Source organism: Centroberyx gerrardi, chromosome 14 (assembly GCF_048128805.1).
Source record: "Centroberyx gerrardi isolate f3 chromosome 14, fCenGer3.hap1.cur.20231027, whole genome shotgun sequence".
NCBI lineage: Eukaryota > Metazoa > Chordata > Actinopteri > Beryciformes > Berycidae > Centroberyx > Centroberyx gerrardi.
The window spans coordinates 13,823,968-13,888,980 of record NC_136010.1 but is presented as its reverse complement, the minus strand read 5'-3'; the positions used below and the strand labels follow the sequence as shown (position 1 = coordinate 13,888,980).

General features: G+C 42.3%; 4 protein-coding genes across 5 annotated transcripts in view; 1 reads left to right on the top strand and 3 right to left on the bottom strand.

The window, feature by feature from the left end:
• Positions 1–4,384: 4,384 nt before the first annotated feature.
• On the top strand, positions 4,385–7,052 carry snai1b (snail family zinc finger 1b). Of its 2 annotated transcripts, none has more exons than XM_071921066.2 (3): positions 4,385–4,573; positions 4,988–5,527; positions 5,972–7,052. In XM_071921066.2, exons 1-3 carry the CDS (start codon positions 4,498–4,500, stop codon positions 6,151–6,153), a joined length of 798 nt encoding a protein of 265 aa, XP_071777167.1. In that variant the 5' UTR covers positions 4,385–4,497; the 3' UTR covers positions 6,154–7,052. The 2 variants fall into 2 exon arrangements, with proteins under 2 accessions (XP_071777167.1, XP_071777166.1); XM_071921065.2 differs by having other exon boundaries at positions 4,985–5,527.
• A 12,702-nt stretch (positions 7,053–19,754) lies between these two features.
• Positions 19,755–34,100, bottom strand: LOC139928495 (deoxynucleoside triphosphate triphosphohydrolase SAMHD1-like). Its single transcript, XM_071921067.2, has 16 exons — positions 33,799–34,100; positions 33,189–33,255; positions 32,342–32,414; positions 31,544–31,704; positions 30,847–30,962; positions 30,569–30,639; positions 29,136–29,300; positions 28,773–28,873; positions 27,993–28,101; positions 27,802–27,893; positions 27,535–27,650; positions 23,470–23,609; positions 22,891–22,977; positions 22,612–22,716; positions 22,261–22,398; positions 19,755–21,246 (listed from the first exon to the last, which is right to left on the bottom strand). The coding sequence occupies exons 1-16, from the start codon at positions 33,974–33,976 to the stop codon at positions 21,205–21,207; spliced, it is 1,761 nt and encodes a 586-aa protein (XP_071777168.2). The 5' UTR covers positions 33,977–34,100; the 3' UTR covers positions 19,755–21,204.
• Positions 34,101–40,287: 6,187 nt separating this feature from the next.
• Positions 40,288–50,016, bottom strand: LOC139928480 (deoxynucleoside triphosphate triphosphohydrolase SAMHD1-like). Its single transcript, XM_071921049.2, has 16 exons — positions 49,714–50,016; positions 49,242–49,308; positions 48,951–49,023; positions 48,176–48,336; positions 47,476–47,591; positions 47,198–47,268; positions 45,759–45,923; positions 45,373–45,473; positions 45,119–45,227; positions 44,925–45,016; positions 44,658–44,773; positions 43,573–43,712; positions 42,982–43,077; positions 42,718–42,822; positions 42,365–42,502; positions 40,288–41,775 (listed from the first exon to the last, which is right to left on the bottom strand). Exons 1-16 carry the CDS (start codon positions 49,889–49,891, stop codon positions 41,623–41,625), a joined length of 1,881 nt encoding a protein of 626 aa, XP_071777150.1. The 5' UTR covers positions 49,892–50,016; the 3' UTR covers positions 40,288–41,622.
• Positions 50,017–56,380: 6,364 nt separating this feature from the next.
• The window catches only part of LOC139928496 (NUAK family SNF1-like kinase 1), a 13,894-nt gene continuing 5,261 nt past the window's right edge, over positions 56,381–65,013 (bottom strand). The window contains exons 3-7 of the mRNA XM_071921068.2: positions 64,155–64,306; positions 62,317–62,382; positions 59,426–59,545; positions 58,794–58,926; positions 56,381–58,605 (exon numbers count right to left, since the gene is read on the bottom strand). Of these exons, the coding sequence (XP_071777169.2) occupies positions 57,326–58,605; positions 58,794–58,926; positions 59,426–59,545; positions 62,317–62,382; positions 64,155–64,306 (1,751 nt within the window). The 3' untranslated portion in view covers positions 56,381–57,325. The remainder of the gene's footprint in view (positions 58,606–58,793; positions 58,927–59,425; positions 59,546–62,316; positions 62,383–64,154; positions 64,307–65,013) is intronic.

Here is a 65,013-nt window from a genome sequence, read left to right as displayed (position 1 = left end):
TACTGTATATTCAGGATGAATGGCATTTGCTGTACATGCGTCACCTGTATGGGCAGCAGGGAGGTGCAGTAGGTAGGGAAACCACAACCGGACTGGCAATGCATTCACAAGTGTCTTTAAGCAAGGCGCCACGCAAAAGAGATTTTCCCTGAAGTATCACTGAGTGTTTGTGTGTGTGTGTGTGATGGAGAGAAATCGATAGACAGGGTGTAAGCGTACGGAGTGTGTGTGTGGGAGTGCGTCTCCATACGAGCAGCCCTACATTCCTCTGGGATAACCTTATCTCCCTCCTGCTGGGCTGCTGGACCTCTGAACCATGGGGCAACACACACACACACACACACACTCCAACACACACAAATAAACAAACTCCGACAGTTGTAAGCAGACAGAAGTAACTCAGGCTTTGTTGCACAACACATTAGAAATAGTCTTGATCCAACTGCTGACAGCCAGGGAGCCACAAAAAAAAAATCCTAATGAGACATACTACAGGTAACACATTCAAAAGAACAGGCAATAAATTGATAGTCACCACTTCTGTTCATACTTTGTACTTTGGGTCTGACAGACTTTTATCACTGCTCAGAACTTACATGGAGAGTCTTCAGACCAAACAGTCGAAATCTTTGAAGCCAAAGACAGCCTTCATCCTCCTAAATCCCTCTATCAGGAAGTGAACTGGCTCCACTTTAAGACACAATAGAGTGCGATGTCCTCTGTAGTGGCTGCACATCACAGAATCATCAATATTCTTTCAGATTCAATTGGACGGTCACTGTATTATCAAGTGATTTACTGTATGTCTGCTTGGTAACAAAGCAGAGTTACACAGAAGGGTCAGTGTGGATGAGGATGTGCATAAACAGTAAATGTAAATGTGGTGGAGTGGTAGCTGCCTGTCGTCTGAATGTACTGAATGATAACAATGCACCTCATTGTTCACAGGTCATTAGAAATGGGTTTGAAAATGTAAAGCGGGGCATTAAGCCACACTCAGGTACTAACTCACTGGTGTAAAAACACCTGTACAATCACAATTCATGATTAGAAAATTACTGCTCTTTAAGCACTTAAAATTGGGGAAGAATATAATCCAAATTATCACCGTCCAATATACTGTATATGTATTATACAAGTTCACGCTTGATATAACATATAATTTGTAGGATGAAATATGGACGTAATAGAAAAAAATACAATTTCCCCGTCAAAGCATATTCAAGATTCAATATCAATTTCAAGATGTAACTTCATTGTCTGTTCAGTTCAAAATAGACATTTGTCTTTGGCATCAAAGTTTACTGACATGACACAGGCTCAGTGCTCGTGCTGCAACTTACTTTCACATCTTACAATGTTCTTCCTACTTCGGTTTGAGTCTCATTTCTCTCTTGTTCTTCTATATTAGATTGTCACAAATCACTGAGTGTACAGTAAGATCCTGGCCTGCCTCACATACCGCACCTTGTCCCATGAATGCATGGTTTGTTTTTTTATATATATATTTTGCTCACATTGAATTAGACATAGTAACAAAAAACCAGTAAATGACAAAAAACAAATGACAAGGACATGAAAAAATAGATCATCTGGTGATAGGCAAGTGGTATTTTATTCCTAGAGGTACAGCGTAGCATAAATCTTTACACTTCAGCACGACAAATAGAAAAGAGGCTACACAAAAGTACAGTCTATCTGATCAATAAAGGGTTATCATATTTTGCAAAAAGTTTTGCTGTTGTTTCTCAGCCAGTATGCATTTTTCTCTTCCAGCTGGCAGGGGAATATCTGACTCCCAGGTGAATGCAACTAATTTTTTTGGCAATAGTAAAACTTCTGTAAGCTTTACATCATAACCACGCTTAAGATTTGAATTACTGAACACTGTCATTCATATTATATTCAATTTACAGTGAAGGTAGCAGCAGACAGCGAGCCTCCCCAGTCAGTCACTGTGGGAATATGGGCGGGTTTATCCCTAAGGCCAGAGAGCAGAACATCTGTTCTGAGCAGAGCATTTCACGTTTTCAGGTCCTCTTTCTCACCGTGTGTCATGAGGTCAGCCTAACCCTGTCCCAACACAGACTGTCTGCAGACAACCTCTTCACTCCAAAAAAGCACATTCAACAGTGTGTAATCAGCTGTTCTCACTCTTACACGCTCTTCCACTTGTTGTGTGTCAGGTCAGGTGGATGCTTCATTTTGTCATTATTTTTTTTGAGTTTGTGGCTCTGAGTTTGTGTAGGCCTATGTGAGGGAAAAAAAAGTCCACGTGACCATGAATATCATCAAACTAGCAGCATGTATACTTTTCATGTATAGGCTACCTCATCCAATGGAGTTTATATATTGATTAGTATGTGCAGCACTATTTGGTTCCATGCCTCTCAAATACCTTTCATATTGTCAGAATTGTATACAGCACCAGGCATACAACTAAGATTACTTTCACGTGTCTTTGCTATTTGCTTTTTGTTTTTACTGCAGCCTTGCCCTCCTTGACCCCCCCCCCCCCCCCCCCCCCCCCCCCCCCCCCCCCCGTCTACGTGGCGTCGGCGTCAACAAGCGCTCTAACGACGTGTGAACTTTTGGGCATGCCGCGACAATGGCGTCTATAGACAGGTGCACACCACCCATCACCCGCCCCTCACTCTGCCACCGAGAAGCCTTTTACTCCTTTTTGCAATGCTAAACAGGGGACACTTAAAGCTGTTACATTCCAATCTAATGGCTTCAGCGGATGGCACTTGATTTTCAGACTTGGTCATTGAATAAACCCTAAAGCTATGGCAAAGTTCCTGCATCCAAATATCATGTGTCAACAAACTACGCTTAAAAACATTCTGGGGAGCAATCAGGCGCTACTTTTAACTGACAAGATATTTTAAGATACTGTGATAAATTATTAAATGTAGGTAGTTAGCCCAACCAAAATATCTTGCACAGATATTGGCTGCACATAGATGGAACAATTACTCCATGCCACATCATGCTTCCAAATAGATTTCTGGCAATTTTGCTTGATCTTTGCTCTTAATTACAGTGATAAAAACTGCCAGATCAAATTTGGACTTTGGATAAATTATGACAAGTGCCGATTCCTTGCCGAACCCTGTGCTCATGTCACTGTCCATGCGCATTTATAGCTCGGTCTTATTCCATTTGATTGTATGAAACCATGAGGCCACATAAGAGGCAACTCGTCTCACCATCAAAAATACGTAAAAAGACACACAAGTGTGTAGCCAATTTGCTTGTTCCTCGGGGCGTTATCCTGGGTCGCTGCATTTCATGGCACCTTAGGCACTGGAGAGTTTTACATCATCATATTGTTCCTGTCAGCTCGGTTAATTTTGCTCCAGATCCCGCTGTGACCATGCTGGAGAACAGTGGCCCTTTCATCCAAACGGACCCGTTCCCCGCTGAGAGCCGTGGAGAGGATGAATTGAGTGCATGAACTTTTGTGTGGAGAGGAGCAAAGAGAACAGACCGTTTGTCTCCTGTACCTTCATAAAAATGTCTCCTCCTCACCAGCGTGCGTAAAAGCCTCGTGCTCTACAAAATATCCATCCTAACAACTTGCTTTTTCACCTGTTATGAAGAAAACACTTTAGGACTTAATGGCTTATTTAGAGAGACCATTTTTGCAATCTAGTGAAGGAATAAAACCATCGCTTTGTAGGTAAGTTTACTCTTTGGCCACTATTTTTTCAGACCGCAAATAAACACATTCACGCTTATGATATGATTATCCCTGAAAACTGTAGACTTGGATTAGAAATACAGCTACCATAGGCTATAGGTCAAGTATAATCCGACAGAGGACGCTCAAGCTTCACTTTCTCACTACATTTTGCAAAGGAATTGAGTAATGGTCAAGAAAGGCTTTCCCATTATCCAATTTGATTTGAAACCCAAGTATTTTGTATGTTGGCTTTATAAACTCTCGAGAAATTACCTGCCTACCGCTCTGGCTTCTTTTTCAGAATGGGAAGCAGAATTGTGCACTTTTGTCCATTATTTCCACAGTTCATATAAACATATTTTGGCCGACTTTTAGTTTGAATTGCTCGGTCGTCAATTCACATTTAAATTAGTGTAAGTGTATGCCTATTGGTGACAAGTGGGTCATTATAGGCTTCAGATGCACGATTATCCTGTGCGCGTTATTGTGGTGTTTTGGTTCATTGGGCACCTGTGGTGAATGGGGCCATTGGCGCTTATTCTGTACGGGGTGTGTCTTAGGGCGGAGATCTGCCCACCCACCCGGTGCTTCTCTCTTCTGGTCACTATATGAGGAGACAGCTACTCGGTCCCTTATCTAGACACATTCAAAAGTTGTAGTTGTTGGAGTTGTTGGAGCTTTCCAAACGTGTTTTTTTTCCGTCGGGTTGGAACCGGACTGCTGCTTTCTGTAGAGAACATCCCTGGATCTGGGTGGACACCACCTTGGAAATTCATTTTTTGTATTTATCTGAACAGCCAGACTTCAAAATGCCTCGGTCGTTTCTTATCAAGAAGTATTTTTCCAACAAGAAGCCGAATTACAGCGAGTTGGAGAGCCAGACTGGTAAGTTTTTTCCCACCTGCTGAATTTGATGTATTCTGTGATTATTGTCTGTCATGTTCATGCATGACAGACATGGCTACATGAGTGAATCACAGTCAGTGCAAGAGAGAGGTCTTAATCAAATGACCTCACATGAATACACATTGGAAATAGTCACATTAGATGGACCCATGAACATTTAAAACGCACATTGCACACAATCTCATGGGTTCAAAGTAGAGACAAGTGTTTCTTCTCCCTGGTCTATTGGAAAATTTGCTAATGGAATAATCTTGGTGGGTCAGGGCCATGGTGAATACAGAGTTTGACTGTAACAAGACACCAAGAATGAAAACAAGTTTACTGTGTAATTAGATTATCTGTCCATTTAAGTGAAAAGCCACCTGACTCCTTTTTCCTCTCTCTTGCTAGCAGTTGTCCCAGAGTGCTATCCTCTGGCTGAACTCCCAACCCAGGACAACAGCTCTGCCCTGACCTGCTATCCCAGCGGCCCTCTCTTCAGCATGGACACCCTGCCTGCACCCCTCTCCCCTATCACTCCCGTGTCTCCTGCTCTGCCCCCCTCACCACTGGGACCGCTGGACCTCAGCAGCTCCCCATCCAGCAGCAGCAGCGAGGAGGAGGAGGATGGAGGACGTACTTCAGATCCTCCCAGCCCGGACGCCCTTCACCACGTATACCACTGCCTGCACTGCAGTAAGAGCTACAGCAGTCCCTCGGCCCTGTCCCGCCACCAGCTGTCCCACTGTCCGCAGGGGGAGCAGAGCCTCTCTCTGGCCAGTCAGGCCTCGCCGCGCCCGGCCTTCCACTGCAAACACTGCCCCAAGGAGTACACCAGCCTGGGCGCCCTGAAGATGCACATCCGCTCACACACCCTGCCCTGTGTGTGCCCCACCTGTGGCAAGGCCTTCTCCAGACCGTGGCTGCTCAGGGGGCACATTCGTACACATACAGGTGAGGCAGAGAAGCAGCTGTGTTGTCTTACATTCAGACTAAGATTGTAATTTCACAACAATCAAATTGATTACCAAGTACAGATAGTGGAGCTCTGTTAGCTTGTAGATGTGACAGTGCATTTTAAATGTGGTTGCACCCAGTGCATAGTCACTCATTGATATTCATTGATGTTTCCTGAGGTGTAAGCAAATGTTATTGCTTAGCATGGCACAATCTTATCTCAGGCTCAATGTGGTTATGCATGAAAAAAGTCAATCCACACTAACTCAGTTAGGTCGGTGCTCCTAGGTGAGCAGTCTTTTTGCAATTCTTTTGTCCCACATTGTTGGCTGTAAATCATTTGAAAAACAATGACTAGAGGATAGACCTTTTGGTTTCAAGGACCTGCTAATGATGGGTCAAGTGTTTTCCTGAAGTTAACAGTTTTCTCCTCTTATCCAGGCGAGCGCCCCTTCTCCTGTCAACACTGTAACCGAGCGTTTGCTGACCGCTCCAACCTGCGTGCCCATCTGCAGACCCACTCGGAAGTGAAGAAGTACCAGTGTGGCTCCTGCTCCCGAACCTTCAGCCGCATGTCCCTGCTGCACAAACACAACGCCTCGGGGTGCTGCCCTGCCCCGTAGACTCACATTCCCCTGACTGCTCAGATCAGCCAGTTGATGCCGCCTGCTGGTTCAATTCCCTTTGGCGAGAGCCACTGGCCCATTTGTGGATACACTTAGTGGCTCAGGGTGAGAATGTGCCCAGAGGACATTTGGGAGGGTGTTTGCCAACTCATTCCCAAGCCATGAGAGGATGGAAAAAGAAGCTGGAGTTCTATTGCTTTTATAAGTTGACTTCTAAAGTGCCTTCAGTTTCTAAGGAATCAATGTAGGTTTATCATATTTTTAGATGTAATAGATTTCAAATTGGTATCCACTGCATATTTTTGCTGGGCTCTGTCAAGTGTGTGTGTGTGTGTGTGTGTGTTGAGGGCAGCTGGACATGCAGTTAATTCCCAGGAAACTCCATCGGTGCCGGCCGGTCCGGGACTGTGGCCATGTTGCAGCTGCTTGTGTGTGTGTGTATGGGGGATGTCATTCCTCACCATACTCTACATACATAGCATGCATGTATATGAGCAGCTGTATGTGTGTGTGTGTGTGTTGAGACAGCTGTCTGTGTATGGTGTACTGTGGAGGCAGGGCGCTGAGAGATGTGTTAGCTGTGACCTCGACGACAGGTGACCCTCCCCTCCTCGCTCGCCCCTCCTCTCTTCACCTCCTCACCCCAAACTCCACAAACACTTTCCTCTCCACACACACACACTCACACACTCACACACACACACTGAACCAAACATCAGACCAGAGGTTGGTGTGTTATTGGACATGAAAGGACCACTTAAGCTCGACCAAAAAACACCACCTGCCTTCATTGAAATAGTTATTTTTTGAACGAAACTGTTTGAATGATTGGTGCTTTTATGACATTCATTTCGAAGTATGTTTGAACCACAGATTTTATGCACCACCTTTTTAAACATGCCATCCAAATGGAGATAATATGATTCCTTTTGCCAAAGTTGTGTCTTTTTCTGCCACATGTAAATAATAAAGCTTTGTTTTTAAAAAAATCCTGCTGTGTAGACCCACTTGTTTCTGTGTACACCAATATACAGATAATACTTCAACAGCCGTTGTACCAAGGTATACCTCTAAATGAGTTCATAAGGAAAGACTTGACAGTTTCTGAATGGGGAGATGGAGCGGTGCGGCATTGTACTGGTGCATGTGTGTGTGTTAGAGTGGGGACAGGTTTGTGTGATGTTGAGTGATGTGTGGAACACCTGCACACACCTGCCAGGCTGTCAGCATGCAGCATATACACATACAAGCGCACATGGAGAACACATGTTAAAAGGGGGAGGGGGGGGGTTGCATAGAGTGACTGCAGGTGGGCAAAAGGAAGCGGAGCAAGATTATGGAATAAAGGAAAAAAAGGAGGAAGATGCTGAGTGAGCAGGGATCCTCCCAAGGGCTAGTGAGGCCAGTCCTGCAAGGGAAAGTCAGTGTGAAATTAGCCGAGTGTGGGAATCCCACTGACCCACTTCCTGCTGTAGGCGCGGCCCCAGCTGGAGGCAGGGGGGGACTTAGGCCGAAGACCAACAAATATACCCAGGAGAGACAGACTCTGGACGGTGTTGTCAGAATTTCGGCACAGACCGAGCGCTCCACACAGCCTGCGCGGCCATCTGCTCCGTAATGGTTAAACTCCAGTTACCTTGGAGGAACTCTGGCGGAAGTCCCTGCTTGCTTACAAGCCCAGCTGAGGGTGAACATCCAGGCTGCACATATGGCCGCAACGTGTTCGCTCTCCTCGCTGCCCTCCTGACCCACACACACTGACGCCAGCATGTCTTGGTGAGGTAACGATGTGTTTCCTCCAATAGCTCTCAGCAGCAGTGTTGAGAGGTAGATGTATGTGTGTGTGTGTGTGTGTGTGTGTGTGTGTGTGTGTGTGTGTGTGAGGGGGTTTAAGGGAGGCACACAAAGCTAGGGATCAGATTGCATGAGTTAGCTTGTCCAATGTAAACAGCTCCCAAAAGACATGCTCATATACACACACTCATGCGTGCGCGGACGCACGTGCACACACACACACACACACGAACAGGCACACACCTAATCCAGAGCATCACTTGGATCAAGGGGACTTTTTCATTTGTCTGCCTACCTTTCTGGGCTGTTGTGAAGCGAGAGGTGAGAGAGTAATTTGGCTGCTACACACCTACGCAGACAGTGAGTCAGAGGGGGGGAGAAGCAGGCCACAGGGGACTGAACTCTGCTTGATCCCCCGACAGTGTCAGATTTGGTGGGCACAGAGAAAGGGCAACAGGGGTGGAGAACCTCAGTGGAATACTGCTGTGCAGAATATAAAGAATACAAAGATAGACAATATTTTTTGCAATACTGAAACATGCTACTAGAAAATTCTGTAATTTCTATACGTTTGCTTAGTTTTGAAATTTAAGCTCTGCCATCTAGCTAGGGGGACATATTTGGGGTTTGGAGTGAGTAGGAGGCAGTCTATCATTCTGTAGCTTTGAGGCAATGAGATCACTGGAGCTGTCACCGGTCTTTTTAAGTGTGTGTTTGTGTGTGCGCGTGTGTAATATCATATTGGTCTCGTCAAAGTGTTTTAATGTTCGCAGCGTCACGCATGCGGCCCCTGACTAATGTGACATTCCTGAGCCATTAGTGACAGACACACAATACCGCCATCTAACAGAGAGAGAGAGAGGAGAGAGAGAGAGAGAGAGAGAGAGAGAGAGAGAGAGAGGTGCTCTGTCTGTTGTCCTTGTAGACTTCTCTGGAGTCCAGGACAGGAAATATTGTCATGTTGACCTAATTACAAAGAAAAGAGGATTACCATTCATTTTGAGAACTCGCATACATTATTCCAATGGGAAAAAATAATTGCTAAGTAATATTGCCTCGCGCCAATAAACAAAAAAAAAGTTTAAATTAAATGACTTTTTCCGGATACCCTGGTAAACTGCTTTAGGACCCCTGGAAGTTGCTCCATGGACGATGAATAGGACTTTGGAGCCGAATGGGTTTTATTTTGTTATGAAGTGGCATCAGCTCTGAAACAGAAAATATATGCTCATCTCTTTAAATGTACTTTAAAAGTGCGTAACACAACAGGTTACAAGGCTGCATAGTCTCTACTCTTCATTTGAGCTAACAAAAGTGCATGTCAAATAGAAACTTAACCTTTCTAATGCGTAGGAATAACATTTTTGAGAGCTGAAATTCTGCGGTATTCTCTCCTTCTACTGCTCTGCCCTGTGTGTGTGTGTGTGTGCGTGTGTGTGTGCGTGCTTGTGTGTGTGCTTGTGTTTGGGACACAGGAAGTGGCCTGTCAGTCTTGAATAAACATTGCCCATCCAAAAGCGCTGATAAAAAGCATCTGGGTGCGGCTACAGCTGTTTGTGTGTATGTGTGTATGTGTATGTATGCATGTGTGTGTCTCTGTGATGTGTAGATTTCTCCATGCCAGAGTGTACCAGGGGTTCGCCGTGGTCTGTATCTAAAATGAGAGAGTGCATTGCTGGAACCGGGACTGGCAGTGTGGGTTGAAGAGCTGATTCACTGGGGGATCAGATTCAAGCCAGGAGGGTTAAGTCACTGGGTTAGAGTTTCAAACACTCTTACAGGCCGCACTGCTCTTACACAATGGCGCTGCCCAAGGCCTTGGTGCCAACCCTCCTCTGCTGGAGCCACACTTCCCAAAATCCCCACGGACTCACTCCTCCTCCGCCTTTGTCCTTTTGGAGACAAGTGTTTTTTGTTTTTTTTCAATCGTCACTTCATTTTCATTTTGTGCTGACAGGCTGACAGCCTTTCTCCATCCACTGCTAATGAGGAACGTATGACACCCATGAGACGGACAGAGGGTGGGATGGAGAGAGTAACGGCTTGAGGTTTGCACAGAGAGAGGGTGAACTCGGGATAAGGAGATAAGGAGGAACGAGAGAAGCAATGAGGGAGATGGTTTGAGGGGAAGACATGGGGAGTCAGGGGGGTTGCCTGGTGAAGAATGAGAGGTTCTGTTTGCGAGCTGTTTTTCAAATCAGTAGGGAGTAGAATTTGCTTGAGGAATGCCACATGTTGCAATGTAGGCTTGATCAATGACATGTGCTGCTCGGCTCCAGAGCCAAATGCTGCGAGGGCAGAGAGATATGCTCACTGCGGATGCTTTCCTAGTTTCAGTCGTGTAAAACTCTGTACGGTGGAAAATTGAAATGTAGGTCAAGACTTCATGAACTCTTAACATGCACACAGATAGGCGTGCAACGGACACACACACACACACACACACACACACACACACACACACACACACAAAGAGCTCAGATCTCTGGACAAATAAACCAGTTTTACCCAAGGACAGGATATGGCCTCTAGGAGGGGGTACACACCATTTCCTGCCCACCTCCGCACTCCTGCTGTCCCCTTCAATGGTGTGTGTGTGTGTGTGTGTGTGTGTGTGCGTGTCTGTATCTGTGTGTGATGTGGCTGGTGCTGTGTTTCTTCCTAAACACAGACCCTCTCTGTCCCATCGGGTCAGAGGGGAGAGGATGAGCCATAAAGGGACAGGGGGTAAACAGATGAAACGCATTGTTTGTAACAGCGGTTCTCAACCTTGTGCCATGGAAAGCCACGTGTCTGCAGGTTTTCACTCCAACCAAACACTACAGCAGCTCATTTCACTGATTAGCACCCCGTCAACCAGAGAGGGGGGACTGATCAGTGAAATGAGCTGCTGTAGGGATTGGTTGGAATGAAAACCTGCTTAGCTTTGGGCTTCAATGGGATGAGGACCGCTGGTTTATAAGGGATCAGTGAAATCAGTCATCTCCTACACTTCTGTCAGTGGCATGTACTACACTGTATCTGAGTTGTAAGACTACCTGACCTTGTTACACAACATGTGCGGCAAGAAAGGAGTTGTCAGGGCAGAAGGTGCACATAACCGCACACAGAGCGAGCCAGGCAGAGGCCAGCAAGTCATGACATGAGGGTGGTATAGAGGAGGAGAACAACAACAGAGAGACGGAATAGGGGAGAGTGCAGAGTGTGTAGAGAGAGTACACCGGGGGAAGTGTTGCTGAGAAAGCAGAGGGTGTAAGGATAGATGAAAGAATGACAGAAAAAAGTGAGTAATAATAGTAATAAGAGAGGGAGCGATATCAAAATAGGGAGGTCGAGACTGGTATGTTGTTTTGCTTGGAACTCTGCGTGAGTCTGTGTTACAGTTGGCAGCTGAGAGCAGAGGATCACCTGTGCTGCCTTCTTTTTTTCTTCTTTTCTTTCATTCATCCCTGTTTCCATGTTCTCCTCTTGTTGTGTCATGCTGTCATTCTCTCTCTCTCTCCCTCTTTCTCCTTCTCTCTCTCTCTCTCTCTCTCTCTCTCTCTCTCTCTCTCTCTTTTACCGCAGGTATTCAGGTATTTGCCCCCGGGGTGCTGGTGGTTGTGCTGAGAGGTGCAAGGTGCACTTTTGTGCTCCTGTCAGGGCCTGTATGGGCCCAGGGGGGCGCCAGGGAAGGACCGGGACAGTTCTATTGTCCCGACACATTCCAGTCAATGAAGGATATTGCGGGGGGGTGGGGGTGGGGGGAGGGGCAGCAGCGCTGGTAGGGGGGCAAGATGGCTAAAGATCAGCCTTTGAGTTGGCTAAGTGGCCAGAGGTTCTCTCTGTGTGTGTGTGTGTGTGTGTGTGTGTGTGTGTGTGTGTGACTGTAGAGAGCACAGATTGTCTCCCCTCTCCTCCTCCTTTCTTGTCCCGTCCTATCCTGTCCCTTGAGGAGCCGGAGGGCAGGCAAATGCACCTGCCTGAAATCCACACCCCGGGGCCAGACGCCTATCTCCCCCATCTCCAAGGTTTTACAGAATTGCTGCATGTGCCACACACACTGGTGTCCCCTTACACTCCTCTGGATCCTTGGAGTCCTCGAGGGGAGCGCAGAGGGACGTCCAGTTATGTTGCAACCTGTCTCAGAATTTTGAAACTAAAATCAACGCAGTGAGTTTCGGGATCACCCAGATAAGAATAATGTCCTTCCAATCTGATGGATTCTTACGACTACTACTACAACTGAAACACTAAACATCGTTTCTCGAGCTGTGAGTTGCATTTATGGAAAGCCAGAACAAAAAGAATTTTCTTCTAGTCACAAATGCCGCAGCTGTTTCCTTTGCAGCCTCATTCAATCTGTGATCACTCTTTCTAAGTTTATTAGTGACGTTACCTAGCAGTTGGCTTTGTTGTGCAACTATTTGTACCCCTTTTCAATAGAAAAAGAAGCCACGTGATCCACAGAGGGCATGGAGACACTTAAGCCGTGGTGCATGGAAAACAACAATAAATCAGATCCATGGACACTTTAAACTGACCGCCCCTCTCTCTTTCCCTCACACTTTTCCTTGGTAACAAAATCTACACATGCAGTTTCATTTTAAGTTACACATATTGCATGTTTAGAGCTCATTTCATGCGTCCCTTCACCTTTCACATCATGATCACATTAGATGGCTTTAAAGTTAAGCTTGCCATGTTTTCCTTGGCATAACAAGAGTCGGTCCTGGTTTTTCATGGTGAACAGATACACATTGCATGAGGCTAACATTGCATGTCAGGACACATGGTCAGGCTGATGTGCATGTGTGTGTGTGTGTGTGAGTGTGTGTAACCAGAGAACCTCTTGTGCGAGTAGGGACAGGTGTGTCACCACCTGACCACACCCCCGGGCCACACGGCACCTCCTGTCCCTAACACCTGTCCCCTTCGTCTGTGCAAGGACCTGTGTATCCCTCTACAACACACACACACACACACACACACACACTGGTTTGTCAGGGAGGAGGGCAGGTTGCTGGGCTGTGACGGAGCGAGGGGGATCAGGCGGTCTGGTGGCCAGTTTGACTGGAGTATCCATACAGCTGTCCCTCTGAAACCAGAACTGCATCTAAGCCCCCACCTTGTCCTCCCTGTCTCTCTGCTAATGCGGTGTCATCACCAGCCACAAGGTGATATCGCCCACAAGCTGTTGGACACAAGCTTCGGACTATCACGTCTCTGTGGCAGCAGATGGGAATGTATCACAACATACCTTCTCTGTAAATGTCCGACAGCAACAACATATTCATCAAGTATATCTGTGTGTGTGTGTGTGTGAGAGAGAGAGACAGAAAGAGCGAGAGAAAGGGGGGGAGAGGTCAGAACAGCCTGAAGACCATTGTAAATTCCTCGCTGGCTCAACCAAAGACATTCTTCTCTGCTGTTTTTCTTTCTAATCTCTATGCTCAGATTACCAGCTAGAGGGCCCGACCAGATGAGAGGAGAACAGGATGGCATGCATGCATGCACGCACTCGCACACACACACACACGCACACACACACACACACACACACACACACACACACACACACACACACACACACGCAAACAGGTACACACATGCAAACAGGCACACACATATGGTTTGGAGACATGCATAATCTAGAGAAAACTCAACAGTACATCAATGGAACATATCTGTTCCAACTTCTACGCATGTATTCAGAGAAGTTGAATTTGTTGTCACACAATCTAAATGCGAACACAAAAGCACAATGAAGTCATTAGTTGGGATCTTGTTTTTTTGAACCCAAAGAAAACAGCCCCCTAAGGAGACTGCTGAGAGGATTCCCACATGACTGCCCTAGTGCCACCCAAACCCCCGCCCCCCCTCCCCACCCACCGACCCACACACCCACACCATCTGACCCTAGCATAAAGCCTTTCCAGATGTGCCCACATCGGTTTCACTGGAATGATGCCACTTCACTCACTCTCTGTTAGATCTGATCACAGTCTCACAAACAATGACAAAGTGATAAAACAAAAATAGAGTATCTGGTGCTGTTTTGTCTCTCCTTTGCCCAGCAGGCTATTGTGAAAAATGTGAGTGAATGAATGCCACTCAATTACAAACCAAAACATTTCAAATTATAAAGAGTGAAACATAGAACGGCATTGTGAATTTATGTGAATTTATGTTTTGTTGCATAACAACCAGAGGCCAAGCTTGGTTATTTTCACATATGATGGTCAGCTTCACATATGTAATCTATGAACTTTTGATAGCTCGGTTGGTCGAACAGAGGACTGTAGATGATATTCACTGATGTTCTTAGTGCTGACCCTAAAGAGGGGCAGGCAAAAAGAGAATTTCTATACAGTGGATATGTACTGTAATTATAAAGTGCTCCTAGTTGTAGTTGAGATGATTGACCCTTCACTTAAAGGATAAGGCCGGTGTTTTTTAATGCATTTCTTACCGTCAACAAATCCTATGAAAATAACAAAATCAACAATGCGTTTGCTCTACTCCCGTTACTTTCTGACTTCCCACGTACCGTTTTTAGCCGTCAACCCGGAAGTCATTGGCTCCAATTGTAAGCTAAAAACCTTGAAATACAGCTCACAAAGACATAGTTTCAATTTTAAAAATCGCTAACTGTTACCACGAAAAGTCAGACTGTTGTAGTTATTACCAAATCAAATTCAAATGGGAACAAATTCTTCATTACGCCGGGGACTATTGAGATTGCAAAGTGTTCACAGCAGGCTTATTAAGTTGTTTGAGGAAAAAGTTGGCTGACCCGGTGCATCGCGATGGTGAAATATGCTGCCCAGAGCAACGGCATGGCTCTTTGACGTGTTCTTAATCGTTTTTTTAATACAATGGAGTTCTATGGCTGCTGGGACATGGCTTCATTGGGCACCGGCTACATGGACGAGACTTGTTGGCAAAACAAAATCATTGCTGATTTTGTTATTTTCATAGGATTTGTTGACGGTAAGCAATGCATTAAAAAACACCGGCCTTATCCTTTAAGCACAATGATGTAAAATGGTTGTGGAAATTAGAAAGTGACATTTGTATTTCTTTTTCTTTTTTTCTTTAGCTTTGTCTCTGTTTTCACAAATTCTTTAGTTATTTTGTTTTATGCATGATTTAGTTACATACAACTTCCCCTCTGCTATCCAGTCTTGCTGCTTTGCTTTCATTGGCCACCTCTAGCATTACATCAAGTAAGGGGGTCTGAAGAGTACATAAATATGAAGAAAATAAGAGCATTACAGTCTAAAAGGGGATTCCCCAGCAATGGGTGTTTAGGTAGTATTCTGTATTTCAGACAACTTTGGATAGGTTTTCCATGCTAATGCTCTTACTGGTACTGGCTTCAAAGACCATACAACACAGCTGAGTTTTGTAATTGAATAATAGGTGACTGTAATGAAATTAGTCACAGCCAATGAGCGATGTTTACGGCAAAGAGTCACATTGGTAGGAAATGAGATGCGTTGGGGAGTGATAGACAGACTACGTGTAATGGAATTACAGATCTCTACTTACAGGATGGTATGATATGAGATTAGGAGATTATAGACAATTTAACCCAACTTGAAAGAATGGTTGTGCATGTTTGTCAATAATGTTAAATCTGTCAGACTGTAAAATTCCAGTCTGTATATTGGAATCAATTAGTTGATTTCATATTCTGTAGATTTTGGAAGGAAAGTAACCGAAAGCAATCAGGTTGCACAGCCAGAAATCTGTTATAAACTGCATTTTGAAAGTAACTGATGATTTGAATGGGTTCAGTGTAGTCAGTATTGTGATGAATCATGTCTATTATAGTAAAATGTTGACCTTTGAACAAATGGTATTTCCATCCGTTGTCACCAGGAGACTCCGTCCCTTTAGTCACAGAGAGAGTGACACATCTCCACCTGTTTGGCTGCTCTCTGTTATCTCCTCCGTCTCTTTAGTTGTTTCATGTAGGTTTCTTCCTACTGATTCACTCACAGACTCACACACACACACACACACACACACACACACACACACACACACACATATACTACAACAGAAACCATTTCTTGGTTTGTGCAGGATGAGGGGAACCACCCACTACTCTCAGCTTGTGATTATGGCTTCATTTGTCTCCACACGTAATTTTTGCTGAAGATATACGGCCCCACCATATCGGTCATCTGACTACAGATCTCTGTATTGTCAGCATCCTTCCTCTTTCCCATCTGCTGTCATTCACAGTTAAGTTCCTATTTTCACTTCCTGATGTTTCTCTCCTTTTCATCTCTCTTGATTTCCCAGGCAAAGGCACAACTTTGATCTTCTGCCCAGCCTAAGTCAAGCTTTCATGATTTCATGCGTCATGTATCATGAGGCAGCAGCAAATCTGTATTTATTCCATTTGTGTGATCGCATCCCAATCCTTCTCCACTGGCCTCTTCACGCATCTTGTATTGCCAAATTAACGAAGCCGTCATGCACACCACTTCAGATTTCAGAAACTGAACTAGACAACAGGATAGCTTTTGGACCAGGTCCTGCACAGCATTTTAATTTGACATTATTTTTTATTAAATAGTTTTGATCATAATTTTGAGAAAATAATCATAATTTTGATCTTTAACAGTTTGCTGCAGGTCCAGGACCAAAACAAACCTTACATGCAAATTCACTTAATCGCCCATCTGTAACCATATTTCCACAAACCATGTGTTTATTTGACTAGCTTTCCTCGGTCAAATATGGTGATATAGTCCATGCTGTTGGACCACGATTGTAAAGCTCTGGTCACTTTCTCCACCCACACACAAACACACACACACACACACACACACACACACACACAGATCCCAAACAGCTGGGTAAATCTAGATCCACGTCACGGTGACGACAGACAGGGGGCTGAGGGCTTACTGCTGGCCCAGGAAGGTGCTCCCTCAGGGGGCAGAGACCTCCCCTCTCCCCAGGGTCCTGCAGCCTGGAGCTATCAGTCAGACCAGAACCAAATCACTGGGTGTCATTAGTCAAGAAAGAACGGCTGCTCTGTTGCCACTTTGGTTTATTACGGTGGTTATGGAGTTGAGAGCTCCAGGTATCCAGTTCTGGGTAGATGTAGTTTAACAGGATGTGTCTCACTTTGTTTTTACCCATCTGTAACTTTTACATAAAAGTAATTAAAGTGTTTCTCATTTGCTCTCTAACATAGACAGCCTTTTGACTCCCGCTCCCTCCCCCTTTTCCCTTAAGCTGCAGTGCTAAATGAGTAACACACAGCCAATCAACCCCGAAGTAACACCTCACATTAAGGGAAAACGGGAACCGACTGGGGGGTGGAGGGAGGGAAAACGCAGATAAAGAGCATACTAGTAAAGTAATTATCCCCCTCCACCACCACCTTCTCGGATTAGCCCTCTAAAACCTCCCACAGCAAGAGTCCTCACACTTCAACAGGTGTGGGGAGAAGAGAGAGAGGGAAAGAGCGAGTGGCTTATGCGAGTGAAAAACAGAGAATGATGAAAAGAAAGGAGAGAAAAAAAGAGAGAGCGCGAGCACCTGTTTTGGACACCCACCGCCTTCCTTTTGCTGGCCTGGGCTTGCACTGCCCCGCCCAAAACAACACATTCACCGCTCACTGCCTGCTCAGCTATGTGAAGCAGCGCTAGGGTCAATCTCCAGGTTATATGGATACACAGAAACAGAGAAAAAGTCAAAAAGGACTAATCATCGTTAATAATTACTGACGTTTAATGCAGTAAAATGAACACTCGTTGAATAGGGATTTCGCATTTGTGCATGGAGCAGAGATGTCAGGAATAGTAATGTAACCACGAAGAACAAGTGCTGGGCTAGCTAATCCAGTGTTATTTTAACATTATGCTCCACACCCAAACATACACAGTGTAGTTATTTGACCACCACAAGGAACAACAGTAAGCATATCAGTGGTCTGGTGGTCCCTTTCACCTCTTCCTAAAGCACCTACCTCAAATCTAACAACACACACACACACACACACACACAATAACACCATGCATACAGATCCCACTCAGGCTCATTAACCTCCTGGTAGGGGGGATGGGGGTCAGGGGCATCAAAGTGACAGGATCACTGCAGACTCACCCAGCAATCCTACCATGGGGGTCTGGAGCCGCAACGTCTCACCCCCTAATGAGAGGCCATGACACACACACACACACACACACACACAGTTTGACCCCTCAGGACCAGCTGGAAAAGAGAGTCAGACATGCCTGACTGTCCCCCCTCCCCTCGTCCCCTCCCTCGTCTCTTCCATACCTCTCCCAAACACTCATTCCTCACCATACATTCCATCCACAGTGTGCTGGCCGGGACGTCTCGCAGTCACCACCGGCCCATTTGTGTCAGGGCTTGAAGAGCTCACCTCACCCCACCATACCTTAACCCCCTGGGGGGAATGGGAGAGAGAGAGGGAGAGGGAGAGAGAGAGAGAGAGAGAGAGAGAGAGAGAGAGAGAGAGGAGGGGCAAGTGAGAGGATGAGCCATAGTTGCTGAATATCCAGTGACTTCTCACAACCAGCCAGGGAATTAATTCTAGCCTGTGTGAGTAACAGGAAAGAACCTGGATCCAACAAAAGGCAAAAAACACAACAACACAAAACACACCCATCTGTCACTCAGCACAACTGATGGGAAGTGGCAAACGCACTCGGAGGCCTGTGGAGGGGGATGGTGTCTGTCAGTGAGAGAGAAAGGAAGGGAGGGGGCTTTAGAATAGCAGTCTGCCAGAAAGGCAAGTGCAGCAGGAGGGTGAACGAGGGGTGCAGGGTCGAGGGAAGGCACCTTGCAACAGCTGGTCTCAATTATCCGTGGAAGGGCTGGTGAATGTACAGGGCCGCCGGAGCATGTGTGTATGCATGTGTGTGTGTGTGTTAGGCTGAGGCATTGCAGGGGGGCTGAGACCACTGGCGCCAGGAGGGGAGCAACAGGTCAGGGAGGATGAAGATTATAAAAATACTAGCAGGCAGTTGGCCTTGGTCCTGCCGGCGCACAGTGTGAGTGTGTGTGGTGGATATTCCTTGCCTGCCACAGAGAATCAGTGCCACAGGATGTGGAAGAGTGTGTCTGTGTGTGTGTGTGTGTGTGTGTGTGTGTGTGTGCCCACAGTGCATTAGGGCGGTGTGTTTCTGCCTACATCCTGTGAGATAACCTTCCTGGTTGAATAACAAGCACTTATCCCAATGTTTAAATCAATCGGAGGTGAATACTTTGTTGTGCAGAACAAAACAATGTGTCTCAGTAGTTCAGAAAGTAAAATTGGAGATTATCATTCCAAAATTAGATATCTACCATTTGGGAGAAAATAAAAACACCTAAGCATCATTGCTGGCATGAAAATAAATCACATTATGTGTTTCTATTAAAGCTATGAGTCATGAGTCTTAAAACAAGTTTTATTTGGGAGAACAGAATCATTTGTTTTTGAATTATTGACTGATTAATGCCAGGTGACATTTTAATGAACTGTAGAAGCAGCATTTTGGAATGAAACCTTTCAGTTTCCCAGTGGAATAATCTCACTTTCTTTCATACACCCGCCTTGAAGCAAACGTGCCAGTCATTCTTAAGTGTTCAACTAAGGTCTTGTCAACTTTGATGCAGTATAGTTAAAGTTTGACTAGTTATTGGATTTAAAAAGGCAAAATTATGTTGAAGTGAGGTAATCAGTGTCTCTGTAACTGTCACAGCAACAAGGCTTATTGCTCAGCAGATATGTGAGTGCATGTTGCCCTCTGGTGTTGAACAAGCTGAACTGCACAGGGACACAGAGAGAAAGAGAGTGAGTTTTATTTTCAAACCATGGACAGCCACAATCTGTTTTCAACCCCTTTTAAGTACAGACCGGATCTCCCAATAACCTAAGGTAGGTTTCCTTTTACAATCTTTCAAATATATCATTATTTTATAACCAATGAGCATAACAAAACAAATAGCCCTTCAGACGATCATTTTAGCAGTTATCATTTGAGGTAAATCGTAACTGGTATCCAAAATATGTCTTAACCACAGTGGTAGAGATGGTAAAGTTGGAGAAAGCAATGGGAAAGTTGAACTACTTACTGTGAATAAAACAAAGCACAACATATGTCACAGCAACCATAAAGAATGCCAAACCCATAGTAAATGCATTCCAAGTCAAAATAAGTTGTAAAATATCAAAATAAATTCACATGTACAAACCAAATACCATTAGATGCTTTAAAACCCAAAACCACAAATTAAATGCTCAACTTAAGACTCCATTACCCATATTGTAATTTTCTGACTTGCCACCATAATTAAGAATACACTAAATGCATTTGTTGATATGACCTTGTGCTGATTAGACATACCACCGTTTGAAAGCTTGGCAGTTATGCAAAAATCAAAAACCTGCATGAATATAGCTGCAAGATGAATAAAACAATGCCCTGAATCATATCAGCTTGTGTACATGCTGTAAAAACACATCGCACTGAAATAAATATACATTCAGTTTCAGAGTAAAACAGTTTAGACGAGCATGATTGATTGTCCAGAGTAACTTTTGACTATGCACTCATATTCTTCTTACTTTGACCCGTAATGACATGATCACATGATAGTGGGTTACTGGTACTAGCATGATATAAAATAAATGAGACACAACTTAAAATGTGACAAATACAACTGCCAACGGAAAGGGGATCCTGAAATAAAATGGATAAAAAACATCAAACTAAAACAAAGGTAGAATATGTATAATCCTTGGCATGTGGACAGGGCTCTATTTTAGTGCAACAAAAATCCTGAGTACAGGCCCTGAATATGCAATAATGCATCCTCATGTCTTTTTTGAAACTCCTGAGTTTTTTCTTTTTGGAGTAAAAACAGTGTTCAGTACTTCAAACAGTACTTGTGATTTTCAGCCTTGCTGTGCTCATCAACACACTCGCCTTGTAGAAAAATACAATTTTCTCAAAGTAACAGACTGTTCCTTTAACCAATGAAAAACAGGGGATGCTTGCTCTCTTCCTCTTTTTTTTTTTTAAAGATTTATTTTCAGGCATTTTTATGCTTTATTTGACAGGGACAGTGTGAGAGAGAGACAGGAAGGTATGGAAGAGAGAGAGGGGAGGATATGCAGCAAATGACCGCCGGCCGGATTCGAACCCGGTGCCCCATTGCTCTCTTCCTCTTACTGGAAAATTCTGGTTTTGACCTTCTTTTGTCCACTTACATCTTCACCACCCTCATTCTTGTTCATCTGGCTTTCACAGGGGTGAGCTCGACTGAGTCTCCAACCTGAGAGTGCAAATATGATACAAACATATCAGTTAGAATCAAACACACAATTTAACATTACTAAAGCGAGGTATTAGGTTGCAGTACACACTGCTAGGAATTCTGGGCTCCTGACCCACTGCTCCTTCCCTGCCCACGCCCTGAATGTTTTTTGGGCTTATTATGGGGCCAGAAGTGGAGAGAAATTCGGCTCTCAAGAAACTGCAGAAAAGGGGACCAGGTAGCTTGGAATAGAGCTGAACAATTAATCGAAAAACAAATAAAAAATAAATCACAATATGAACTTCTGCAATTTCCAAATCGCAGAATTTATTGCTTAAGAGAGAGGAGTGTCTAAAATGGATTTCTAAACAAGGTGTTTTAGTGCTCCAGGCAATCTTTGTTCCAGGAATCAAGAGCAATATTGGTGAAAACCTTTCATCATACTCAAACATCTATTTTTTTTTTAACAAAATCACTTTACTTTAAACAATTTTAAAGTTTAAAAAAAAATTATGACAAGAAAAACTTGTGATGATATGAATCGCAGTTTAAATCGCAATTGCAATATTCTGTCAAATAATCACAATTAGATTGTTTTGTCAATATCTTTCAGCCCTACTTGGAAAGATTTGATTTTGTCTTTTAGATTTTTAGATTTTGAGTTTTTCTAAAGTTGAGTGTTCTGTTAATAGGTTCAACCAATGGGTTATGGATAGTGTTGTTCAGTCTTTCAAATTAAGTAGTATAACCTCTTAGGCAATAGTTTATTTTATTGATATAAAAACCTCAGTTGATAGGTCGCCTAGCAATGAGACGACAGGGTTTAGGGGGGATGCTGAGGCCCAGGATCCTATACAGCTTGCTCAGGACCTTCAACCAGAAGGACTGGACAAAATCCATTTACCTTTCTGAAGGGCCCCTCCAGCTTCAGGCACCCTGCAAGTACCTCCCTCTACTAACAGCACCCCTGGTCATACATTGTAAAATTTGTCAATTCAATACATTTTAGCATCTAACTTGAGCGTATATTACCTGAGGCTCTGGCAACTTCATGTCCTTGCACCACTGGTCAAAGTGCAGCTTGGCTGCCTGCAGGCTCCTGACATCAGTCTTCTTACAGTGGACCCTGATCAACCGCTCCGCGAAGCGCTCTGGTAGAAGTTTAGACACCTGACAGAGTACAGCGTCCACTTTAAGGCATAAACTTAAGACTACTGTGAGGAACAACAGCAGTAAAACAACCAATCAGAGGCAGTGACCAACAGCTGCTATGCATTAAAAAGAAAAGACAAGTGTTGAGCAATCAGCAATTTAAAGCTATAAGTAGCTCATGCAAAGAAAGACTATGATTTAAATTTTTGTGGTCATTGCTTTAGTTCTGACCTGGTTCTCGCGTATCTTCATGGCTTTGGTAGGGTCATTCTTACAGTAGAACCGCACATTGTTGATGGGGTTCTCTTCCTTCATCCCATAGTCCATATTAATTACCTAAAAGACAAGGGAGAGAAGTCTCTCTATCTCCACAAGTAGAGCATAAAAGGGAGTCCACAAATCGAACAATAATCAATGAAACTCAAAACCTCAACGAAAGTGAATTCCCCATTTTGGAGTGATCAGTAAATGGATTTTATGAGATTTAAAGAAATCAGACTAGATACTCACACTGACTACAAAGTCCTCCGGCTTCAGATTGACACCCTGGATGGTACACGGAGGCTCGGATGTGGCCACAGCACGTTCCCACTCATCCTAAGGGAGGAAAGAGAGAGCGAGAGATGGGAGTGACAGATGTAAGAGACCCATACATTTTAAAGCATATAGGCTATCTAGTTGTCTTTTCAATGTGACTTATTCTGTCATGCCAGGACACATTAAGTGACAGACCCAGATGCACAAAAATTGGATTTTGCTCACATCTTCAAAACCAGATATGGGAGTGGTCAGGCTCGCATTGTGATAGGAATTCTATGTAGTCTGGATGCAATCCAGGTGCAATATGAATGCAGGCAATGCAAAAACATAGAGAGAGCAGGGGAAAGTAATGTAGACACAAATTTGAATAAGTACAACCACAAAAGCTGAATAACAGCTATTTCTAACCCAAGTGTGGATGATCTTTAAAATTAGTTCTCAGAAATCACATCAAAATGTCAAGTGTAACCATAGCCACAGATAAACAGATGACATATACACATGGACATGTATACAGCAACAGAGACACACAAAGACACGAACACACACCTGGTTGTCCTCCATGGGTATGTTAGCCTGAGTTTGGCCCACAAACGTGTAGAGGCGCCGATAGACAATGTTTTGTAGAATCTGCCTCGATTCAGCCAGCTCCGAGGAAGAGGAGTTGAGTATTTGTTCAAACACATGGTCTATATGTCGGACAGAGAGACAGAGTAGAAGACAGGTCAGACAACAAAGACAGGTCAGACATCAAAGACAACAAAGGTCACAAATGTATTCATTTCATAGTGTGGAGCCTCAGCCCAGCAAGATGGCTCAGTTGCACTTCAGCACCAGGGACAGCGCTCTCTCCCACACAGGAGAGCACTGAGCAGATTGTGGGAGGGCCAATATCTTAGGTGCGTTTCATTTGATAACGATTTCTCCTCGCCTCGCATCTCCTCCTCAACTCCTCAGTGAAAGGTCACGGAGGAAACGAGGAGAAGATGCGAGGAAGGGGAGGAGATGAGTGAACCGTGTTCTGTCAATTGGAACTTTCTCGCACGCGCCGTTTTGAAGTGACGTTTGAAGTGTGGCGTTTGAGGCTCCTTGTGCACAGTATCTCCTTCCCCTCCATGGATGACAGCACACAATTACACAAGGAAACTAGGTTCTTTGCACACCTATACCAGGAGACAGGTGCGTAGGAGAGGACTGGGAAGCCAGCAGAACATAAGAAGAGACTCCCGCACACTGTCTATACTTGCAATTAAAACATTTATTAGAAAATAAGCAATGTTTTGGTTCTGAAACCTTCCTTTTTTTAGTTTTTGCCTGACAAAGGTCTCAGTACCGAAACATTGCTTATTTTCTAATAAACGTTTTAATCACAAATATAGACAGTGTGCGGGAGTCTCTTATGTTCAGCACACAATTACACAACATCACACAATGTACACGCATAACACCACACGACACAACAAACAAGAGATTCAGAAATGCATAATCCATTCAATCTTAAAATTACATATTATATAAGATTAGAAGATAATATAAAGACTGGCTACAAGTGAGTACAAGCCTGATTAGATTTCAGCCAGTTCTTGACTTTTGAGTTAAACATTTTAACATCCTTAATTAGGTATTCACAGCGTGACCTATTGTTTCTGGTCAGATTCTTATTATTATTCCCCTATTGCAATTGGCTCTAGCTCAGCGTCTGATTGGTCAAAAGTTTTCAAATTTGGCGCACACATACCAAACCCCGGTAAGCAGGTGTCCAAGCGGTTTTGACGCATTTCAGCCACAGGGGGCGCTATAACATGCAGTCAGTCACCCCGGCCGCCCCGTTTGACCTACACACTTGAAACTTGGTATATAGCTGTCATTTGGCATGCTGAACAAATTTGCAATTAGGACCCACAAGGTCCATCTGGGTAGATTGGCCGCCATCTTGGAAATTTTGTAAAACCTTTGACAATCTTCTTCTCCTGAACCTTAACTCTAAATGACACCACATTTGGTATGCATGGTCCATGCACATCCCCAAATAAAAATACAACTTTTCGTAATGATCGGGTAAAAAATGGCGGAGTTATTAGCCAATCACATTCTGACATTATTCAATCTGTCACAAGTCCACTTCACAGTGGCCTATGAAACTTGTTGGGCACATTAGTGACAACACCCTTAGGACTGTACCAAGTTTGGTGTTGATAGCCCAAAGAACGACAACATGGTACCGATTCCAATTTGTTTCAAATCACACATTAACAGCATCTACTCATAAACCGTGACTTGTATTCATTCCTGATTGCTTGTGGACACCGGTCCTGAGTGATGTTCAGAGGCGGTCGCTGTACTAGGCGGTCGCTGTACTAGGCGGTTGCGCACTGTGAATACCTTTCGAGGCTGCTTGCAGCTTTAATTACTTTTATTTCAGTTGGTAGTTTACTCCAGAGTTTGGTACCCTTTACAGAGAATGCTGATTGTACAAAAGCAGTCCTACAGTGTGGTTCCCTGCAGTTTCCCTCAGTTACACTTCTGGTTCCTTGATTGCTCTCTTGTCTACTAATCTACTTAGGTTCTCTGGAACTAACTTGTTTAAGCATTTGTAAACAAGTTTAAGATAGGAAAACTGAATAAAACTCTCAAAACTAAGTAGATTGTAATTTTTCAAGATATGGCAGACGTGGCATCACTGCCATAGGTTTTTTATAGGTTTTTTATCTAGTATTTTCAATGATTGGTTGTATAGGGAAGTCATGCACTTAACTGTAGACTGAGGTGCTTGACTCCAGACAGTGATGCAATAAGTAAGATGGGATAGAATCATTGCATGCATAAATACTTGAGCTACCTGTATGGGTATGTAGTGTCTAATAATTATAAAGCAATTGAGATTGGTCTTTACATATGTTCAGACAGAATCTCAGCTGCCATGCTAGGTGTCTTTGCCGGTGCATAAATGACAGTGTCATCGGCATAAAGCTGACAACCAGCCTCTAGACAGCTTGAGGGTGGATCATTTATAAACATACTAAAGAGCAGTGGGCCCAACATTGAACCTTGAGGTACACCAAATCTGATGTTACTGAGGGCTGACCTATCTTGTTCAATTTTTACACATTGCTCTCTGTTTTGGAGATAAGAGGCAAGCCAATTTATTGTCTGTTTAGAAATATTACATATTTATAATTATATTATAATATATAGGTTATATAAAATCTGGACGATTTTATCTTGTGGTGTGATGACTCTTGCTTGCTCCTCAACACCAACAAGACTAAGGAAATATCCATTGACTTTAGGAAAGAGCCCTCACCCACATCCAATACATCCAGTACAGTTATCAAGGGGCAGTACAAATATCTGGGTGTCATACTGGACAACAAGCTGCGGTGGAACAACAGAGAATGTACTTCCTCAAAAAACCGAGAACTTTTAATGTGGACTGCAAACTTTTAACTCTGTTTTACAAATCCTTTGTTGAAAATGTTTTAACTTTCTGTATTATTTGCTGGTTTGGAAATGCTACTGTTACACAGAAAAATGCACTAAGAAAAATTACCACCACAGCTAGCAAACTAATAGGGTCAAATCCTGTGCCCAGACCAGTTAGGTCTGGGCACTAGACAAAGCGTACAAAATTCTTTCAAACCCCAGTCACACCCTGTTTGCAGAATTTGTCTCACTCCCCTCTGGCTGTAGGTTCCAGACCCCGGCATAAAAATAAAACAGAACTAAACAGTCTTTCATTCTCCTAGTCATATCCTTACTGAACAACTGACTTAATAACCCACTCCAGCTGGTCTGGACTATCGCTCTGGCTGAATGCCGTCTCCATACACAACACTTGCATAGTGCACAGTGTATTGCATATTGATGATGTCCATTGTCCATTTATTCTATTCTTTTTATTGTTGTTGCTCTTTGTGTTCTTGTTATACTTACAGTGAACACTTCAAATGTGTAACACAGCAACCCAAATTTCCCAATAAAGACAATAAAGTTGCTATTGTATTCTATTCTTTTTGCCAGTAGCCGAGCTGCAGCATTTTGGACTAACTGTAATCTGGAGATTCTCTGCTAGGTAGGGCGAGTTTCAGGGAGTTACAATAGTTAAGCCATGACAAAATAAAAGCATGACTGATAGTTTCCTGGTGACTAAGAAAAAAAGCTAAAATTCTGGAAAGTCTCCAGAGTCATAGAAACACAACTGCACAACTAGTCTCCGTCCAGGCTTAGGAGTCGAAAATAACAGATTTGAGTGAGCACTAACATTACATGTACCGTTTGTGTATGCAGTTGTAAGAAATTAAGAGACATCCAGCATTGAAAATCCAGAAAACAGTCATGTGAAATGGGAAACTGCTCGATATCACTCTATATATCTAAGGTGATGCACTTGGGTAAAGAGTCCTCTCCAATTATTTCCACTGTGAAAGTACAGGCAGTGATGATACTGAAGACGCAGTCTGGTCAATCCAGCATATTTTGGAAGATAATCATTTATTATTATTTATTATTATTTACTAACCCTGGCACAGATGGTGCTGGTGTATCCTGCCTGTCTCCTCCCTGTTTTAGTGTTCTACAAACATGAGCTAAGAGGACACAGTGGCCTCTACTGACCTGTCAGCTTGGTGTAGGCCTCCATGTCATTTATGGCTGTGGAGAGGGTGAACATCCTCCTCCCTGAACCTTCGATCTGGATGTGTTGGTCTGCTTTTAAGAAGGCCTCTGTGATCCTGGATAATCAAGCCCAAACATGTCATTTTTGAGAACATTTATGTATCACACAAGATAGTGAATCACAGACCAAAGGCGAGAAGCTACATGAGACAAAACACCAAATAACAGTAAATGTTGCCAAAGTACTAATGTAGGGAGAGCACTCACATGGTCTCTATGATGTGGCCCACTCTGTGTTGGTAGGCTCTTCTGTGGAGCCAGTATCTTGTGTGGAACATGTGATACACATTGTCGACCTCCTGTTGAGGGAATTCATATCTAGTTTAGTCTTGACTAATAATCTGAATGGATGGTTTAAATCAGATCTGAAAATGGGGGCCTGTTTGCATGGTCAGCACCTTGTCTCTGGTGCAGATTTGCTTCTTTCCATCCACCTCACACACCCTGGCAAACTTGAGGAAGCGACGATAGCCAAAGTTATTCTGGATGCCCAGGTGGTAGCAGTCCCTGAGAAGAGACGAGTGAGAGATATATGAAGAGAACACTAAACAAATTAAGGCCTTGTCCACATTAATCCGTGTTGTGTTGTTTGCGTTTCCGTCCATACTAGCATTTCCATTTTCTAAAAGTTTCCCGTCCACATTGATACGCAAAAAAGATAGGAAAACAGTGAAATCTACCCTATTGGGCATGCGCAAGCCTCTGACCTATGACCTTTATGTTGTTACCACTGTTTATGGAAGTGTTGTCAGGGCTGCAGTAGCAGAGTGCCTTAAGCGCCAAGAAGATGTCCAAATCACGACAAAATAGGGACAAAAGCAAGCCAGACTTCTTTGTCTGGACAGACGATGAAGTTGAGCTGCTTTTGAAAGTAACGAACAACTACAACACTGCCAAAGCCATGGAGAATATAGACGTTATAACATTAATAATATAGCGTTTTGGAAAAGCCCCGTTTTCCCCGTCCACACTACAACACGAAACCAGCGTTTTCAAATGTATCCACTTTGGAGAGCGTTTTTTTAAAAAGAGAAATAAAGATGCATTTTCAAATTTACCTGGATTAGTGTGGACAAGGCCTAAGTCTAACTAATCAAAATAATATCAGATCAGGTGCATAAATTGTTCATCAGTCCATGGTCAAAAGTGAATTATCCTAATTAATCAATGAGCCCCACCTGGCAAAGTAGTCCCACTTATCCACATCAATGCCATTTCTTTTGTTGGCCACGATTTCATAGAGGAAGGACTTGTCCTCTGACCGACCCTTGTATGGCCACTGTGGAGACAGCAGCACAACAATGGCATTAGACATAGCCTGGTGTACCAATTATGATTAGCTAGCTATACCAATTTCACACTGGAATGACTATTGTATGATGACTCTATGTCTGTAACATTTAGCAATATGCAACAAAATAAAGTGCTCATGGTCAAAATAGCGCAGTGCATACAAATCTGCCTGATCAATCAGTCACACACTCTACATTTTCTAATGCTTAAAAGTCTATACACACTTGTAGTGTGTGATAATGACTGACCGGCGCCCCCTGGCTGAGAGAGGCTGTGATGTCCAGGGGTCCAGTGATCTGCTCCTTGATGAAGACCAGGTCCTCAGGCAACACCAGGCCATGCTGCTCCATCACCGGCTCCAGGCCATTATCACTCACCAGGTAGTCAAACATGGCTAGAGAAGCCGTCTCATGCTGCAACACAAACACACAGATGCATAAGATGAGAATGTGCACATTCACAATTTCAAATTGAAACCAAACTGACTCACTAATCAAACAGAAAGAGTTTATCTAGAATGACACGAGATACAAACTTTAATGTTTCTTATCTCTCTCACGTTTGCCAGTGACAGATCTGCGGTCATAACTTACATAATGACATCATGACTAACAGTTCTTATCACTGAACCTTATCAGCCTGAACACTGTAATCACTATCTTAGTTGACAACCGTTGTGCTTACTAGTCAATTGACAGTAATTGTTTAGTAGATCAGCCTTAAATTAATTACAACATTTGTCATGTTTTCTGAAATATCTTAATTGGTTTAAATCAGTGGCAGCTTGTCATGCTCCTCCTGTTTTAAGAACAGAGGTCAGGTCAAGCTTTTTGAAAGTTTTACCTTCTGGATAGCTAGAGAATAGCCAATAAGCTATCTAACTGAATTGAGATGCTATTCCTGTCTCCTTTGAACAATTATCCTTCCCCATTCTGAAATTGGGCAATTCAACAGCATGTTTGGGCTGGATTATTGTGGTTGTGGATTGATGGGTGCTTAGGAATCTGAGGTATCTAACATTGGTTTAAAACAGCGCCTGCTTGAACATATTAACAGCAGATGTTTCCTGTTTTAGTCAGTGGACACTCACTAATCACTGAAAATGAAAACTGCATTATTCCACTGACAAAAGTGCAGTTAGTCATTCTGCCCTTTCAATCACAGTACTGGACCTCTGTGCCAGCCTGGTGCCAGCACTTGCCAAATAAATTAATACATACCAGTTTTTCTAGTCAGTTAAGATCTAGGCTCATTACTAATCAAACATGCCAGCACTAAATTAGGATGGCTCTTTCTGCTGCCAACTTGCCAACTGAACACTCCTGCTTGCCTGCTCATGTCTTTTCTAACAATTGGTATACACTGCTTGTATCCAAGTAATCAAGGTTGGAGTGCTTAGTAAATGCTTTCCTGTCACATTTTACTAATGTGCATCATGGTCTGTGTGCTTGTTCTCAGTGAGCATGCCTATTTCCTTATGTTCTCTACTAAAGTGTTGTCCTATCACTGATACTCTGCTACATGTCGTCTTGTGTATCTTCTTTAATGTTGTCCTTGGGTTGTGTTTTTTAGATTTGCTTTCAATTGTAGGTAGCCATTAATGATATATGGCCTGGGACTATAGAAACAAAATAAAAATAGATAATAAACAAAATAAGAATAAGGGGGGATAGTTTCTCACCTTCCATTTAATTCCTGGACGTGCTTTGCGGATGAACATCCCATCAAACATATGGGAAAAAGGCCCATGTCCTGGATAAAGAGGGATACTGAGAAGTTACTGATTTGTTTGTTTGTGTATTAAACTATTCATGTTTATATCTTACCAGGTCTTGTACAAAATAGAAGCTACTGAATCTACAGTTTCAGTTTCATTCTGACTCTCAACCCAGCTACTAATGATGGACAAAAGCCATTACATGAGAGGATGGCAGTGTGTGTGTGTGTTTCTTAACTCACCCAGGTCATGGCAGAGACCAGCGATCTGCACACAAAGGATGTCTCTGCGAGAGATGAGGAGTTCTGGCTGCCTGTCATTCAGAGCTTGTACAAGCTGTCCTGCTAGGTATCCCACCCTGCACCAGGGCATAAACAACAGAACAACCCGTTCCACAACCACTGTGTGACCATCCTGCTACCAACCTGGAACTAACACATGAGCTTTTGATGATCAGCCACCAAAAACCATCAGCACTCGACAGATAGAGCAACACAAACACAACTAATGCCTAAAGCAGACGACTGCCCTAGTCACATCTGTGGGCAGTTTGAGTTGATGCTCTCTGGGCGCTGCTTTACAGTTCCTGGACTAAAGAGTTAAAGAGCCAGTGACTCATTTTCCCTGCTGCATTCAGAGTGCTTAATTTCATATGAAATTATGTAGCATCGTTTGCCTGTCAACTTTGTATTTTGCACTGACGAGTGACCTTTTATTGCACTTTGTCAAGCCATTGACTCCTTATCAAGTAATGTTAGTTATCTGGGTATATGTTATGATATTATGATATGTGTTTTATTGTTCTTTTATATAATGTGTTGTCACTAAGGTTTTATTGTTTTTATTATGTGTTTTACAGCAAACCCTGTCTGCAAACCAAACTTCCCCAATAGTAAAGTTTTTGAATCCATACACATCTATCTGAAAACACAGACATACCCAATGGAGTGTTCAAAGCGGTTGTGGGATGCTCCAGGGAAGACATAGTAGGTCCCTCCCAGCTGCTTGATGTTTCGTAGTCTTTGGAACTGGGGTGTGTCTATGATTCGGATGAGAAGTGGGTGCATCTCCACATGCCCATGGATGGGATCATTAAACACCTGGTAGAAAACAGCACAACAAACAGCTAGGATTATAAAATAATAAAATATACACACTTCCTCCATTATTTATCAGCCAAGAGTGCCAATTTAAAATTGGTCTCTGTGTCTGTCTTTTGGGAGGCAGGGTGGCTTAGTGGTTGGAAAGACCATCCTGAAACTTGGCAAAAAGACCAGGGTTCAAGCCCCTGTGCCCTCCCTGCTAACGTGTCCTACCAAGATCCCTCCCAACTCCAAGGGTGTTGTTTTATAGCTGACAACACAAGCACAACAGCTGTGCAATCTAATATCACTGGAAGGGGCAAGCAAAGAGACAATTTCCCTTCTGAGATCAAGAAACTAGTCTTTCTTCATTCTTCTTCTTCACCCTCTCTTTCCTTTTTCTATTTTTTAAACCTCCCAACAAAAGAAGAACAGAAAACAAAGTACAACACTTTTAAATTATTTAAAAATTTTTTTTTTTTTTAGAAGATTTCACTTCCATAATGTATGCTATGTGGCTGTGATGGTTCCTTTACTGACCCTGGTATGTTTGACGCTCCCTTGCTGTTTATCCTACAAGTCTTTCTTCTTTTAAATGGTCTGTCTCTGTTATCACTACATCCTTGAAAATGAGTTATTATGATGTACATGTTACCTTGTCTGGCTCCGCTGCTATCTGCCAGAGCTTCCTGAAACAGTGTAGGATTTGCAGACGGACACCACGGGGCCTAGAGAGAGTGAGAACAAGCACAGATACTGTACAGACCCACGCCGCGTGTGTTCAATTCTATGCACTGAAGCACTGTGACACGGTTCAATTACCTAACTCAATAACTTTTTCCATAACAAGGTAATAACATTACCTACTGTTAAAGTTTGTTGGACAGCAGAAGACATGTTACTGTTTACAAATCCTGTTACTAACCCAGGCGGGTGGAGCAAATTGTGGACTGTTAAGTTTCACTTTTGTTTTCACACTCTGTGGAGACTCTGTGGATTGAGTACAATGCTGCTGGTCTGTGCATCTCCAAATGACAAACATGACATGATGCCGCATCAGAGTTAGATCGCATCGATTTAGATCAATTTCTATACACTGACCAACTTGATTTTGTGCCTCACACTGCATCTCACAGTCAAAGACGCCCTCTAGAGGCCATCTGACATCATCTCACTAAGCGTTACCTGACTGACTGACTGACTGCCTGACCTGAATTTGCCTCATGATGAGAGTGTGAGAGAGAGAAAATGAGCTGTGAAACATCAAAGAAGCATCAAAGGGTAGGGTTGTCACGGTGGGCGGTGTTCCCGGTGGCATATGGTGTTGGAGCAGACAACGGTGTTATTAACCCCACGGGGCTAATTAGCCCCACACTAGCCCCAAAGGAACGCTAGATGGCTGTGCCATTACTAGCGTCCCAATGGTGGAAATTCCCTTGGTTAGCCAGGATTGTTATGTTTTCTTAGACATCCCACACCAGGACAAATGAGGACACACTTACCCTATGCCCATCGTCTCCAACTCTGTCTCTGAGAGATAACTCAGCCGGACACCAGTGATTTTATGCTCTGGACAAAGGAGGAAACAGAATGTCATTGGCAGTTTATAGTTGTCCTGTATCTCACTGAATTGATTAGGGTTAGTAACATAATACTGTCGGGATCAGGCGTTTGGCAGAATTATGTTTATTTCTGAAATTGAAATTTTCCCTTCCCTACTAGCAAATCACACAAATAAACGGGTCCTGTGTGGTTAATGTTAGAGTGAGAGTTGACAAGGACAAAAAAGAACAGAAAACAAAGAAGTACAACACTTATTATTATTATTATTATTAGCTAATATTATTATTTTTAGAACAATTAACTTCCATAATGGATATGTGGGTTGTGATGGTCCCTAATGACCCCATGGTTTCACGCTCCCTTGCTGTATCCTACAAGCCTTTCTTCTTTTAAACAGTCTCTGTTATCACTAGCCTTGAAAATTATGATGTAGGCTACATGTTACCTTGCAGTTTTCCAATAGAAGAGAATTTATAACTAGTTAGTCTAGCTGTGAGATGAAAATAAATTCAACTCTATTAACTTAGCTAACCAAACCAGAATACCGACCTCTAAATTTATGTTGCCATTCTTCCAGAAACATCTCATGCAGGTAGCCACAAGTTTCCTCCACTCCCCAGCTCATGAAGTCCGAGTCCTGCTGCCAAACCACTGGCGCACTCTTCTCTGGCGTTTTGAAAATGTCAAGACTGGACAAATCTGCTTCTGCCGGACGCTTTCGGGCCATGACGATCAGAGAAATTAGAGATATTGTTCAGGTTGGAGAGTGGCGATCAAATTTACATACGATAACGTTACGGGACGGTTTCAGCTCATCGGGGCAGACGATGACAGAATTATCACACCCAGGCGGTGGAGATACCGGTTTTGTTTCTCACCAGTCTGTATCTGTATAGTCAAGCCCGCCAGAATTACAAATAGGACTTCCAGTTATAGCCTTCAAAATAAAACTCTTTGAAGCGGTTTTTGTTTTTCGAGTAACACATCACAGGAGCTGCTTTTTTGCAATGTGTCATCTTCTCTATGGGCCAAGACAAATTTCTCTAAGGAGACCAATAAATTGAATCTTCAATCTTGAATCTTGAAAGCATATATTAACAGCATAGACCTAACAACTGTGCCACACAGGGGTGCCAAATCAATGCAAATAACTTTTCACAAAACCTACAGTATATCAGAGATCCTGGAAGGGTGTCTACTATCTTATCTTAACCCATTTCTGTGGAACAACATGTGCCTGCATGGGTCAGAATAACCTCAATATGCCCTGACAAATATTAGACTACGCTTTTATTTTATGAGCAAAATCGCCTGACTTCTGGTCTTTTGCTCGATATTTCTAGCTGGCTTCACGCATCTTAATTTCGCTTTGGCTGACAGAGGGCGGAGTGTGTGTGTGTGTGTGTGTGTGTGTGTGTGTGTGTGCGCAATGTAAAACAAATGTAATCAATAATGCTTGCTGAGCACCACAGACAATGAATTATAGCCTATAATAAAGAAATAGAAAAAAGTACAAATACATACATTTTTTTTGTAAGTTTCCACATCTACAAACTGTAGCCTACATACATTTTGGTCAATGTCTAGGCTACTAACTTAAACGTTCAAGCAGGATAGATGTTAACTGTCTTAAAGTAAACTTCCTTTATCTTTAGGGAGAATTAGAAAGCTAGAGCTTTAAGAAACGTATCATCTTGTGAACTGATCTATTATCAAAATAAAGAGAAATATAATTATTATTTGGATGTAAAAGATACAGGATAACAATAATAAACAGCTACAATTAAAGCTATTTGCACCTATCAAGCAGGTTGTGTTTAAGTTTACAACAAAAGTCACCATATGACAGAAAATCCCCCTATACCATATAGGCTATATTTTAATTAATTAATTATTAATTATATATAATATAATTTATATTAATATATTTATCTGTTTAGTATGCATCTATTGTTATAGATTATGAACTACCATATAAAGATCTGGGGCCAGTTGCATAAAGATAGACCTAACTAGTCTTAGACTTAAATGTGACCTTAAGTCAAAATTGCTATAGACACTTACATGTATATCCTACCTGTTCCTACTACTTCTTGATTGTTGTAGATCTCTAATGGCTTGTTTCTGTCTAAGACTCTCTCTCTTCTTCAGGTCTTTCCAAAAACCAAAGATTTTCCGTCTTGTATGAAACAGCTTCAGTATTTAAACTTCACACTCTGACAGTTAGGCAAACTCGTTGCCAGAACAACAAAGTTCTTAACCCAAGCTTAGCCAGGGGGAAGGCGGCTAGCTTACCTCAAAATAAGTCATTTGTAATATTTAAGTAACAGTCTTAATTAGCCTAGTCCAACCTGAGAATCTAAGACCAGTCTAAGGCTTAGACTAGTCTTAAAATAGCTTTATTATAGTTATACCAGATTGCTTGAATGGTAGGCTACTATAAAAAATTGGATAAAGTCATATATTATCGATAATAATGCAATATGGTTAACACAGGCCTACTTAAAAAGATTGGTGGTTTAAATTTCGTCCTTTCCTGTGACATTGTAATTTCTAAACTCCCTATCAAACTGCCTACTGGCTCTACGGAGAATGCTTTCTGGATGTTGTCCTCGCTTGAATCGAAGGGTGAAACCCCGAAAGGCCAAGATGGAAAATGTCTGACAAACAGTGGAATTCGGTTCCAACTTCTGTCAAACAAGGGAGCATTTATTCTCCATCGTAGCAAATGCAAGCTTCCAGCATGAAGTGTGTCCCACAATGCACCCGGTCTGCTCCAGTAAAGGAAGTGTATATATTTTTATTGTTTTCTAAGCTGTTTGTTGTGCTGTTTTCTGCTAGGTGTTTAATGATCCCATCGTGGGCATGTGGAGATCCACCCACTTCTCATCCGACACACCCCGCCATGACTCTGCTATCATGGGTGAGTTACGAAACACACACACACACACACACACACACACACACACAGAGCCATCCTCTCACACAACGGCTTTTGTTTATCATTATATAACTGGGTGTGGTTGAGTCAGACCGAAACCGAAACTCTATAGGTTCAGTAGTTTCTATTTTGTACAAGACCTGGTAAGATATCAACATGAATAGTTTAATACACACACAAACAAATCTGTAACTTTTCAGTATCCCTCTTCATCCAGGACATGGGCCTTTTCCCCATATGTTTGATAAGATGTTCATCCCCAAAGTGCATCCAGGATTTAAATGGAAGGTGAGAAACATCCCCCCTTCTCCTCATTTTGTTTATCTATTTTTATTTTGTTTCTGTAGTCCCAGGCCATATATCATTAATGGCTACCTAGAATTAAAAGCAAATATAAAAAACACAACCCAAGGACAACACTAAGGAACATACACAAGACAACATGTAGCAGAGTATCAGTGATCGGACAACACTTTAGCAGAGAACATAAGGAAATAGGCATGCTCACTGAGAACAAGCACACACAGACCATGATGCACATTAGTGAAAAGCGACAGGAAAACGTTTACTAAGCACACCAATAGCATCTCAATTCAGTTAGATAGCTTATTGGCTATTATCTAGCTATCCAGAAGCTAAAACTTTAGTTTCACAAAGCTTGACCTGACCTCTCCCGTGTTCTTAAAATAAAAGGAGGGACTGGTTTAGCAGGAAATGTTCAGAAAGGCAGAACTATGTAAGCAGACAGCATGTTGTTTTACCCAGACTTTTAGGTAGGGTAGGACAACACTTTAGTAGAGAACATAAGGAAATAGGCATGCTCACTGAGAACAAGCACACAGACCATGATGCACATTAGTGAAAAGCGACTAGTGAATGTCCTCTGACTAAAACAAATGACATGTGTTGTCAATATGTTCAATGTTTCACTATCCAATTAAGATATTTTAGAAAACTATCTGGCAGCAAGGAGATGCACGCTAACGTTCCTAAGCACCCATCAATCCACAACCATAACAATCCAGCCCAAACATGCATATCTGTTGCTAAGGTTAGTGTGAGTTTTGTCAACAACATCAAATTAAGGATACTGCAAACATGGAGCGGTTTGAATTGATTTGCTTTTTTTTTTTACCTCCACCAAGGAGGTAATGTTTTCACCCGCGTCTGTGTTTGTCCGTCCGTCCGTCTGTCCGTCTGTTAGCAGGATATCTCAAAAAGTTGGGCACGGATTTGCACAAAACTTGGTATGAAGGTTGGTTGTGGGCCAAGGAAGAACTGATTAACTTTTCATGTCGATTGGCCAAAAGGGGGCGTGGTGGTGGACGTGGCATATCACCAAAAGGTGCATAACCTCTGAACAGATTCACATAACACTCCAAAACTTTGATTAGGCTACATGCTTGTCACAGGGCAAGGAATAACTGTGTAACTTTTTACGTGGATTGGCCAAAAGGGGGCGTGGCCTACCATCAAAAGGTGCATAACTTCTGAACAAATTCAAATAGGCTATCAATACAAAATTTTATTCACAGCCTGTGGCAAGGAACAACTGATTATAGCTTTTCACGCGGATTGGACAAAAGGGGTAGCGGTGCATTTTTGTGCATTTCAGATTCACATAATATTACAAGTGACAAAAGGTTGTGCAGGGAAGAACCACTGGACCATACCTTCTTACGGTTTTTGTAATGTCTCTGGGTGAAGCGGGGTGTTGTCAGACATGGTGGAGGTCTGTGCTCTACTGAGCACATTTTCTAGTTTTCATCTTGGAATTAATTTCCACTGTATAACCATCAGCAGGCTAATGGCAACTCCTACTTGGACAGCGAATGAGCCCGCCTTCTGCTAAGAGAGCCTTAAGTTGTTTCCACACATTACTCGTCGTGGCCATGACATAATGCCCTCATTCCCAGGTGTCACTAAGTCGTGGCCGCTCATTAGGATCCTGTTCCCACACGTTAAGTCGCGGCCACACATTATTTTATTAACATATGTCACCCGATGGGCTCTGTAAGAGAGTTAACATGAGTGCAGTGCAGAGACTTAATTGCATATTGCCCCTGATCACCAGTTGGATTCCAGTGGACACACCGCTCTCACTATAGGTAAGGACAAGTAATTAATCCTAAACAACCACCACCACAAGTAAATTGTCAATCTCTGGGAAACACTTAACAGTATTCATTCTCACCAAAATTTAGTCTAATAAAACTGGAAATTAATCATTTAAAACTGAGGTATTGTTGATCTGAATCATGCTTGTAAATGGGTGACTTATTTGCGCTGCTAGAATGACCATATTTGTGTGCTTTAAAGAAACGGAGTCCACACAGATAATAATCTAAACTCTAGTGAGTCAACGTTTGTGAGAGAAAAAGACTCAGGCGCATCAGTAAACGATAACAGCGCATAATGAGCAGGTGAACATACGTATATAGGCTATAAACATGCAGAACATGCAACGCGTTTCGAGCTCAGTGCTCTTCCTCAGGCAGCATTGAAGGCGAGTGGAAGAGGATCCCAGAAATAAGAAGAAAGGAGGGAAAATGAGAAAAAAAAGGAGGGAAAATGAAAGGAAATTACATGGGATCACCTGGGACAGACTAGATAACAAATGCTAATGAAAATAAATATGATATATAATAGAAAATAGTAAACAGTTCTGCCAGACTCACAAGCCACTAGAGCTAAAACAAAACAAAAAACTTTACTTTTACTTTACTTTTAAATAACTTTAAACTCTTTCATATTACATAGTACAATATATCCCAAGAATATACTATATTATATAATTTTATAGCACTATCTTACATAGAATAGTATAATTTAGTATAACAAAATGAAATCTGTCATAAAAAGGTCATAAAAGTCATAAAAAGGAGACTCTAATGCAACAAATTCACAAAAAACGAAATCCCATCAATGAAGATCACGTTCTTCATTGAGACTCTGTGGGGGTAAAGTACCCAGGTTAAAAATCCACTGGGTTTCTGCCTTGAGTAGAACCTGATCATAGTCTCCACTCCTCACAGGGGTGGAGACTGTGTATTAGGCGGTCTCTGAGGTTCCTGTTTCGTTTAAGGGCCACAATAGGTCTCTCTCTGAACACATCAAAGGATTCTTTTGATTTTACTGGATAAGGGTGAAATGACTACAGACCATGCGGTTGTTGGGACTTTTTCATGTGGGTTGCAGTAAAGATTCCCTATGGGTGTAAAGAGCCCACTTGTAGGCATCCATGACCACTTTGCGACTGCAGCCCCTGTCTAAAAACCTGCATCTCCTGGGATTTGGAGTTGTATTCCCGTCTGCTCGAGCACAATCGCCCCACATAAAGAAACTGTCTAAAAGGGAGATTGTGCTTGGTGGTATGAGGATGCAAGGAGGAAGGCATTGCGGGCACTTTCTTTCCTGAAGATGGTGGCAGAGAGAACATTGTCCTCTGTCTTAATAAGGATGCCCAGGAAACTGATGCTGTCAGAGGAATGATCCATGGTAAACCTGAGGTTGGGGTCCCATGAATTCAATAATGAGAAAAATTGTTGCAGTTCTTCCCCTGGACCAGACCACAGCATCAACACATCATCAATGAAACGATACCACCCCTTGATGTGACCAATGAATGGGTTAACTGATGCATTGTTTATCAATGCATCAGTTAAGAAATAAGAAAGAAATAGTAAGAGTGACAGAAAAAGTAGGCTAAAAGAGTGACAGAGTAAGTAAAAGTAACAGAAAGAGTTAGAGGGCAAACATTTGGCAAAAGAATAATAAATAAAGCATAAACTGTGACTTGCTGACGCAAGCACACGAATGAAACCATTCAGTTACACAGTAGAATAATTTCGCTTTCTTTCACAGACCCTTGTAGGAAATGTAGCCACTGTGTTCAACCAAGGTCTTGTCAAATTTGTTGCAATAAATGTACAGTTTGTGTTACGTATAAGCATTTGACAAGTTATATATTGGATTTAAAAAGGCTAAATTATGTTGAAGTGAGGTCATCAGTGTCTCTGTAACTGTGTCACAGCAACAAGGCTTATTGCTCAAGAGACATCTGAGTGCCCTCTGGTGAACTGCATAGGGACACAACAGAGGAAGAGAGAGTTTTATTTTCAAACCATGGACAGCCACAATCTGTTTTCAACCCCTTTTAAATAGACAGGATCTCCCAATAACCTAAGGTAGGTTTCCTTTTACAGTCTTTCAAAAATATAATTCTTTTATACACAATGAGCATAACAAAACAAACAGCCTTTCAATCGAACAGTTTAGCAGTTATCATTTGAGGCAAGTTAGATGAGGTTACAGTACAATTTGGTGAGAGGAAAACATCAGAACTGGTATCCAAAATATGTCTTAACCACAGTGGTAGAGATGGTTAAGTTGGAGAAAGCAATGGGAAAGTTGAACCGCTTACTGTGAATAAAATAAAGCACAACATATGTCACAGCAACCATAAAGAATGCCAAACCCATAGTAAATGCATTCCAAACCAAAATAAGTTGTAAAATATCAAATTTCAAAATAAATTCACATGTACAAACCAAATACCATTAGAAGCTTTAAATCCCAAAACCACATATTAAATGCTCAACTTAAGACTCCATTACCCATATTGTAATGGAGTTACTTTCTGACTCACCACCATGTTCATATGACCTCCTGCTGATTAGACACATCACCTTTTGAAAGCTTGGCAGCTATGCAAAAAAATAAAATATAGCTGCAAGCTGAATAAAACAATAACCTGAATCATATCAGCTTGTGTACATGCTGTAGAAACACATTGCCCTGAATTAAATATACATTCAGTTTCAGAGTAACACGGTTTAGACGAGCATGATTGACTGTCCAGAGTAACTTTTAACTACAAACAACTGAATGGTTATGATGGTTAATAACAAAACAACTGTGTGACTGAAGAAGACACAGCCAGGATGTAGAAAGATAAGAGCTTGATATGCACTCATATTTTTCGTACTTTGACCCGTAATGACATGATCACATGATAGTGGGTTACTGGTACTAGCATGATATAAAATAAATGAGGACACAACTTAAAATGTGACAAATACAACTGCCAACGGAAAGGGGATCCCGAAATAAAATGGATAAAAATCAAACTAAAACAAAGGTATAATATGTATAATCCTTGGCATGTGGACAGGGCTCTATTTTAGTGCAACAAAAATCCTGAGTACAGGCCCTGAATATGCAATAATGCATCCTCATGTCTTTTTTGAAACTCTTGAGTTTTTTCTTTTTGGAGTAAAAACACAGTGTTCAGTACTTCAAACAGTACTCATGATTTTCAGCCTTGCTGTGCTCATCAACACACTCGCCTTGTAGAAAAATACAATTTTCACTCAAAGTAACAGACTGTCCCTTTAACCAATGAAAAACAGGGGATGCTTGCTCTCTTCCTCTTACTTGAAAAGTCTGGCTTTGGCCTTCTTTTGTCCATTTACATTTGCCCAGTTAATTGCTCGGGTGCCGTCATCTTCACCACTCTCACCCTCATTGTTATTTGACCAGCTGTCTTTCAGAGGGGTGAGCTCAGGTGCGATCACATCTCCATCCTGAGAGTGCAAAAATCATACAAACATATCAGTGTTAACAAGAGCTGTGTACAGTGAACAGAGTTAGAGCCAAGAACACAATTTAACATTACTGAAGAGTAATAGTAATAGTGTAGGGACATAATGCAGTGAGGGAGCATTTAAAAGTCTAAACCAACGGAACATGATTCAGGGAGAGAAAGACAATTTTATTTGATAGGAGGGGAACAGAAGATTGGGATTGTTAAAAAAAATCTGATGGTTTTATTGGTTAGAAATGTATATTTACGCCTACTAGTGCAGCATGAGGTCACCATTAAAGATACTGTGTTTTCCAGGTAGTAAAAGTAATGGGAGTTAATTTCATGGGGACTTTAATATAAAATACTTCAACTGTTCAGATGAATTGAGGATAAGTCGCCCCGGCAATGAGACGACAGGGTTTAGGGGGGATGCTGAGGCCCAGGATCCTATACAGCAGCTAACAGGACCTTTGACCAGAAGGACTGGATGAGTGGAGAAAATCCCCTCTATCAACAGCACCCCTGGTCAGACATTGCAAAACTTGACAATTCAGTACATTTTAGCATCTAACTTGGGCGTATATTACCTGAGGCTTTGAGAAATTCATGTTCATGCACCACTGGACAAAGTGCTTCTTGGCTGCCTCCAGGCTCCTCTCATCAGTCTTCTTGTAGTAGACCCTGATCAACTGCTCCGCAAAGCTCTCTGGTAGAAGTTTAGACACCTGACAGGAATGACAGTACAGTATTTTAAGGCATAAACTTAAAACATAAGACTACTGCGAGGAACAACATCAGTAAAACAACCAATCAGAGGCAGTGACCAACAGCTGCTATGGAGTAAAAAGAAAAGAAGTATTGAGCAAACAGCAATTTAAAGCTGTAAGTAGCACATGCAAAGAAAGACTAACATTTTTGTGGTCATTGCTTTAGTTCTGACCTGGTTCTTGCGTATCTGGATGGCCTTGGTAGGGTCATTCTTGCAATAGAAACGCACATTATTGATGGGGTTCTTCCCCTTCATCCCATAGTCCAAGTTAATTACCTAAAAGAGGGGGAGAGAGAGAAGTCTCTATCTCCACAAGTAGAGCATAAAAGGGAGTCTACAAATCAAAACGATAATCAATGAAACTCAAAACCTCAACAAAAGTGAAATCAGTAAATGGATTTTATGAGATTAAAATAAATCAGACTAGAGACTCACACTGACTACAAAGTCCTCCGGCTGCAGAATGACATCCTGGGCGGCACTCTGAGGCTTGGATCCGGCCACAGCACGTTCCCAGTGGAGGCACATATCCTAAGGGAGGAAAGAGCGAGAAAGAGACATGGGAGGGGTAAGAGGCCCATACATTTTAAAACATATAGGCTATGGTTACAGTTGACTTTTCAAATGTGACTTATTCCATCATGCCAGGACACATTAAGTGACAGGCCCGGATGGACAAAAACTGGATTTTGCTCATACTGCCATCATATCATTCACAACCAGATATGGGAGTGGTCAGGCTCGCGTTGTGATAGGAATTCTATGTAGTCTGGATGCAATCCAGGCACAATGTGCATGCAGGCAATGTTAAAAGATAGAGAGAGCAGGGCAAAGAAATGTAGACACAAATTTAAATAAGTACAACCACAAAATCTAACCCAAGTGTGGATGATATTTAGAACAAGTTCTCAAAAATCACATCATGAAACATGAAATGTCAAGTGTAACCACAGCCACAGATAAACGGATGACATATACACATGGACATGTATACAGCAACAGAGACACACAAAGACATGAGCACACCTGGTTGTCCTCCATGGGTTTGTTAGCCTGAGTTTGGCCCACACACTTGTACAGGCGCCGACAGACAATGTTGCGTAGAATCTGCCTCGATTCAGCCAGCTCCGGGGAAGAGGAGTTGAGTATTTGTTCAAACACATTGTCTATAGGTTGGACAGAGTAGAAGACAGGTCAGACAGATCAAATCAAAGACAACAAAGGTCGCAAATTCATTCATTTCATACATTTCTCTCTGGGACTTTACTGTCCCCAAAGAGAAAAGTTTGCATACAGAGTTTACAGTAAAAACACACAAGAAAAATAATAAAAACACATAACATAAAAGCACAAAAAAAACACATGGCAAATCATCACAACATATACAATACAGACAAACATCAGTTGATAAGTAAAAAGTCTACAGCTCAACATAGTGACCCAACTACTTTTGACAGCAGTTTGACATGGGTGAAGGGTGGAGGTGGGATATGGATCCTGGTTAAGGTACGGGGAGAGCTGGGAATTAGATTATGCTACCAACCCAATATACCAACATGATGACATCAGCAAACATGCCACTACTAAATGTGCTATATATGTGCAAGAGCAAATGCACAGGATAATTAAAACAATAAAAAGAAAATACAGACCATAGTTAAAGTAAAAGCAAGCCTAAATAGGTGTGTTTTTAAACGTGTTTTAAAAGGAGGACAGTGAGTTCTAGAGCTTAGGAGCCTTAGGAGAAGGAGGGATAGCGAGGCACTAGTCCAAAAAGCCATAAGCCAGACATTTTTAAGAAATTATGAGACATCCAGCATTGAAAACCCAGAAAACAATCATGTGAAATGGCAAACTGCTTGATATCACTCTAAGGTGATGCATTTGGGTAAAGAGTCCACTACATTTAATTACACTGTGAAAGTACAGGCAGTGATGATAATGAAGGCACAGAACAAGTCTGAACAATCCAGCACATTTTGGAAGATAATCATTTAGTATTTAGTACCCTGGCACAGATGCTGCTGGTGTATCCTGCCTGTCTCCTCTCCGTTTCTACTTTTTAGTGTCCTACAAACATGAGCTAAGAGGACACAGTGGCCTCTACTGACCTGTCAGCTTGGTGTAGGCCTCCATGTCATCTATGGCTGTGGAGAGGGTGAACATCTCCCCCCCTGAACCTTCGATCTGGATGTGTTGGTCTGCTTTTAAGAAGGCCTCTGTGATCCTGGATAATCAAGCCCAAACATGTCATTTTTGAGAACATTTATGTATCACACAAGATAGTGAATCACAGACCAAAGGCGAGAAGCTACATGAGACACAAGACCAAGCTACATCAAATGTTGCCAAAGTACTAATGTAGGCAGAGCACTCACATGGTCTCTATGATGTTGCCCACTTTGTGCTGGTAGGCTCTTCTGTGGAGACAGTTCCTTGTGTGGAACATGTCATACAGATTGCCGACCTCCTGTTGAGGGAATTCACATCTAGTTTAGTCTTAACTAATAATCCGAATGGATTGCTGTTTAAATCAGATCTGAAAATGGGGGCCTGTTTGCATGGTCAGCACCTTGTCTCTGGTGCAGATGTGCTTCTTCCCATCCACCTCACACACCCTAGCAAACTTGAGGAAGCGGCGATAGTCAAAGTTATTCTGGATGCCCAGGTGGTAGCAGTCCCTGAGAAGAGACGAGTGAGAGATATATGAAGAGAACACTAAACAAATTAAGTTTAACTAATCAAAAGAATATCGGATCAGGTACATAAATTGTTCATCAGTCCATGGTCAAAAGTGAATTATCCTAATTAATCAATGAGCCCCACCTGGCAAAGTAGTCCCACTTATCCACATCAATGCCATTTCTTTTGTTGGCCACGATTTCATAGAGAAAGGACTTGTCCTCTGACCGACCCTTGTATGGCCACTGTGGAGACAGCAGCACAACAATGGCATTAGACATAGCCTGGTGTACCAATGGTGCAACTGACTGGTTGGTGATTAGCTAGCTATACCAATTACACACTGGAATGACTATTGTATGATGACTCTATGTCTGTAACATTTAGCAATATGCAACAAAATAAAGTGCTCATGGTCAAAATAGCGCAGTGCATACAAATCTGCCTGATCAATTTAGCCAAGTCACACAATCCCATTTTTCTAATGCTTAAAAATCTATACACACTTGTAGTGTGTGATAATGACTGACCGGCGCCCCCTGGCTGAGAGAGGCTTTGGTGTCCAGGGGTCCAGCGATCTGCTCCTTGATGAAGACCAGGTCCTCAGGCAACACCAGGCCATGCTGCTCCATCACCGGCTCCAGGCCATTATCACTCACCAGGTAGTCAAACATGGCTAGAGAAGCCGTCTCATGCTGCAACACAAACACACAGATGCATAAGATGAGAATGTGCACATTCACAATTTCAAATTGAAACCAAACTGACTCACTAATCAAACAGAAAGATCTTATCTAGAATGACACGAGATACAAACTTTAATGTTTCTTATCTCTCTCACGTTTGCCAGTGACAGATCTGCGGTCATAACTTACATAATGACATCATGACTAACAGTTCTTATCACTGAACCTTATCAGCCTGAACACTGTAATCACTATCTTAGTTGACAACCGTTGTGCTTACTAGTCAATTGACAGTAATTGCTTAACAGATCAGCCTTGGTTTAATTACATCTGTCATATGCCTGAAAAGTCTGGGTAAAACAACATGCTGTTTGCTTACATAGTTCTGCCTTTCTGAAAATTTCTTGCTAAACCAGTCCCTCCTTTTATTTTAAGAACACGGGAGAGGTCAGGTCAAGCTTTGTGAAACTAAAGTTTTAGCTTCTGGATAGCTAGATAATAGCCAATAAGCTATCTAACTGAATTAGATGCTATTCCCGTCTCCTTTGAACAACTATCCTTCCCCATTCTGAAATTGGGCAATTCAACAGCATGTTTGGGCTGGATTATTGTGGTTGTGGATTGATGGATGCTTAGGAATCTTAGCATCTCCTTGCTGCCAGATAGTTTTCTGAAGTATCTAACATTAGTTTAAAACAGTGCCAGCTTGAACATGTTAACAGCAGATGATTCCTGTCGTAGTCAGAGGACATTCACTAGTCACCACCCAAAGAAACTGTATTATTCCACTGAGAAAAGGGGCAGTTAGTCATTCTGCCCTTTCATCAGAGCCTCACAGTACTGGAACTCTGTGCCAGCACTTATCAAAGAACTTAATACATACTGTTTTTTTCTAGTCAGTTAAGATCTAGGCTCATGGCTGCTGCCATCTTGCCAACCAATCTTTGCTAACTATTTGTATAGACTTTGTATCCAACTAATCAAGATTGGTGTGCTTAGTAAACGTTTTCCTGTCGCTTTTCACTAATGTGCATCATGGTCTGTGTGTGCTTGTTCTCAGTGAGCATGCCTATTTCCTTATGTTCTCTGCTAAAGTGTTGTCCGATCACTGATACTCTGCTACATGTTGTCTTGTGTATGTTCCTTAATGTTGTCCTTGGGTTGTGTTTTTTAGATTTGCTTTCAATTGTAGGTAGCCATTAATGATATATGGCCTGGGACTATAGAAACAAAATAAAAATAGATAATAAACAAAATAAGAATAAGGGGGGATAGTTTCTCACCTTCCATTTAATTCCTGGACGTGCTTTGCGGATGAACATCCCATCAAACATATGGGAAAAAGGCCCATGTCCTGGATAAAGAGGGATACTGAGAAGTTACTGATTTGTTTGTTTGTGTATTAAACTATTCATGTTTATATCTTACCAGGTCTTGTACAAAATAGAAGCTACTGAATCTACAGTTTCAGTTTCATTCTGACTCTCAACCCAGCTACTAATGATGGACAAAAGCCATTACATGAGAGGATGGCAGTGTGTGTGTGTGTTTCTTAACTCACCCAGGTCATGGCAGAGACCAGCGATCTGCACACAAAGGATGTCTCTGCGAGAGATGAGGAGTTCTGGCTGCCTGTCATTCAGAGCTTGTACAAGCTGTCCTGCTAGGTATCCCACCCTGCACCAGGGCATAAACAACAGAACAACCCGTTCCACAACCACTGTGTGACCATCCTGCTACCAACCTGGAACTAACACATGAGCTTTTGATGATCAGCCACCAAAAACCATCAGCACTCGACAGATAGAGCAACACAAACACAAACACAACTAATGCCTAAAGCAGACGACTGCCCTAGTCACATCTGTGGGCAGTTTGAGTTGATGCTCTCTGGGCGCTGCTTTACAGTTCCTGGACTAAAGAGTTAAAGAGCCAGTGACTCATTTTTCCCTGCTGCATTCAGAGTGCTTAATTTCATATGAAATTATGTAGCATCGTTTGCCTGTCAACTTTGTGTTTTGCACTGACGAGTGACGTTTTATTGCACTTTGTCAAGCCATTGACTCCTTATCAACTAATGTTAGTTATCTGGGTATATGTTATGATATTATGATATGTGTTTTATTGTTCTTTTATATAATGTGTTGTCAGATTTTATTGTTTTTATTATGTGTTTTACAGCAAACCCTGTCTGCAAACCAAACTTCCCCAATAGTAAAGTTTTTGAATCCATACACATCTATCTGAAAACACAGACATACCCAATGGAGTGTTCAAAGCGGTTGTGGGATGCTCCAGGGAAGACATAGTAGGTCCCTCCCAGCTGCTTGAGGTTTCGCAGTCTTTGGAACTGGGGTGTGTCTATGATTCGGATGAGAAGTGGGTGCATCTCCACATGCCCATGGATGGGATCATTAAACACCTGGTAGAAAACAGCACAACAAACAGCTAGGATTAGAAAAATATACACACTTCTTGCATTATTTATCAGCCAAGAGAGTGCCAGTTAAAAACAAATCTGTGTCTGTCTTTCGGGAGGCAGGGTGGCTTAGTGGTTGGAAAGACCATCCTGAAACCAGAAGACCAGGGTTCTAGCCCCTGTGTCCACCCCGCTAAAGTGCCCTTAAGCAAGACACTGGATCCCTACCAACTCCAAGGGTGTTGTTTTATAGCTGACTGTGCAATATCACTGGAAGGGGCAAGCAAAGAGACAGTTTCCCTTCAGGGATCATGAAACTAGTCTTTTGTCATTCTTCTTCTTCAACCTCTCTTCCCTTATTCTATTTTTTCAACCTCCCAACGTAGACAAGGACAAAAACAAGAACAGCAAGCAAATAAGACATGCATATTTTTGTTATTTTTTTTTAATAACAATTCACTTCCATAATGTATGCTATGTGGCTGTGATGTCCTTTACTGACCCTGGTATGTTTCACGCTCCCTTGCTATTTATCCTACAAGTCTTTCTTATTTTAAATAGTCTGTCTCTGTTATCACTACATCCTTGAAAATGAGTTATTTTGAAGTACATTTTACCTTGTTTGGCTCCGCTGCTATCTGCCAGAGCTTCCTGAGACTGTGTAGGATTTGCAGACGGACACCAAGGGGCCTAGAGGGAGTGAGAAAAAGAATGAGAGAGAGAGAGAAAGTGGGCTGTGAAACATCAAAGGGGGCTGTGGGCTTGTTTGACTTCCTGCCATTCTGGTCAACCATTATTTAGTGCTACCACACCAAGGGGGTTGGTTTTTGAATGAAACTCCCTTGGTTAGCCAGGATTCTTATGTTTTCTTAGACATCCCACACCAGGACAAATGAGGACACACTTACCCTATGCCAATCTTCTCCAACTCTGTCTCTGAGAGATATCGCAGCCCGACACCAGTGATTTTTTGCTCTGGACACAGGAGGAAACAGAATGTCGTTGGCATTTAATAGTTCTCCTGTATCTCAGTGAATTGAGTAACATAAAACTGTCAGGGTTAGGCGTTTGGTACTCATGGTATTGCAAAGCACTTTGGATAAAAGCATCCACCAAATGGCATGTGTGTGTGTAACGTATATGTATGTCAGCACTACAGCTTGCAACTGTGTGCGTTTTGACAACTGTAGCTAACTTACCTGTGGCCGTTAAAAACAAGCTAGCTAGCAAGTCACACAAATAAACAGGGTCCTGGGTGGTTAACCGAGCTAAGCAGCTTTCCAACCGAAGAGACTTGGCTAGTCAGGCTAGCTGTGAGAAGAAAATACATTTCAACAGATCTAACTCTATTAACTTAGCAAACCAAACCAGGAGACCGACCTCTAAATGTATCTTCCCATTCCTCGAGTCCTTGTCGATGCAGGTACTGGCACGTTTCATCCACTCCCCATCTCATGAAGTCCGAGTCGTGTCGAACAACGGACACTCTCTTCTCCGGTGTTTTGAAAGTGTCAACAGCGGACGGATCTTGCTCTAACTTGCGCTTTCGGTTCTCCATGTCGAGTGTCGAGCAGAGAAATGAGAGTTGAGTGGCGACCCACAAATTTCACGGAACAGTTTCAGCTGATCAGGGCACACGTCCACAGAAGAAGACACACAGGCGGTGAAAAATGCCGGGTTTTAGTTTCTCCACCAGTCTATAGTCAATGGCCCCAGAATCACAATAGAACTTCCGGTTACAGCCTTCAAAATAAAAGTCTTCGAACGTATTTGGAACTATTTTTTTTTTTTTTAGTAATACATCATACAGAAGTGGAAACAATACTTAATGAGGATAATATAGGAGCACATATTAACAGCATATAGACCTACCGATTTGCCATAGGCCAGACTAAACCTCCACCGATATGCCCTGACAAATATTACGCTTTTATTTTCCAAACAAAATCGCCTTACTTCCTTCTACCTATCGCTCCTGGCTTCACGCAACTTGTTTCGGACTTTTGGTTTGGGTGACAGCCAGAGGGCGGAGCCAAATATAGCAGAGCAAATGAGATAGCGGTACCTTCATTCGCCCGGGATTGTCTCTCTAATAGTGCAGTGTATGCTCCTGTCATCTACAGTTGTACCAAGCCATCCGAAAGCAATTCATGGCATAACGTGGAGCTGAAATCAGGTAGCCTAATCTCTCACTGACCCTTTTTGCCCATTGACGTTTCACTGTCACCGCACTCACTGTCTGCTTTTTCACCCATGTGTGAGGAAAGGAGGAAAACCCCGTTGCAGTTTTTTTGCACGTTATTGGCGCAATCTCCTCTCAGATTAGAGAGAAGCATTCGTTTTATTCAAAGTAAGAGTGAAATGCACAACGGAGGAGTGAAAATAAAGCATATTCCCCTTAAATTTAATAATCAGTGATACGCAAATCAGAAGCAGAGGAGGGGAAATCCCCCCTACCGCCGTAAAATTAAACCCTATAAGTATAAACTATGAAAGGCAATTTACAAACACAATTCTATTTTTATTTAACCCACTTTTTATATCATGCAAATTCTCTGAAAACCTTACAAAACTGGTTTGTCGTGGAGTTTGGAAAATACTGACCGGAAGTGTTGTTGTGGGTTGGGATTTTTTTTTTTTTTGTGAACTTTATTTAAATTTTGAATGTTAGCAACATACAGAAGTTTACTGGAACATCTTAGCCTATTACACACACTACAGTACAAAAAATGTACACTTCCAAAAAGTAAAATATCCAAACATCATATGCTATCATCTGTTCTGTAACTAAAAGTATATATATATACAAATACATATATACACAAAATAAATTAATATAATATAAAATGCAATAAAACATACTAAAAAAATATAAAATGAAATAAAATAAAACAACCAAGATGAAATAGAAGCAGTTTTTGTTTTGTTTTTCATTACAATAAACGATTTCAAAAGACTATCAAATTCAGTCATAAACATATTAGGGGGAGACGTAGATAATCTTAAGAATGTGAAATTTTCTCAAAAGGATTACAAAATTAATTACATATTCAATATTCAAATTACCTTTGTTCTTGTAATAGAGCATTATTTATTTTAATCAGAATATATTGTTTCTGTTTATATACATCCTAAGCAAATAGGAAGCTATGTCTTTCCAGAAAGTTGACAGTTTTTCACAGAAAAGATGGATTACGGTTTCATGCTGTTGCTTACAAAAGGAACATACACTATCAATATAATTAAACTTAGAAATTAAAAAGTTCACAGGGTAAATTTCATGCAAGATTTTCAAATGCAGGCTACTTCCCTAACTTTGTTCATCAAACGGAATTTGAAAGGTAGGATTCATGTTTTCGTCCAGTCACTAATATCTATAATCAAATTCCAGAAAAACTTGCCTCTAGGAATAATGTTGTTTTTGTTGATTTCTCTAATGTATTTGTTGTTGCATTTTTTATCTGTTAATGTAATGCCATGATATTGGGCTCAATACTGCTTATATCTCCCTGTATCAAGTGATTGTTCATCAACATTTTGCATTCCATTCATATTCCCATTGACAATAAAAACAAACAAATAAACAAAAACAATTTCTTATAAACTTAACTAATTTATAAGAAACTGCAGCTCATTTGTAGGTAATTTTTCAGTCATTTTTGAATAGACAAGATTATTAATTATATGCTCAACTAAAGTTCATAGTTCACTGTGGGCTCAATATATAGGCCTATTATCAAAACATAACATACAATCAACACATACATATATGGGGAGTTACACATACATATAAGTCTTGAAGTCTTCTGAGTTTGAGCCAACAGGAGGTGACATGATGACTTTCCCAAAAGCTGGATTGACACTGGTCACTGTTTACTATTACCACAGGTGGAGGTGATCTCTCTCAGTGAGTTTCTCTTATTCAATAATATTACAGGACAGGCAACATGGCTGCATTTCTTGATTGAACTGGGAGGTGGAATATCTCTCTGGCCTTTTAGGCAGACTGCAGAAACTGTTGCTGTGCTTTGTGGGTCCAGCTGAGTAGGAAACCAGTTAGACCAAATGGCCACAAGATGGCACGGTTGTTCAATACTCTGAGGTCCAGTTTGCTTTGAGGGTTATGCTGGGCCATGATGACCCATGGGCAAACCACTGATGTTTCAAGTAGCCTGTCTGCCTGGTCTGTTAAAAATAACATTTGTCCTAAACATGGATGAACTGTTGGGGTTGCTAGTCTCTGTGTCATTAAAGCATGAGAAGGACACACTTTAATTTTCTGATCACCAGCAGAGAGAACTCAGAGGGGACTGTTGAGTAAGACTTGCTCATAGAGAAGTTGCAGTCATTTACAGTGAAATATAACATTATGTGGTCAGACTTTTGTGATAAAGCGGTCCCACCTTTTGAGAATACAAAGGAGGTTCATATTTCCATAGATATCGTTGGCACAGTGAAGTTGGATTCTGGCTGGCGATGAAGTGTCTCTGAAGTGTTGTTACCAGATAGAGTTATGTAACTTGTCACAATGCGTTTGTCTCGCATGGTAATTCTAGTATGAAAATGAATACATTTATAAGTAAAAACAGTCAGTTTGTGCCAGAGGGCTTTCGTCATCAACAGAAGAAAATCTGTGTTTGTCCTCTCTGTGTTAGGTTTTCCTAATTTCATCTCTTTATAATTCAAGTAGAGGCTTGATGTTATTTCAAGTCTTTACATAAAAGCTAAGTCATGTATGATTATCACTACCAGTCCCAGTCTAAATGAGGCTCAGATGTGCAGGAGGAGAATCAGGATGTACAGCTGTGCCTGCTTCAATTGTGAGGAATCAGTTGTTGTTCCTACTTTGCCTTGTAAGCAACGATTTTCTGGTTTTATAAACTTCAGATGTTTTTTTTAAGGACACCGGATGGGGTCTTGGAGTTGTTTTCTTTGCCTTGGGTATTTGGAATCACTTTTTACATTGTAGTTGCTGTGAGGTCAGATAACCTTGGGTGCCTTGGCAATTGACATCAGAATTGTTATCTGACCAGGCCAGATGGCTGACTTACTTAGTCTCATCAAGATGATTAGAAACCTTTTTCTTGAAGGGAAAGGTTAATTTAATTGAACAGTAACTTTCAGCTGTATAGGGCTTATTAAAAGTCATTAGAACAAAGAAAAGAAAAGAGGAAGTGAAAGTAAACTGAGATGTTGCTTTTTTGATAACTTAATCTTGTTAAATTTAATTATAATGTTTTGTTAAGGACCGACATTAAATGTATCAAGATGAAATGGATGACTGAGCAGAAAGAAAGACAAACCTTTATCATTAATCCAATAGGGATTAATGATAAAACATTTGGGGAATGCCCTAAAAGTAAGAGCACCGGTGAATGAACAGCTAGTGAGTGTTCATAAGAGGCCGCACACTTCCCGTACCAAAGATTTCACTGTCCTAATGCTGCTGTTCCCCAACTGCCTGAGCCCTAGTAAGCAGCCTAAGACCTGAAAGGCCTGGGGGCTTTTGCTCACTCGACAGTACTTTTGTCCACACGTGAGGGAACAGAAAGAAAAGCCTATTGGCCTGTGGGATTTAGCTGTGAACCCTTTTCCCCTGGTTTGAGTTAGTAATTATTGCAGATACTTGGAATAGTTCAGCATCTTTAACATCCTTGGCCATGGAGTCCATGCTGCTTAGGGGAACATGGAAACTGGCTATATTTGACTGACAGGAGGCCCACACACAATTTAGATGCTTTAGGCTCAGGTTACTGTACAATTATCCCTGACTATTAAAGCCAAGCCTTTGTTTTAGACACACATGGTTGCTTGAGCTTCTCAGTGAAAGAGAGCAGCAGTGGGAAGAGCTCACTGCTGAGGGAGAACAGGAGAGAAACTAGCAACTGAAGTCTTTTAACCAAGTTCAAGGTCCAGTAGATCCCACACAGCACATTCCTGTAGTTATTTTGGGAGGAGTAGGAGGAGCTAAGCCACTGTAATCTGTGTCAATGGTACACAATTAATGTGTATCCAATATATTAACATGTAATCAATTATTTATTATCAGAAGTTCTTACCAAAATCTTGCAAATAACACTTTGAACGGGATTTAATACTAGTAGGCTGGATGATTACAAGCAGGAGGAATTTTGTAAAATGCTGATGAATGGTCTTGTTGACAGTAAAATTGTAGAGGCTAATGCCTTGACATTTAATAGGACATTTATTTAATTATTAGATTTTTTTTACATTGTGTTCTCAAATTGAACAGTTTTAATCCCTTTATCACTCAAGCAGTCCAACATGCAGCAATGCTTCTGTGTTTTGCTTCAGAGGCAGAAAAGCCCATCTGTGAAAAGATAATGAGGTGTCATAGAAATAATATTGCCTTGGACAGAGACACAGTGACCGACCAGCAGTGTAAATATTAGCTACAAGCACTTTAAGGTCAGCGGTTACATAACAGATTGGTCTTGTCCCTGTGTGACTGACTGGAGATAAGGCCTGTTTTGAAATGTCACCATCAGACCTCTGCTCTGGACTTCATCCACCAATGGGCAAGTTAATTGAGTACCTTTCTGTCTTCCATCAACCATTAACAATAAAGCCATTAAACTACCTATTGCATCAGGAAGTACACTCAAAACAGAGTTAAAACCTTGGGTGGTATAAGTTGTATGTTTATGTCAGCTGTACCGGACTTCCTCCTATCTAAACAAGACCTGGTAGTGAGCTTTCATGTGTTTCATCATAGGCTTTCTCCATTAGATTGAGGAGAGCGCTACAAAATTTGAGACTGTGTTTGGAAAAGTATTTAGTGAAAGCCAACAATGGAAACAAAGGGGGGAGATATAAATGTGTTTTCCAGTTGTAACAAAGTTTAAATCTGCTTCAAACGCAAGTCCTCGCTGAAAGCCGTCATACCCATGCACATACACACACGCACGCACGCACCCATGCACGCACACACACACACACACACACACACAAAAAGAGCTTGTCTGCCATAAACTAATCTAGCAACGTTACTATCTCTTCATCATCATAATAAGCTCCTGTACTGAGCTTTCGATATCTGTACAAATGCAAATATCTCTCCTGAAAGGATTAGGCCTCTGCGCAACTATGTGTGTGTGTGTGTGTGTGTGTGAGGAGAGAGAGAGAGAGAGAGAGAGAGAGAGAGAGAGAGAGAGAGAGAGAGAGAGAGAGAGAGAGAGAGAGAGAGAGGTTAAAGGACTAGTATACATTACTATAGATTATAACTATTAGGGTAATCAGTGCACTAATACAATTTTCCCTGCCTATTTTCACTTTCTTTTCAGATGCATGAATGGTTTTGCATGTTTTGTAAGAAATGGATAAACTTTCCTACATAGGGACAATTTCAACAATTAAAAACTCACATTTATTGTAAAGTTGCCACAGTAAAACTGTGTAAATTTAGAGCATTCCATTATTTTTACCAAAGAATTTTCTGACCTTTTAAAATCTTTTGAGGTTGTTTTTTTTTTCCAGATGCATTTTAATTTAAGTAAATGAAAACATTATGAAAATGGTCTGTAGAGTAAATATGGCTCTGTGTTTATGGAGACACAGGGCTCTGGAGTTTATCAATTGGATAGCTCTTGGCATATCATAAACACTGTTGCTCTATTCCTCTATGTTGTCTCATGCCTAGGACCAAAAACAGAAGAGGCCCTTAACTATAGAGAAGAGGGAACATTTGGAATCAAAGGGTGATTTGTCTAAAAATGGCCATTTTCCTCAGTGTTACACTGGTGCTTCATAATGGCTATCTTAATTCTTTTTAAAGCTGCAGAATGTGCTCACTTTATCCGTCATCTCCTGCTGCTTGCCATGTTTTCTTACTGTTTTTAGACTTATTTTTAGACCTCTAGACAAATGTGTGAATGCAGCAGTGAGCCAGGTACACAAATCTGTCAAGCTAGTGCTTCATTTATAACTTCCTGCTATTTTAGGCGCTGTGCTGACCGTTTCTAGGTACGCAGCTAGAAACAGAACACAAGCAGAGTGTTCAGATTCACATAATTTATTTTTCCAACAAAGTACCAAAACGGTTGAGCAAATTAACAGAATTCTCTACTTACAGTATGAAAATTACAGATTTACAATGGCACACATGTGACCACATTATTGTACCTCAGCACCCATTCAAATGTCCACAGCAGCATTGGTGGTGTCTAGGTGAAAGCAATGTGACCCATCTGCCATTCACACTGTGTCTGTTGGTGCAAAGGAGCAAATTATGCACATACAATACTGTGCAATACAAATATACTCAATGACATGTGGTGAAATATCACAACATTACAGTTTAACAGAATTTATCCTCACAATAGAGCAGACACTATGCATTTTTACTGTCTTGTCAGTTTAGTGTCACTATTGACATGGCACATCAATACATGGAATCGGATATCCAATGGGCTGCGCTGAGTTACGCTTCTCATCCGTTCCAAAAGGCTGCAGTGTTGGTCAGTAAAACAAGCCACTTTTCCAGATTACAGCTTCCAGACTCAAATTCTCAAGGCTCATCTATACAGAAATCTGCTGTAAGCCCAAAATGGAGGATTTGTTGTGCAGGTGAGGTCAGAGTGAGTTCTCTTTATTATTAGAACAGAGTTCATTCATTAAATAGTCTGTCCATTATGCCACATTCAGGCCACACCTCTATATTTCAGCAGATACTGGACCCCCTTCAGGTGTTACTTAGTTTCTATTCACCGTCTGTATGGCCTCACATTGAGAGGCGTTGTCGACAAATAGTGTTAACCTATCATTCAATACAGGTGAAATGTCCGAAGAAATAGTGCTTTAAATTGATGGTAGATTGCTCAATATAGTCCAACTACTTGAGATGCAATCTTTCCCTGTGGAACTATAAGCTCTGAGTCCATCAAAAGTTCTTGATTATCACAGAAAAGTGCCTTGAAGCATGGGCATTAAATCCATATTTTCACCCTGTAGACATCTCCATCATTCCTTAGGTTTATCTGAGCATGTCCTTCCTTCCTTCTCCTTCTTCACCTCGCCCCCGACCTCTGCGTGTCCCGACCCTGTGTGCCTCGGCTCCGAGCTCCTCTAGGTCCTCCTCAGAGCTGCAGGCACTCCGCCGCATGCCCCGGGAGAAAATCCTGCGACGCGATTGGGCGCTGAGGTCCAGTAGGTCGAAGGAATCGGAGGAGAAGAGGCTATCCTCGCTCACCACGCTGGCGGGGCGACTGCAGCTCCCCTCAGTGCCGCTGGTGCCCCCTGTGGCCTGGAGGAGCTGCTGCAGGGCCTCTGGGAATATCATGGCGGCTGAAGAAGAAGAAGATGATGATGAGTGACGGTCATCGGGCAGATCCAGGCTGCGAGAGAACTTGCCGTTACGTTTGAGAATACCCTTCCTTCTCCGGACTGCCTCTGTGCGCATGGTGGGGCTGTCGTCTGCAGCAGGGGGGAAAGGGTGCGGTTTGCAGGAGCACAAATCACCAGGACCACCACCCACTTTTCCTCCAACCCCCGCACCCGCCCCGGAGCCCCTTCTCTCTGGGGATGAGGCGTACCCCGACTCCCCTCCATACAGGTTCTTCAGGATCCCCTTCTTGGGCATCTTGGATGAGGGCTGGCTGAATGTAGAGGGAGGTGGCAGGCTGGTGGACAGGACTTCAGCATGTGTGTGGGCGAGGGTGTGTGTTCGGTAAGGCTGCGGAGCGGCGTTACACGGCTGGGAGGGAGAGTTCTCTTTAGGAGGGTTGAGAAAGGCCGAATCGAAACTCCTCTGGGGTTTCAGAATGCCCTTGGGTTTCTTTCTCTCCATGGTGGAAGAAGAGGAGGCAGTAGCGGAGGTGGGAACTGCGGCGCAGACAGCACCGCAAGCGCCCAGTGCAGTCTGGGGAATGGCATTCTCCTTGCGCGACTTCCTGAGACTTGAAATTCCTCCACGTACCCTTCCTCCTCCTCCTCCTCCTCCTCCTCCTCCTCCGCGATCGCCCTTGAGAGGGAAGCTGAAGTAGAAGGGGTGAGCAGAGGGGTGCGGTGGATAGGAGCAGTCAGACGACAGGCACGCGGGGTCAACAGTCATGCTGCTGGTAGCGGCGACCCGATTCTGCCAGTCGATGTAGCGCGCCAGCAGGGGGGAGGGGCAGTCCTGGTGTGGGGACAAAGGGCAGTCGCACACACTCTCCTCGTAACCCCAGTTCACCCACCAGTGGTTGGCCACATCCTCTATCGTGGCCCTCTCATCCACACGCACCGTCAACAGCCAGTCGATAAGAGCACAGGCATCTGGAGGGAGTGGAGACAGAGGTCAGGTGTCAACTGCTATTTATACTAGCCGAACTGACTTTATTCATCATAAAAGCCCTGTAATTAACAGGGTGCTAGCAAACAAAATAATCACATTTGGCACTTGGTGAATAGAGATGTGTATGCAACATTGATAGACAGTGACGGTGTAGGTTGTAAGGCTGTACCTGAGGCGGGGTTGGGTCTGCGGTAGCGGCCTTGGCTGATCTGCTCTGTGAGAGTGGTGTGACTGGCCCCATCGAAGGGCATGCTGCCGTACACCAGGGCATACAGCAACACTCCCAGCGCCCAGCAGTCCACCTGGCATATAAAAACAAACATGCATGATTAACATGTATATATTGTTACATTTAGCATTTATGATATACACTTTGTGCTTATCTCACAATATGATTCGATATGCGATATGGGGTTCACGATTAGATACAACCACGATACGATGTAATAAATAAAAGTTCAATGACAACAAAGTATGACGGGATTGCAGGATTATGTTTATTTCTGAGCCACAAATCTTCCTATCAATGGCATTGGCTTGCTAGAATGTAAACAACAATTTAAAAATTACAAAGTGCAAATAATATAATCTCGATGGAGAGCTTGTAAAATTGTGATGGGCAAGCTGTCACATTTGCGATTAATACAGCAGAATAAAATGGAGCTAATATCACGATTAATTTTTCTGCCCCACGATACGTATTGTTGCATTTTTGTATTGCGATATATTGAATTTCGATATATCGCCCCATCCCTAGTTGGTATAAGTGAGGATATCAGCAGTGGGGGCGTGCTGACCCACCTCTGGCCCCTGGTATGGCAGTCCTTTCACTATCTCTGGCGAGGCATAGAGCGGACTTCCACAGTAGGTCTGCAGCAGATTGCCCCTCTGGAAATGGTTGGAAAGGCCGAAGTCTGCCAGCTGCAGAGCGGGAGAAAGAGAGAGAATAAATGAATAACTTTGCATATAATTTTTTTGTTCACTGCTATTATCGCTCGCCATCTTCGGATCTATTCATAAGTTTGTGGCAAGTAAACAAAAGGTTGATGTGTGGCAGTGAGTCCCAGTGGCAGGATGACGTAACAGCCTGACAGCTGTCACACGCTACACTGCAGACCTCAGCCCAGACGTCTGTCTGCTGCTCTCTGCGGTCCGACCCAGCACACATTTACATTATGATATAATGGCCGCATCAGTCACTGAACCCTTCACAACAAAGTCAATCACTCATTCACTGTAACACACGCACACACAAAAACATTTACCGCAGATTCCATCTCAGTGAGTATGTGCTGCACACCAACCATGTGGCAAAAACACAGTAATTCAAAGCAGTTCCTTTTAACTGAGCCAAAAATAGATGTGTTGAGCTTTTGCCAACGTAAGTGTGAGTGAGGAAAGAGGAGAGGGCCAAGAACATCAGGCTGCGTACAGTCACGTAACAGAACGAGCACTCGAGGCTGTGAGGGGCCACAGGCAGACAGACCGAGTCTCCCCTCTATCTGAAGTGATTATTAACATGCGCACCAACACACTATCAGCCCCTGTGGTGTTGACAATACCGGACTTGACAGCTTTATTTCCGTGGAGCTGAGGCACCGGGGAGCAGGGACCTCACAGTCGGAAGATGAGATTGTATATACAAGTTCAGCTCACAGTTGATAATGTATGTAAGGTAGCAGTGATGATGAGTCGACTGTGCATGCGAGTTGTGTGGTTTAAACACTAGAGCTTCCCTTTCTACGACCTAATTGTGTGTGTGTGTGTGTGTATGTGTGTGTGTCCTGCGGTGTAAATTCTCCCTTGGCACCAGCGCCAGTCAGCCGGGCAGAGCTAAGCCTGCGTGAGGTTCCTGCACTCATTCCATTGCTTTGGGAGAGACATTCTTCAATGTTGAATGCCTGCAAAGGACACACACACACACACACACACACACACACACACACTCTTTTTCCTAATCATAACTCCTATACACGTGCCTGAGAATTATATGGGCTGTAGTGAGAAGTCACTGCCTCCCATCCACACTGTCCCCTATTCCTCAGCCTGGACGGGCAAAACAGGCTCCTGGAAAATATTCTAAAAGTGCTTTGCACCCTGTTTGGAAAACTTTTTCAAGCTGTTGTTTCAGGTTCTTGGGATAATATCATGGTGAAAGAAAGTGATTTTTGGCTGATTATCGATCTGATCGTTTATTGAAATGATACGTTTGGACTTTCTACTAACAACGGCACATCATGTAAAAGTACACAGCAAGCACAAACAGTAAAATTCCAATAGATCACTGTGTTTAACAGATTGCTTATGGCTGCATGACACCGCTGTCCTAACTGTGTACATACATCACAGTTTCTATCCAAACATAGTTATTTCATGTTAGAGTGTGTTTGATGACTGAGGTGCTTACTAACCTCCTGCTGCCATTAGTGAAAAACGTTTTTCATTGAGGCAGCCTTCTGTCCAATACCTTAAAAAGTTTCTAATCATATAGGCTATGAAACTCATAACACAACGTCATAAATAAATAAATATATGTGAAATGTGAATGAATACATTCAAACAAAACAGCCTATTCAGAAAATAACTACATGAAATAAACAAGTCTCTCTCTGGACCTTGCTCCTGACAATTCCGAAATTAAAAAGCAAGCAAGGCTAGTTAAAGAATCAATGTTTTCTATTTAGGAAATACCAAATTCAGTTACTGTCAAATTGCAAATGAGCATAAAGGAAGTAGGCCTAAAATGTGACTGGGCAGTGGAAACATTAAGTGACAAATCACTGATGGCCTATTTAGAAAATCTATCGGCCGATTATGATCGGTGGTTGATTGATCGGTTTGAACCTGCAATATATTCTAACCTTCCTGTACTAACTGTGAGGCTCAGTGACTTCAAACTGGACCAAGAACCAACATTTCATCTAGCATGTCTGACTGTGTCTGCCTTCTGGCATTTAGCAGCTGCTATGCAAACATAACACATCCACGCATTACACAGAGCCTTGGGTCATTTCCCGGAGCAGGCATGCTGTGAGAGGCCATTGCGGTGGAACTGAGGCTTGCAATGAATGAGGAGCCGCTGAGAGGTCTGCGCTCAGTGTTTTCTTTTGACGGACAGACACGCCATACTTATATTAAAACCCTCCGACTGGCCCGAATGCCATTGGATTCCGTGCATTCCCCTGGGCCGTGCGCAGCGCCCATATAAGGCAAGGAATGACCCCTGGGTTCTGTTATAAGACCTGGCACCGTGTTTTTATGCCGGTTCAGTATGCATGCCTTGGCAACATGAAAATGATTGTGGGCAGGATGTGTTCCAATGTATGTTCTCAATGTGTGATTTGTTTGCATTTTGTTTTGGAGCTGCCAAGAAAAACCGTTACCAGCAGCAGAGCTATTTGAGGAGTTTCATTCCAACATGCTGTACATCCATTTTGCAAAAAAAAAAAAAAAGACCTCCTGAAATTCATCAGCTGATATTTTTATCCTCAAAAATGTAACTAATTTGGAAGCACGGGTCTTAAGATTATTTATTTTACTCTCATGCCAACAATAATTTTGTAAGAGGACACAGATGGTGGATATCTCAATTTTTGAATGGAACTGTTCATTTCTTTTCAAAAACACACTTGTTTACACTTCTCCTTCTTTGGGAAAGGAGGCCCGGTTTGTGTATGTTTTGTTGATCTTACCTTCACATTCAAATCTTGATCCAAAAGGATGTTCTCCAGCTTGAGGTCTCGATGGACGACGCCGTTCTGAAAGAGAGCAAGAGACACATGAAGTCCTGCGGTGCTCCTCCCTCCCTGTTTACAATAAGACGCTTTCTCTGCACATGTGAGACTGCATGGTCTGAAGGGCACGACATTAACTCAGTGTGTGTTGCGTAAGTTATTCTTAACCCAAGCCATCCGTGTCTTTAGACTGGACGATTGTCTTTCAATTACTCTTTCATAACCATTAACATTCCGGTTTGGTTTCATGTGGCGGGGCCATGTGTCCGACGTGGCGGAGGGGCCTTGAGAAAGAGGCTCTCAGATGGTGTTTAATCATCGCCATGCATGAGGAAGCGCTTTGTCTGAGTTAACTCATCTGATGAGATGCGATGAGATTTGATCCTCCTATGGCGTTAAGCACCTGGGAGCCAGCGAGGGGCCACAGAGTGCAGACAGTGGCGAGGAAGGGCTGGAGCGCACCGGGGGGAGGGGGGGATGGGAGGGAAAGTCGATGGCAGGATCATCTTTTCACCCGCAAACTTAGGAGTAGGGAGCAATTCAGAAGAGGAGACAAGGCTGCTATAGACTACTGCGACCACCCAGGAGCTGGTGTGACGCAGGGGAACTTTAAACACTGCTGTCAGTTTCTCATACAGCTCTCTGCCTAATGAGACGGACTAGCCTCCTTTCTTTCACTAATTGCATCCTCTTAAGAACACTTAAGTGGAGGAAATGACCCGTGACCTTTGACATTGTTTTGTGTACAGTATGTATGTAAGCGTGTGTATAAAAGAGTGTGTACGCAAGATGGAGAGAAAGGGAAAGAAAAGGAAAAGAAAGAAATCAAGAAAAATTAAATAAAAACATACATGTACGTATATCTAGATTGCCATTCTTCTTATTTTTGAGATTTGTCTGAACTGTTTTTTAGGATAATAAAAAAAAAGCAGGAAATTGTTCATTCTTCCCCTGAAGCCTAAACACTCTCTCTTGTGAGCCTTGCACACACACATCAGAAGCATCATATTAAATAATTCACGCATGCTGGAACATTCAGGTCTATTTTGGAACAACGTTTGAGGTCAGGCACAAGCAGCACAAAATTCACTTCCCCGCCCGCTACAAAGCCAAAACAGTCAAATGATGGGCTTCATTCCTGAATTTAATGTGGTACTTTGATAAAGGAATAATTTACTCAGAAACCTATATGTGGCGAGATAAGAATTTTATGAGGGCGAAAATATTTCTGTCATCTGCTACTCTGCTAAGTCATTTAAGAGTGTATGTGCACGCATGCATGCATTAACAGTATTTCATCAGTGCCTTACCAAGCAAAATGCTAGATTGTTAGATTTATTGTAATGCAGTCCTGTATTAATAGGATTTCACTATTTCCCAATCCTTATTTTTCTGGCATGGCTGTTAACTGTATATACAACACTGCAATAAAAACAAAGACGAATTTGTCCCATTGCCAGGACACACTTGGACGGGGAAGGAAGTTCATTTGAGCAACTTGTTTGTTATATTATGTGTGTCAGTGTGTGAGTGTGACTGCAAAAAAAAACAAACAAGGCGTAATGCGCTCTTAACCCAGAGACATCTGAAAACTCGAGTCAAGTTTTCCTGCAGTATTAGGATTAGGATTTAATGGATTTAGCGGTACTGTATTCGCTTGTTGAACCACTGAGTACTGCTGCACGCACTGTAACTGTGTCTCGAATTTATCAGCACATAACTACGGTGAGGTTTTTTGCAAATACTATATGATAAATAGATTGTGTGATGGTGTGTGTGTGTGTATGTGTGCCAACCTTGTGGCAGTAGTGGACAGCAGAGGTGATTTGTCTGAAGATGTCTCTGGCTTCTGTTTCTGGCAGTCTCCTCCTCTCATGGACGTAATCATACAGCTCTCCTCTGCTGGCGTACTCCATCACTATCACTATCTTATCCCGACTCTCGAACACTGCACAGGACACGGGACACATTTAGAATACAGTACATGCACATAGTAGTAGTTATGTGTGTGTTGGGGGATGGGAAACTTAGATAAATTACATTTAGCAGAGATACATTGAAAGTGAAGAATGGATTTAAATTTGTATGTGTTGAGTTTGTATGTGTGTGTGTGTGTGTGTGTGTGTGTGTGTATGTACCAGGGTATGAAATTAACTTTGATGCTGCTTTGTCCCATTCTCTGTCCCAAACCAGTCCATCTTCTGCACCCCTTTTATGATATTGGATGTTTTATATTTTGTTAACCGAGTGGTTTGTGTGTTTTTTTTTCTACTGCTTCAGGTTGTGTACTCGGTTGTTTTCTGATCAAAAACCGCTCCTTATTCTCACCCAGAACGTATTGGAAATAGGCTCTCACCTACAGTGGCCCATGGGGGGCAGAAGTCGCATTCATGTGTAAATATTTGACAAAAAGAGTGAAATGCAACAAAAGGTACTCCTAATTATCATCACTCCTCATTTTTTATTTCACAGGTATTTTAACTTTCTAGGGCATTTTTCCCCAAGCCCCCGTTAATTTCTGACCCTGGTATGTATGTATGTGTGTGTATGTGTGCATATGTGTGAGTGTCATGTGACTAATGTGGGAAAAGGATGGCTGAGGTGGAGAAAAAGGAGCAGCTCTGATTACATGAGGTCACTAATCTGCACCGTAAG

What these genes read in the sequence shown, in the direction of transcription:
- snai1b (XM_071921065.2), top strand. Translation starts at nt 4,498, where the DNA reads ATGCCTCGGTCGTTTCTTATCAAGAAGTATTTTTCCAACAAGAAGCCG. An exon ending in CGAGTTGGAGAGCCAGACTG is followed by an intron (nt 4,574 to 4,984) that starts GTAAGTTTTTTC and finishes CTCTCTTGCTAG; the next exon opens with CAGTTGTCCCAGAGTGCTAT. An exon ending in GCACATTCGTACACATACAG is followed by an intron (nt 5,528 to 5,971) that starts GTGAGGCAGAGA and finishes CCTCTTATCCAG; the next exon opens with GCGAGCGCCCCTTCTCCTGT.
- LOC139928480 (XM_071921049.2), bottom strand. Translation starts at nt 49,891, where the DNA reads ATGGAGAACCGAAAGCGCAAGTTAGAGCAAGATCCGTCCGCTGTTGAC. An exon ending in TAGCAGCGGAGCCAAACAAG is followed by an intron (nt 48,337 to 48,950) that starts GTAAAATGTACT and finishes GTTTTCTACCAG; the next exon opens with GTGTTTAATGATCCCATCCA. An exon ending in CTCTCAGCCAGGGGGCGCCG is followed by an intron (nt 45,474 to 45,758) that starts GTCAGTCATTAT and finishes CTGTCTCCACAG; the next exon opens with TGGCCATACAAGGGTCGGTC.
- LOC139928495 (XM_071921067.2), bottom strand. Translation starts at nt 33,976, where the DNA reads ATGGCCCGAAAGCGTCCGGCAGAAGCAGATTTGTCCAGTCTTGACATT. An exon ending in TGGTCTCTGCCATGACCTGG is followed by an intron (nt 30,640 to 30,846) that starts GTGAGTTAAGAA and finishes CTCTTTATCCAG; the next exon opens with GACATGGGCCTTTTTCCCAT. An exon ending in CTCTCAGCCAGGGGGCGCCG is followed by an intron (nt 28,874 to 29,135) that starts GTCAGTCATTAT and finishes CTGTCTCCACAG; the next exon opens with TGGCCATACAAGGGTCGGTC.